This window comes from Mesoplodon bidens, assembly GCF_964165515.1.
Source record: "Mesoplodon bidens genome assembly, chromosome: 4".
Taxonomy (NCBI): domain Eukaryota; kingdom Metazoa; phylum Chordata; class Mammalia; order Artiodactyla; family Ziphiidae; genus Mesoplodon; species Mesoplodon bidens.
In genome coordinates this window covers 82857153-82929241 of record NC_138160.1, presented here as the reverse complement: position 1 = coordinate 82929241, position 72089 = coordinate 82857153, and the positions used below count along the sequence as shown (strand labels likewise).

At 36.5% G+C, this 72089-nt stretch overlaps 1 protein-coding gene across 2 annotated transcripts; it reads right to left on the bottom strand.

Moving 5' to 3' along the window:
- Positions 1 to 19750: 19750 nt before the first annotated feature.
- FAM174A (family with sequence similarity 174 member A) lies at positions 19751 to 47625 on the bottom strand (the record flags this gene model as incomplete). Of its 2 annotated transcripts, XM_081233702.1 has the most annotated exons (3): positions 47012 to 47622; positions 32291 to 32425; positions 19751 to 20314 (listed from the first exon to the last, which is right to left on the bottom strand). In XM_081233702.1, the coding sequence occupies exons 1-3, from the start codon at positions 47449 to 47451 to the stop codon at positions 20311 to 20313; spliced, it is 579 nt and encodes a 192-aa protein (XP_081089828.1). In that variant the 5' UTR covers positions 47452 to 47622. The 2 variants fall into 2 exon arrangements, with proteins under 2 accessions (XP_081089828.1, XP_081089829.1); XM_081233703.1 differs by lacking the exon at positions 19751 to 20314 and having other exon boundaries at positions 32287 to 32425; positions 47012 to 47625.
- Between the last annotated feature and the right edge of the window lie 24464 nt (positions 47626 to 72089).

The window sequence follows — 72089 nt, the reverse complement described above, 5'->3', positions numbered from 1 at the left end:
TTAAAGAGCAAACAAACAATGATGAACAGCACAATAAATGAAATTAAAAATTCTCTGGAAAGAATCAATAACAGACTAACTGAGGCAGAATAATGGATAAGTGACCCGGAAAATAAAATAGTGGAAATAAATACTGCAGAGCAGAATAAAGACAAAAGAATGAAAAGAATTGAGGACAATCTCAGAGACTTCTGGGACAACATTAAATGCACCAACATTTGAATTATAGGCGTCCCAGAAGAATAGGAGAAAAAAAAGGGGACTGAGAAAATATTTGAAGAGATTATAGTTGAAAATTTCCCTAATACAGGAAATGAAATAGTTAATCAAATCCAGGAAGCGCAGAGTGTCCCATACAGGATAAATCAAAGGAGAACCATGCCAAGACACATATTAATCAAACTATCAAAAATTAAATACAAAGAAGAAATATTAAAAGAAGCAAAAGAAAGCAACAAATAACATACAAGGGAATCCCCATAAGGTTAACAGCTAACCCTTCAGCAGAAAATCTGCAAGCCAGAAGGGAGTGGCAGGACAAATTTAAAGTGATGAAAGGGAAAAACCTACAACCAAGTTTACTCTACCCAGCAAGGATCTCCTTCAGATTCAATGGGGAAATTAAAAATATTACAGACAAGCAAAAGCTAAGAGAATTCAGCACCACAAAACCAGCTTTACAACAAATGGTAAAGGAACTTCTCTAGGCAGGCAACACAAGAGAAGGAAAAGATCTATAATAATATGTCCCAAACAATTAACAAAATGGTAATAGAAACATACATATCGATAATTACCTTAAATGTAAATGGATTAAATGCTCCAACCAAAGACATAGACTGGCTGATGGATACAAAAACAAGACCCATATATATGCTGTCAACAAGAGACCCACTTCAGACCTAGAGAAACATAATGACTAAAAGTGATGGGATGGAAAAAGATATTCCATGCAAATGGAAATCAAAAGAAAGCTGCAGTAGCAATTCTCATATCAGACAAAATAGACTTTAAAATAAAGACTATTACAAGAGACAAAGAAGGACACTACATAATGATCAAGCAATCAATCCAAGAAGAAGATATAACAATTGTAAATATTTATGCACCCAACAGAGGAGCACTTCAATACATAAGGCAAATGCTAACAACCATAAAGGAAATATAAAAGGGGAAAAGGGGAAATCGACAGTACACAATCATAGTAGGGGACTTTAATACCCCACTTTCACCAATGGACAGATCAACCAAAATGAAAATAAAGAAGGAAACACAAGCTTTAAATGCCACATTAAACAAGATGGACTTAATTGATATTTATAGGACATTCTATCCCAAAACAACAGAATACACTTTCTTCTCAAGTGCTCATGGAACATTCTCCAGGATAGATCATATCTTGGGTCACAAATCAAGCCTTTGTAAATTTAAGAAAATTGAAATTGTATCAAGTATCTGTTCTGACCACAATACTATGAGACTAGATATGAATTACAGGAAAAAAAACCTGTAAAAAATACAAATACATGGAGGCTAAACAATATGCTACTAAATAATCAAGAGATCACTGAAGAAATCAAAGAGGAAATCAATAAATACCTAGAAACAAATAACAATGAAAACACGATGACCCAAAACCTATGGGATGCAGCAAAAGCAGTTCTAAGAGAGAAATTTACAGCAATACAATCCTACCTCAAGAAACAACAAACATCTCAAATAAACAACCTAACCTTACACCTAAAGCTATTAGAGAAAGAAAAAGAAAAACACCCCAAAGTTAGCAGAAGAAAAAAAATCATAAAGATCAGATCAGAAATAAATGAAAAAGAAATGAAGGAAATGATAGCAAAGATAAATAAGACTAAAAGCTTGTTCTTTGAGAAGATAAACAACATTGATAAACCATTAGCCAGACTCATCAAGAAAAAAAGGGAGAAGCCTCAGATCAACAGAATTAGAAATGAAGAAGTACCAACTGACACTGCAGAAATACAAAGGATCATGAGAGATTGCTACAAGCAACTATATGCCAACAAAATGGACAATCTGGAAGAAATGGACAAATTCTTAGAAAAACACAACCTTCCAAGACTGAACCAGGAAGAACTAGAAAATATAAACAGACCAATCACAAGTACTGAAATTCAAACTGTGATTAATAATCTTCCAATAAACCAAAACCCAGTACCAAATGGCTTCACAGCCGAATTCTCTCAAAGATTTAGAGAAGAGCTAACACTTATCCTTCTCAAATGCTGCCAAAATAAAGCAGATGGAGGAACACTCCAAACTCAATCTACGAGGCCACCATTGCCCTGTTACCAAAACCCGACAAAGATGTCACAAAAAAAGAAAACTACATGCAAATATCACTGATGAACATAGATGCAAAAATCCTCAACAAAACACTAGCAAAGAGAATACAACAACACATTAAAAGGATCCTACACCATGATCAAGTGGGGTTTACCCAAGGAATGCAAGGATTCTTCGATACACGCAAATCAATCAATGTGATACACCATATTAACAAATTGAAGGATAAAACCCATATGATCATCTCAATAGATGCAGAAAAAGCTTTTGACAAAATTCAACACCGATTTAAGATTAAAAACCCTCCAGAAAGTAAGCATAGAAGGAACTTACCTCAGTAGAATAAAGGCCATATATGACAAACCCACAGCCAACATCATTCTCAGTGGTGAAAAATTGAAACCATTTCCGCTAAGAGCAGGAACAAGACAAGGTTGTCCACTCTCACCACTATTATTCAACATATTTTTGGAAGTTTTAGCCACAGCAATCAGAGAAGAGAAAAGAAATAAAAGGAATCCAAATCAGAAAGGAAGAAGTAAAACTGTCACTGCAGAAGACATGATGCTATACATACAGAATACTAAGGATGTTACCAGAAAACTACTAGAGCTAATCAATGAATTTGGTAAAGTAGCAGGATACAAAATTAATGCACAGAAATATTTTGCATTCCTATATGCTAATGATGAAGAATCTCAAAGAGAAATTAAGGAAACACTCCTATTTACCATTGTAACAAAAAGAATAAAATACCCAGGAATAAACTTACCTAAGGAGACAAGAGACCTGTATGCAGAAAACTAGACACTGATGAAAGAAATTAAAGAGGATACAAATAGATGGAGAGATATACCATGTTCTTGGATTGGAAGAATCAACATTGTAAAAATGACAATAGTATCCAAAGCAATCTACAGATTCAATGAAACTACCAATGGCATTTTTCACAGAACTAGAACAAAAAATTTCATAATGTGTATGGAAACACAAAAGACCCTGAATAGCCAAAGCAATCTTGAGAAAGAAAAACAGAGCTGGATGAATCAGGCTCCCTGACTTTAGACTATACTACAAAGCTACTGTAATCAAGACAGTATGGTGCTGCCACAAAAACAGAAATATAGATCAATGGTACAGGATAGAAAGCCCAGAAATAAACCCATGCACATATGGTCAACTTAACTTTGATGAAGGAGGCAAGAGTATACAATGGAGAAAAGACAGCCTCTTCAATAAGTGGTGCTGGCAAAAGTGGACAGCTACATGTAAAACAATGGTATTAGAACACTTCCCAACATGATACACACAAATAAACTCAAAATGGATTAAAGACCTAAATGTAAGGCCAGACACTCTAAAACTCTTAGAGGAAAACATAGGCAGAACACTCTATGCCATAAATCACAGCAAGATCCTTTTTGATCCCCCTCCTAGAGAAATGGAAATAATAACAAAAATAAACAAATGGGACCTAGTGACACTTAAAAGCTTTTGCACATCAAGTAAACCATAAACAAGATGAAAAGACAACCCTCAGAATGGGAGAAAATATTTGCAAACGAATCAACAGATGAAGGATTAATCTCCAAAATATACAAGCAGCTCATGTAGCTCAAAATCACAAAAACAAACAGCCCAATCCAAAAATGGGTAGAAGACCTAAATAGACATTTCTCCAAAGAAGATATACAGATTGCCAACAAACACATGAAATGATGCTCAACATCACTAATCATTAGAGAAATGCAAATCAAAACTACAGTGAGGTGTCACCTCACACCGGTCAGAATGGCCATCATCAAAAAATCTACAAATAGTAAATGCTGGAGAGGGTGTGGAGAAAAGGGAACCCTCTTGCACTGTTGGTGGTAATGTAAATTGATACAGCCACTATGTAGAACAGTATGGATGTTCCTTAAAAAACTAAAATAGAACTACCATATGACCCAGAAATCCCACTACTAGGCATGTACCCTGAGAACACCATAATTCAAAAAGAGTCTTGTACCACAATGTTCATTGCAGCTCTGTTTACAATATACAGGATGTGGAAGCAACCTGTGTCCATTAACAGATGAATGGATAAAGAAGATGTGGCCCATATATATGATGGAATATTACTCAGCCATAAAACAAAACAAAATTGAGTTATTTGTAGTGAGGTGGATGGACCTAGAGTCTGTCATACAGAGTGAAGTAAGTCAGAAAGAGAAAAACAAATACCATATACTAACACATATATATGGAATCAAAAAAAAAGATTCTGAAGAACCTAGGGGTTGGGCAGGAATAAAGACACTGACATAGTGAATGGACTTGAGGACATGGGGTGGGGGAAGGGTAAGCTGGGACAAAGTGTGAGATTGGCATTGATATATATACACTACCAAATGTAAAACAGATAGCTATTGGGAAGCAGCTGCATAGCACAGGGAGATCAGCTCGGTGATTCGTGTCCACCTAGAGGGGTGGGATAGGGAGAGTAGGAGGGAGACGCAAGAGGGAGGGGATATGGGGGTATATGTATATGTATAACTGATTCACTTTGTTATACAGCAGCAAGTAACACAACAATGTAAAGCAATTATACTCCAGTAAAGATGTTAAAAAAAAGAAAAAACTCTGGGAAATAATGAGGTAAATGAGAGTAATGGAAAGAAGTATCAAGAAAGGATGAGTTTGAATCTCTGAAGATGCCTGTGTGTGTCCATTTAGAAAAAAATTTAATATAGAAATTTCTGTTGTGAACTGTGTCTTAATACATTTAAAACAAAATCTAGAGGACTTATGCAACTAAAAGTTACTGGATTTGATTTCTTTTAAAGCACTATATATAATCTAAGCTACTTGAATGCTGGGCAAAATAACTATCATTTTTACTTCCCAATGTATCAGCCCAGTGTGCTCCGTGTAGTAAGTGATCATTAAATCGTTGATGAATTGAATAGAATGTACTGAAGTTTCCAAAAGTAAAAGAGATTTAAAAGCAATTATATAAATGTTAATAATGACAAGGTGAATTAAGGAAATCTGTGCTTTATTTGAGATAAATCTGTTTTCTATTTGGTTTTTCTATATGGAAAGTACCCTTTAAAAATTCTTGGGTTTTAGATTTATCCTTGCTTTAATTTTTCCTGTGTCATTTACTTACTTTTAAGATCTAAGAACAGTAGGAATAGAAATGGGTATCTTTTTTTCAAAGTGAAGCATTTTAAAACCCAGTGTTTATAAATAATTAATGCATCTTGGCATAGAATTTAACTGATGCACACAAGAGCTGGCCTACCCAATGAGGCTGACTTTTTCCTAAGCTTTGAAGGCAATAATAGCTTTAAGCTTTCTGGGTAAAGAGAAAAAAGAAAGAAAAGCAAGCCTCCAAGTAGGGGACAGCTGTGTTTATGAACCCTGAAGCTCAGCAGATAGATATTTTTGCCTAAAACAAGGCCTGCTAACCGTGGACACATAAACCTAAATCATGTTAGTCCGCCAGCTTCGACAGTGAGACAGCTGCAACACAGAGCCTGATTCAAACAGCAGCCTTGGCGGGTTTTCATGTTGCTTCAGCTCATATCCATGGGTAAGCACTCTGCAAGGGAGCATGCTGAGGACAAAAAGCATGCTGCCTGGGTACAAAGACAAAAGAAAGAAATGAACAGAAAATAAAATCTAGGTCTCCACTAAGGAACACAGCTTGTTAAATATCCCTTCCTGATATCCATCATATCAAATATCCCTCACTGTGTTTAATTTTCTTTAACCCAAAATTTTGGACAACTGTTTTTTTTTTTATTTATGTACTTATGTATGTATGTATGTATTTATTGATTGATTGATTGATTGTTGGTTGCATTGAGTCTTCGTTGCTGCCCGTGGGCTTTCTTTAGTTGTGGCTAGCGGAGGCTACTCTTCGTTGCAGTGTGCGGGCTTCCCATTGCTGTGGCTTCTCTTGTTGTGGAGCACGGGCTCTAGGCACGTGGGCTTCAGTAGTTGTGGCACACGGGCTCAGCAGTTGTGGCTCACAGGCTCTAGAGCACAGCCTCAGTAGTTGTGGCGCACGGGCTTTAGTTGATCTGCGGCATGTGGGATCTTCCCAGACCGGGGCTTGAACCCGTGTCCCCTGCATTGGCAGGTGGATTCTTAACCACTGAGCCACCAGGAAGTCCCTGTATTTGTTTTTTAATGGCAATGCATCAGTGACAAACTACAGTTAACTCCAAGGTTGTTTCTTTTTATACCATATCGTTTTTATGTCTACAAAAGATAAATATTTTGTATAGATCCTATATATGATAAATTATATATCCTTTTATTTTTAGTATTGTACCATGAAGTATCTAGTTATTCCCCACCATTATTAACTGAGATACCACGAAAATCTTAAGGAACTGCATTTCAGTAGTGATCTCTATTTTTTAATAGTTGAAACCTGTCTTTAAGCCCAAATTTTGTAACCTATAGAAGAAATAAATTCTTGGGCTCTATGACCCATTTTTTAAAACCACATCCCATCATAAGATAAATATCAAAAGATTAACCAGAATTAATACCAGAAAGACTACCAACCTCACAATCATAATTTCAAATATCTCACAACCTCAAAACATTTTCCATCTGGAAATTTGTTTTTAATATTCCACAATATTTTAATTTCTTTGAGATCACCAACCCATTGATCTCTTCACTTTCTCACAGTCCATCAAGACTGTCATGTTTTCACTTCTCTCACTGTCCAGCTTAGATCCCATTGTTAATCATTTTAATCTTCACTTGCAAATACTCCCAAATGCCTTGTCTTCCATTTTTTCTTTTGCATTCACTTGGCAAAACCTAAACCTAGTTATACCCAATTATAACATAAACAGCTTAGTGCCTACACAACAGCCATTCCCCATTCCCTTTCAAAAAGAAGTCTATTTATTATTACTACTATTATTATTATCGCCATACTATTCTTCATGAGCACGTAATTTAGGAAAGGCTGACTCAACCCCAGATGTAGGTTCTGACTAGACTAAGCTACCATGTTTACCCATTCCTCTTGCTGGGGAGTGGCTGAAGCTTGAAAATATGACAGAACTTCGGCCAATAAAAGAAAGTTTTCTAACTGGTTTCCAGAAACAGCGGAAACTCTTACAAAGAGATAGTGGTGTTATTGTACATCTTTTTTTTGCCTAGATGTCTGCATATGGCTCCTAAAACTGGGGCAGCCATTTTGTATCCATGAGGGAGGTAGTCATAGAAAATGCCAACATTTGGAGACTAGCCAGGGAAGTTGAATGAGCTTTGGTTACTATAAACCACTGATTTAATCGACCCTGGACCAATGCAATATTGAGACTTTTTTATTGAGAAAATAAATCTTCCTTACTAGTTTATTTGGGATTTTGTCTTGTTTGTGGTCAAAAATATTCTGATAAACCTGAAATAATAACTATTAAGTAATCACATACCTGGTTTCCCTTTCAAATTATGATCAATAACTTTGAATAGACATTACGTACCACTGAGCACTGAGCAATCCCATATCCTTCTTAGTAATTTTCCTTTTCTACTGGCTCAAATTGCTATTTTATACCATCTCGCCCCTGCCTTTTAAAAAAAGATTTCCTTATCATTTTCTTAGCTCTGTTCTGATTATGTTATCAAAATCAAATGTGCAATCTCATATTTTCATGACTAATTTTTCAATCCTATCAGTGTCTGCATTCAACTTCTCCTTCCCTCTTGTTGCATCTAAAGAAAATTTTGTGCTCCTATAAAATATCAAGCCTTCCCCATTGAATTCAAGATCCCCATAATCCTTGCTTTCTAAAGGATTTTGGTTCCTTCTCTAGGTTCCATTTCTTCACTCTTGTTTTCTATATTGTAACTACTTGATCTCAAACTCAGGATTAAACTTACTTTTTCTGGCTTAAGTCTCCATCATTTAATTGATAGGAATCTAGTAAAGCCACCAATAAATTTCATGTTCCTAAACTCATTATATACTTCTATGTCATGTTATTAAAACTTTCAGAAGTATCTGATTCAGTTAACCACTCCATCTCTCCTAAAATATTTTCCATTTTCCTTTCTCAGCCATTGTGTCACTAACTCAAGGTTTTTCTCCTTTTTAAAAAAATTCTTCTGTGTATCCTTCTCCACTACACCTTTCAAAGTTGAAGTTTCTCTGAGCTCAGTCTGGGGCCCTCTACTCTTCTAAATCTATACACTCTCCCTAGGTGACTGGTGACCCCATCCATCTCCAAGACTTTTTCAAAATCAAATATTACTTGCACAGAAACGTACCTACTCTTTTCCTGCAGTCTGTAATCTAAGTCAAGAACATGCATAACAGAACTGTTTACAAACTGTACACTGAGGTTCCTTGGACTGTGATCTTATGACTTTTATTCTCTAAATCTATATAATCTCCCTAGGTAATTTCATTTTCCACCCCAAAATAAATATTCTCTTTATGTTGATAATGCACAACATTTTTATCTGCAAGCAAGAGTCATGGATTTAGATATCATTGCATTTTGGCAATACTCAAATGCATATTTTACTACCTCTGTGTTCCTGACCCACACCCAACTGTCTACTTGAGATCCTTACTTGCCCATCTCATTGAAATCTTAAGGTCAACATGAGCAAAATGAAAGTATTGATTTGGTCAATATTGGTCACCTCCCCCTCCCCCACAAAATACTTACTTCAAACCTAATCTTCTGTTAATTTTCTCCATCTCAGTTACAATACTACAACTGACCAAATTACTAATGCAAAAAACCTGGGATTCATTTTGACTTCTTTTTTTATCTCCCCCTCCAATCTATCAATAGGTCCAGTTGGTTTATATGTCTAAATCATATCAAGTATCCTTTACTTAATCCATTTCATTTCTCACCACCTTAGTCCCATACACCACCTACTTATTTCAAAAGCCTCCTAACTAGTTTCTCCAATTTTCTCTTACTTCACACCAGTCTAGTTTCTATCTAACAGCCAGAGGGATCTTTTTCAACACAAATTAGATGAGACAACTTCTCTACTTTAAAAACCTTTCCATAGCTTCCCATTTGCATTGCAGTTATAATAAAACCCAAACTTCTTGCCAGGCCTTTATAGCTCTGCATAATCCGGCCCATGTTGGCTTTCCAACTTTGCACTAGTCTCTTCTAACTCGTTAAACCCCAGACAGCCTGGTGTTCTCTCAGTTTCTATAATGGTTCGAATTAGTTTCCATTTAGGGAACTTAACATTGTAATTCCCTGGAATGTTTTCCCACCATTTTTTCACACATCTGTCTCTTTTCATTCCTTTAGGTCTCATTTTAAATGTACCCTCTTTGGGATGCATTTCTTAAATTCCATGCTAAGTAGCTTACCCTGCCCCTACCAACACTTGTCTAACATAGCAACTAGGTATTTCTTTCACAGGACTTATCAAAATCAGTAATCATTTTACCCATGTTTGTATACTGGTATATTGTCTGTCTCCCTTATTGAAATATAAACTCTATGTGAGTGGAGATCTTGTCAGTCTTCTCACCTTTAGGCAAAGTGACTAGCACATAGTAAGTGCTTAACAAAATTTTGTGGAATTAGTGACTAAATATTGACTCAATAAAGTTATCCATGGCCCAAAGAGAAATGTGAGCTGATAAACTTGTTTACATAAGACCTTTATAGCTCTCCCTGAAAAATCCTGAGATAGTTTCTAACTGCTAAGTCTTAAATTTCCATGCAACTTGAAAAATATTTTAATACTCAGAATTATTTATATTTAAGCCATGTCTCATTTCAAAAAGAAACGTCAAATCCCTGAAGTACCTTTTCAAAACAAATATAGAAAAACTTCAAATTGAATAAAAACTTGGGAGATTGCTTCAAAGTGAAAATAATCTATAACAGCAGTAAGTATTACTATTCTTGAGAATTACAACTATTAGTGAGAATTGGTTTCATGTAGATACTATGCAAATAACTACTACTTGTACTATCCTATATGGTTGTCACAGTAAGCTTATGATGTGGTATTATTATCCCAGTTTTTCAAAATAGGGATACTAAAGTTTATAAAAATTAAGTAATACCCAAGGGCACACAGCCAGTGGCATATGAACTCTGAGTATTGAATCTACTGTGTTGCATTTGCCACTCTGCTATGTTGCTTCTTTTGTTTTTTTTAATTTATTTATTTTTGGCTGTGTTGGGTCTTCGTTTCTATGCAAGGGCTTTCTCTAGTTGCAGCAAGTGGGGGCCACCTATGTTGCTTCTTAACCAGGAAGGAAAATACAATAAAAAACAGGTGTGGCAGGGCTTCCTTGGTGGCGCAGTGGTTAAGAATCTGCCTGCCAATGCAGGGGACACGGGTTCTGGGAAGATCCCACATGCCGCAAAGCAACTAAGCCCGTGTGCCACAACTACTGAGCCTGTGCTCTGGAGCCTGCGAGCCACAACTACTGAAGCCAGCGAGCCACAACTACTGAAGCCTGTGTGCCTAGAGCCGGTGCTCTGCAACAAGAGACGCCACCACAATGAGAAGCCCGCGCGTAGCAACGAAGACCCAACGCAGCCAAAAATAAAAACAAAACAAAACAAACAGGTGTGGTAGATTCTACACATCCACTTGCATCCTTTTTAGCTTGCTTTTCTGTAAAATAGAGGCTGTAAAGCTAAAAACTACAACCCCCAGACTGCTTTGCGATACCAAGCAGAAGTTTGGCAATAGAATGAAGCAAAATGAGTCAGCCTTTGGGCAGAGAGATCTGATCTTCTGGCACGTATAATCAGAGGTATGTTTTTCTGGGGCAGCTGGAGCAGTTTCTGTTATCAAGTTCCTAGTGTTATAAGTGTTAGGTGACAAGCCATGGTAGCAGTAATGTTTCTCTGTGAACAGCTTCTTCTCTGGCTCTTCTGGGGATTTTATGAACTAACTATTGCTAATTAAATTATTTAAAGTGCATTGTTCTGCACACAAGCACTGCGACTGATTCAGTAATTGTTACTACAAATAAGTAACAGGGACTAAAATATGGACTTGACTTAATGGAGAAAGATGAAAAGTCAACTCTTAGATACTTGACACTGGAAAATGGGTCACACTTCAGATACAATGGAAAATATTTGGTCAAATTGTTATCTGATGAACTTTGTTGAAGCAAACTATACACTGACTGAGGCTGTACTGTTGGGAAGAGTGAGGACTGATTGGAATGTTGGCTAGTGCTAGCTCTATTGCCACCTTTAAGAAAATTCTACAAGAGCTAGATGAACCCAGGTGAGAGGTAGACAGCTTGGAAACACGGATGGGAGTAAAAGCCACTTTCGTAAGAGAAACACCCTCTCCCTACAGTCTAACATCTATATTACCAGAGAATCCCCTAATTTGGGGCCTAAAAACAAACAAACAAACATATTTCACACCCTAAATAGAAGCCATCGCAATGGCAGCAAAGCAGCAACCTTAGCAAGAGATAAAACTGGTAGGCAGCCAGGCAAAGGCAACTAGTATGAAGGCAAAAATGCGATTAAGGATTTGGCCTTACCCCATATACATTATTTTAAATTACTCCAAGGCAATGACCATTAAGTTAAGGGAGGGGGAATGGGCAGAATGTAAAGGCTATTCAGTAAAGAGAATATTCAAGATTAAAAACCTTCACTAGGTAAGATCTTTAGCTACAGTTACATCTACAGGATACTGACTGGACACAGGTAATCTGCTAACTTTCGGACAAAACAGTAGGTGACCAAACACCCAGTCTGGATTGACAAATCTTGTGACAGTCATTGCTCCACTAAAAAAGGTATGAAACAATTCCCAGTCTCCCCCAACACACAATAATAAGTAATTGCTTTTGAAAAGTACAACAGCCTGAAGTATCAGATCTGTGCAGCATCTCAGCAGAGCCAGGGACCATAAAAATGGAATGAGTACAAGATTGGCTGACCCAGAGCTTACTCTGCCCTAGTGGCAGAGTAAGGGGAGTCCTTGCTATTCTTATCAGCAGGATTTGAAAATTTCTATGGATGTTACTTCTATTTTCTTAATCCTATCTTTTTCCAAATGGAAGTTTTCATAATTGTTAATCTATACTTTCTCCAATATTGTGCATATTTTGGGGACAATTTGCCTTTTAGTTAATAAATTACCAGACAGCCAGGAACTACACATGGTGCTGCTGGTGAAATTGGGGGCTTCCCTGGTGGCGCAGTGGTTGAGAATCTGCCTGCCGATGCAGGGGACACGGGTTCGTGCCCCTGTCCAGGAAGATCCCACATGCTGTGGAGCGGCTGGGCCTGAGTCATGGCCGCTGAGCCTGTGCGTCCGGAACCTGTGCTCCACAACGGGAGAGGCCACAGCAGTGAGAGGCCCGCGTACCGCAAGAAAAAAAAAAAAAAGATTACATATCTTAAACTTTGATTTGGATGCAGCAACTAGAAGAGAGTTTGAGATGTCTTCATTGGTAAAGAGGTGGCTCTATTCAAGATAGCAAATGTTGTTAGTTCCCTACCAAATACCCATTCCCTTCTTCCTCATTATAACTCCTATTTTTTGTGTGACTGATTTGACTGATAGGATATAGCAGGAGTGATGGTCAGGAATTTTTGAAACCTGGTCATATGAAACCTTTTAGTTAGACAAAGTTTAGTAACGACATGCTCCAGTAATGTAGAAAATAGAAAATGGTCCTAATGAACTGATATATCAGGCAAAGGAGATTTCCAGGAAGAATGTTTAAAGTGCCAATTGTTTTCTGTTAGATGAATAGGATAAGATACAGACAGAGAAAGAATGAGCTAAAAAAGACAATATTCAGTGTTTTATAGAAGAATTTAGAGGGAAAAGAAAAGAGATAGGATTTATTGGGCTCAGAAATAGAACTGTTTATCATCTCGTCTTTGTAGGCAGCAAGAGGTTTCTCAAAATAAGAAATGTCTTCAGGGCAAAACTCAAACCCAGAATATTTCTAATAACACATAACAGGAGGATAAATTTCAGTTCAATGGTGCCTTCAGAGCACACTTTACTGACACCTCAGAAACATTTCTGGCAGGGCCTTAACCAACACAAAAAAGCTTCTATGAATATCACAGAGTGTCTTACAGAAAATAGGGCTCCTAAGAATATTAAGGATATAATTCCACACTATTGAGTCTTTCAGCCTAAAATAAAAGAAAAATAATTGTGGGGATGGCTTTTGTCTAATAGAGTGAACCCTAATACAACTGGACTGAAAGGAATAGAGGCAATTCACAATAAAAAAGAGCCCCTGGGGACTCCAACCTTCTAAAAGCAGCAAGTAGGCTGAGAAAGCTACTCAGCAGCAAACAGGCCAGTTCTAAATGAAAAGAAGGGAAGTGTTAGAGAGCATAGCAGAAAACTAAAAGACAGACCCAAGTGTCAGACTCATTCTCAGGAAGCAGGACTCAGCCCCAATCAAGGAAACTGCATTTGAGAAACTGGACCCTCATCATCCCCTGAACATCATTTAAATGACGAATCCTACACTTTAAACCAACGTCATAATGGAATACAACGTGGGGGATATTGTAGAGGAATGAGTCTATTTTGCATGTGGAATGAACGAACAGGAATACTGGTAGCAAGGGAACAGACTGTGGTAGATAGTCTTCAGAAATGGTCACCACTGATCCCCTGTCTCCATGCCCACACATGCTGCTCCTCACGTGACAAGGTAGGCTGTAATTTCCTCCCCTTGAATCTGAGGACACTTTAGTTATTTTCTTGACCAGAATATGTGTCAGAAGCAATATTCAAAAACACCTGAGACCAGGTCATTAAAAGTCTTGCAGCTTTCATTTTTAACACTTACTCTTGGGATGTTCCCTCTCAGAACTCAGCTGCCAGGCTATGAGAAGCCAAAGCCATATGTAGGCATTTCAGCTGAGCTCCTGGCCAACAGTCAGCATCAACTCAGCCACGTGAGCGAGTCACCTTGGACTCTGAGCCCAGTTAAGCCTTCAGATGCCTCCAGCACCAGCCACAGTCTGACTGCAATCACGTGAGATATCCCAAGTAAGGACAGTCAGTTGATCCTAGTCAATACACAGAAGCATATGAGATGATGATAAATTGTTTTAAGCTACTAAGTTTTGAGGAGGTTTGATGTGAAATAATAGACGGTAGGAACACCTCTTATCAGGACCAACCATGTTTCTTCTGGTCTTTTCCTCCTTCCTTTTGCAAACAAAGTCATGATGCCTACAGCTGGAACAATCATCTTAAGCCCATGAAGGAAATACCAAAACATTTTTAGAGACCTTGACCCTGAATTCCTTGAGCTATAAATGAAGCACTATCAACCACAAACTTCCTGACTTCAAGACATTAGGAAAAAGAATCTCCTATTCGGGCTTTTGGTTACACACAGCCATGTACACAAACTGATACTCCAGGGATGAAGTGAATACACAAAATGATACCATAACGTGTTGTACTTCGCTAAACAGAGGCTGCTGGTTCAGCTTTGAGTTTTGTGGGCAAAGAAAAAGAATCAGTCACACAGCTACAAAACTGCCAGAGTATATAAAATAAAAAATCAAACTAGCTGTTCAATGGGAACCCAAACATTTCTGATACTGAATTGAAGTAAAATATCTCTCATAGATCCTTTTAAAAAAAAGATATGGTGTGATGCAGTATACAATTTACTCATTGTTAACAAGTTAAATATGACATATCTTTCACAGCTATATATTTTTATAACATCTCTCTCATAATGCCAGACAGTCCAAAGCAATTCTACAAAATGAAAAACAATGAAGTTTTACAGTTGTTGGTAGTCCAAATTAATCTAAGAATAAAATTCAGAATATAGAGAAAGTGGTGGCCCGTGATTTCTACTATCAATCTTTATAAAAACCTTCTTGCTACTAAGCTGTTGATAAATCAGTCTGATAAAATCCAGCAGTATAAGTATTGCATATAATTAAAGATAGACACAAATGCTGATGTGGGGATAGAGTTAGCATTTTCTTACGAAAACTGAAGAGCCTAGTTAGGATATGTACCTAGATAGGAGACTCTAATTCAATCTGGAGATTGGCTGAGATAGTAACCAGTAACAAAATAAGGGTTTTCTCCTAGAACATTTCTGTTCATTTCACAGCAAAAATGGCAAACTGATATACTAATGATCAAGCCCATAGAGTATATGTCCAATAATTTTAACTTGGAAAAAAATTAGATTGAGTACTGCCAAATGTCCTCTTGGACTGTATGTTATATGAACATGGTGTTGATTTGGATACAGGAGGTGAGGGAAATGCTAAGGCTGACGTTCCCTCTGGTCTCTCTACTAGCAACAGAGTGACACTGAGTGACATTTATGACACTTTTATAACAAATGTATGGAATTTCAGAGCATAGATGTGAGGCAATAAAATCATAGTATGACCTTATTTTCCTACTGTTTGTCTCCCTGTGCCTCAATTTCCTCAACTCCTTAAATTTATCTTTTTATTGTATATACATTTATAAACAACCTTATCCTTTCTTTGGAAACTGAGATTTACATTAGTAAAAATAAATCTCCTAAACTCATATTCAGTAGGGCATTCTGCTACTTTATAGCTGTTTGATTTGGAGCAAATTCTTCAAATTTTCTGAGCCTCAGTATACTTGTCTGCAAAATGAAAATAATAATCTGAAAGAGCTATTGTGAGGACTGAATGAATTAACAAGTCTAAAGCATTTAGTACACTCGTGTTGTTAGTCTGAACTGTTAAGTTATATGTGGAGAATAAGAGACTGTGGAAAACGAAATATGGAAGACAACTAAGTTGAGGAAAATGAAAGAGCCAGAATCCAGTACAAATCTGTTAGTCTCTGAAGCTCTGCTCTTAATCATGATGTGGTTAATCTTCAGACTGGTAGAGGATCTCAATCTGAGATTACAACAGAACCTTTTATGGAGCTTTCTAATTGTACAGATACTTAGACCACTCCCTATGTTGATATAACATGAGTTCTTGAGTGTGGGATCAGCACATGTATATAGTTTTTAAAATTTCCATAGGCTAGGAACCATCATACTTTCTGCAGAAAAGAAATCTTGCTCTTTAACACTTCTATAAAGAGTCCCTTTGGTCCTGCTAATAGTTTTGACTTTCAGGTCCCCAGATAATATTTGTTTTTTTATACCGTGTACATCATAAAGGAGTTAAAAGTAAATAAAACTGTGAACAGATATCCAGAGTGGGTTTTTTTCTAAGAATAATGTTAAGTACCTTGATAGGCAACTAATTCAGGAACAGTAAACAGTGGACATTTATGGATGCTAAAAATAAGTTTGATTGATCTACCCCTCAAAGTCTATTTTACCAGAGAGTTGAAAAAACTCAAAACTACGGGATACTGTGAAATTAAATTCACTTATCCGTTTCTTGAAAACAGAATATTGAAATCCATTAGAAAAGATGAGCCAGAGAATTGGGATGATTACTTTTTGAAGCCCAGCTTGCCATATTCCAAGAAAGAAATAATTATCAACAGAAATGACATAGAGTTTATCTTCTCTGAAAGCCTACACCTATTGATTTTACCTTAGATCTTAGGATTTGTTAAATCCATAGCTCTGGGCATGGTGTAATGCAAATTTGACAAGCCAAGGGCATCTAATTAAACATCACATGTTTGTTGCTTAGAAACAAGTAAATCTGCAGGCTTCTTGGACCTCCTTGACTACACTGGTGCTTGTCTACCTAAAATTTAGGTCATTTATCCACAAGAAGCTATTAGCCCACATGAAGCCTACTGGGTAAAATACAGTTGGAATTTTAGGGAGGGAGATTGGACCCTGCACAGATGAAGAGTAACAACAGAGTCAGTGGGAAATATATGTAAAACAAAGGGATAAGAGCTAAAGTCTGAAGCTTAAAGATTGCCATCCTTCCTGTTTTGGAGATAAAGGATTAAAAAACAAAACAAAAAAAACCAGCCTAATCACCCTATGTAAAGAACTTTCTTCAGGCTAGGGAGTGAACAAAGTCAAAGGATAAAATAAATTCCTAATCCTTTTTAAGTAATGAAAATAGATATGGGGCCAGGTTGCCCTAAAAAGGACCCTGGCAGATTAAGAAGAATAACTATCAGAGATATTTGCTTACTTTGCTTCAAATGCCTATTTGAGAAAAAGTCCCTAATTTTGCCTCATCCCTGATGACATGAGTATTGAAGGAACCTGTATAATTAGAATGGAGAGAAATCCAAGTAAAAACACATATATTTAGAGTCAGATGAAAAATAGAGCCAGAAACCTGGCTAGAGATCCTATACTATGCTCTATAATAGGATCTTTTAATGAAATACGCAGCATCCATTGTTTCTTAACCAGCCAGACATGAAAGTTTTGGGGAAGGTCCCTCTTCTATCTTCTTCCCTTCTGCCTTTACCTCTTGCCTTGTAACATGCTATTGATACAGGCAGGCAAAATATATTATAGACTGTGGATTTAAAAATGTTCAACTTCTGATGTAGGGACTGATGTGAAATTACAGGGACTATCAAACATCTAGCTTAGTAAATCAAGCATAGCATCTGTACTGAGAAGAATTTTTGCTGGATTCTTATAAGTCACTGAGGATAAAGCTGTTTATGAAAGCCATCCTTGAAAGTGTTGGGATAGGCTGAGGAGTATTGGGGAAATAAGTATTCTAATCACACGCTTATGAAATGGATTTTAACTACACTCATCCCTTCAATAATTTTTCTTACAAGTTCTTTTACCTTCCAACATGAAACAATTTTTCCTTTATTGCTTCACTTTAAAAAGTAAATTAGGTAAAACTATATTGAATAAGCAAAAATGAATAAAACTAAAATTAAAAGAGAAAAAGAAAAAGAAAGAAAAAAAAAAAGAGGATAGTTGATAAAAGGTAATAGATTATATCCTTGGTAAACAACTAAACTCCAGAACCAGCAAGAAGCTAACAAGGTGTAGGTTGAGTACCCAACCCAAGGATTTGATTTCACAGTAGTACTTACCTAATAATTATGAGAAATTAGGCAGAAAGAAGTGACTTGATCTTCTAGCCACATGCAGTGGTTGGTCAGGCTTCCAGATCAAGTGTAGAACAGCTACATACTCCAAACCTATTCTTTCCCTCCATTTACTCCCCTCCTGAGCAGTGAATGCAATTACACTAGTTTCCATTGATCTCTAATTTTGGTTAGGCTCTTACTAATAAAACAGCCAAAAGGAGGTGCAAAAGGGAAAGGAGAATAGTTAACATGTTTTCAAACATCAAGATATCACCAGCTATTTTATAATGTATATTTAGCTTTGTAGGTGAAAATCCTAACCATTTTATCAGCATGATTGTTACACATCTAATGAAAATTTATTTCCATAGCTAAATAAAATTTTGTGGACTATCTGGCACTTTAATCAAAGTGTGACTTATGATGATGATTAAAATAGTAGATTTGCAGTTCAGGAATGACTATATGAAAGTAATGAAATAAGAGCGTTTTTAACTGACGTGTCAGAATTTCATATTCATTTAAAAGATATTCTTTTTAAAGTAGTAACCTAGAGAAACTATATTTTTCTTATAAAGTTGCCAGTTAGCATATAGGTAAAATGCCAACTTTTAAGTGGCCAAATACTCCAACTTACCTCATTGCTAGAGGATTACCTAACCTTGCCTTGCTGAACTCTATAGAGTGGCTCCAGGGTTTGTTTTGGCCAATAATATGTAGATGGAAATGAAATATATCACTTTAGGGCAGAAACTTGTGAACTAGCATGCAGTTCACCACATCTGGACATTTAGCTACAAGGCAGTATTCCAGGCAGAGGTTTCTCCATCAGCCTTGGCCCTGGAGAAAAGACAATGAAGAGCAGAATCACAGTCCATAACAAATGGGCAGGGTAATGAGAAATAAATCTTTGCTGTTAGTCCACTGTGATTTGGGGACCATCTGTTACTACTATATGAACTAGCCTATCCTGACACACACATTTAAATTACCTCCATGGCCCCTCTTGGCAAAGGAGTTTGTGACCCATACTTTTCCTATAAGTTCTCCTGTAATTTTTAGAATGTGAAAAACTGAAGCTCAATAGTGTTAAATACATGTTCAGAAGATAATGAAGTCAGTCTCTGTATCTAGGTCTGTCTGACTCCAGGTCTATACACATACTTTAATTCCTTACTCTCCTATGTCATAATGTGATGGGAATGTTTTCACCGTTACTTCTCTCTCTCACAATACTGTAAATATATTAAATGGCTTTGAAATTCACTGGTTTCTGAAATATCTAATCAAAGTAGTATCATAATTTAACAAGGAAGTTGCTAAAATACAATAACTTTTTGACAGATTTTTCTAGAAATCAAATAAAATACATGTTAATATGTAATTCTATAGTGTTGTGTTTATCTTGTAAACACATTCTGTACCACTTTAAAAGTATTTTAAATCATATTTATTGTTTTGCATACAACTAAGACATTTTTAATATTCAAAAAACCCAAATGCAAAGTAATAAATTTGGCTTCTTTTCCCCACAAAAATGGGAAATACATCTTGGTAAAGAAATTTTTAAATTGTTTTTACACACCAGTTGTTTGTTGGGAATTATAGTTCCAGGAAAAAAAAAACAAAAAACAAAACCTTAACCGGCCAAAAAAAAAAAAAAAAAAATTAACTGATTAGTATGTAAACAGTTTACAATAATAAGGTAAGCAAGAAAGAAAAACTGATCAGAAAATACCCTGCTTTAAAGTAATTTTCAGATTTCTATTATGGTACAATTTATTCCCAACAACTCTGAGCCCATTAAGAGCACTTCTATATAGAGAAATACATAACAAAATGATACAGTATTTATTGCAACAAGAAATGAAAGTTTATCATAATATATGTAACTTAAATACCCCCCCATTGATAAAGTGGCTTTTTATTCCTTAAACATAGAAATTCTGCTCTTCATCGTAGAAAGATGACGTCCTCTCATCAAAAGGCACATTTTTATCTGCAAGGAAAAAAAAAAATACTATAAATGCCCATCCTGGAACAAATTTAAACACATTTAAAAATATTCCCAAAGATTTGAAATGACAGAAGATAATGAAAGTATTTAAGGAAATGATAATGAATGGCACCAATAAAACACATGATTACTTTGTCTATATTAATTATATCAGATAATATTCTTCAAATTATAATTCTAACTTTTTCAAAGGAATTTTATATATAATTATTGTGGGTAATTAAAGGCTATTTCATAGTCATACTAAAGTTTATCCTTATATAATATTCATAAACAACTTTAGTTGACTTAAGTATACAATGTAGTTATTTATGTATAGTTTCTATAAACACAATTCTTAACTGATCCTATGTCTAAACCTTCAGAAATGAGGATTAATTGAAGTTGCAGGCCTGGAAGTATATTCAATGAAACAAATAAAAAATGCTTTTAATATTTATAATACAGTTACAAAATTTATACATACAGAAGATAAGGTTTTCTCTAAACTATATAATCGGCAAATTTGCCCATTTTCTTACCTTATTGACTAGTTTATGGTAATATGAGGCTATATTTTCATCACATATTTTTATAGACTTTAATTCTAATTATACATCAGGCTTTACTGCTACTTAATCCAAACCATAGATTCCAAGAAACTTCTGCTAATAAGAGCCATTACAACCAAAAGAACTTAGTCCAACCAAAGCCAAAGGTGTGCAGATTTTACTAACTTAATAAATCGTCCTTTATAATCATCATTAACATATAGAACTTCACTGGAGATACCTATGAGAATGACTAATACTCTCTTCCAACTTATTGTTTTGTCTGAATCTTTAGTAAACAATCTATAATAGATCTCTAAATGATTAGATTATTACAAGCTAATGAGATTCTAATAAATTTTAATTTGAGGGTAAATTTAAGCTTTTCAAAAACATATATTGAAGGTCATTAAAAAACCTGCTACTCATGAACAATAATTCCTCGGAATTCATGCCTACATTTAGTGACCCACAACTCCAAACCCAACATTTCTCTTTTGCCAGTTGCCAAATTTAACCTTCAGAAAATACTCTGAATAGCCAGAGTGACATATTATAAACTGTCTGCTCAATATTTATTATCTCCTTTTTGTTTGCTAATAAAAATACTGATTTTTTTGTGAGCAAAGTAGGGTGGCAGTCTGTTGGGGGGAAGGGGACGGTTCTGAGAAATTTTGATTTCCTGATAAAGAGACAGATGTGGCTTGGGTTCTTGCCTCTCACTATTTTGTTTTCTGGAATACAGATGTGATGGCTAAAATGGAAGCAGCCATATAACCACGATAAAACAAACATCAGAAAAGATTTGGGAAAACTGCATAGATGTAGAGATCCTGTAATCAAACTGCCGTTGAATAGATGCTAGGAGTCAACTCCTGCAGACTTCTTATGATAGGAAAAGACTTGAGTCTCTGTAACTCTAGGTTCTCTACTACTTGTAGCAAGAAATAGTCAATCTAACAGAAGCAGAAAGTAGAATGGTGGTTACCAGGGACTGAGGGGAAAGGGAAATGGGGAATTGATATTCTAAAGGGTATGAAGTTTCAGTTATGCAAGATGAATAAGTTCTAGAGACCTGTTAAATAACATTGCATCTAAGGCTAACAATAGCATATTATGTAACTAAAATTTTGAGAGGGTAGATCTCATGTTAAATATTTTTACCACATGTTTTTCTATGAGGTAAAGCAAGTCTGTAGTATTAATACATTTAATGGAAAACTCAGTTTGAGTATTTTTCAAGCTTCAAGAATGTTCTGTCTCTACACATTATGCAATGATACAATAAAAAAAGACATTTTCAAGGACAAACTAAGAGCTAACTGGGAAAATCTTAAACTATCAAAATGGCTATTAAACCAAATCAAGTTTGAAAGGAAAAACTGTCCTAGTGTAATCAAGAGTATTGTTATTCTTTGTTCATTTAAATACACTTGCAAATATTAGATTACTGGAGTTTTTTTTCTCCCTGGTCCTTTTAAAGAAGAGATAATGTCTTTGGATTTTAAAGAAGGAACACTATCTGAGAATGCTGGGAAAGGTTAATGCCTTAATAATTGTGTTTAGGACTTTTTCTGTCCATAAACTTGAGGTCCTTGTCCCTGTACTGTCCTGCAACCCCATTCACATAAATCAACCTTACAGGTGGCTATGCTCTGCGTCCCACGCCCAACTATCCCACTATATACCTCAGAGAGTCTGCAATCCAGACTATCACGGCAGAATATAAATCCTGAACCAAAGCAGTAAGTAAACATTTTATTAAATAGATCAAGTGCTATATGAACAGAAACTTGTGATTCAACTGTTCTGTAAGTTTCCATTTGACAGAATTAATTTAGACCAGATCAGTCAAACACTTCTGCTCTAGGTCTGTACTGTCCAACACAATAGGAACCTGGCAATTTAAATTAAAATGTCAATTAGTTAAAACCCAATAAAATTAAATATTCAGTTCCTCAGTCACACTAGTCAAATTTCAAATGTTGAAGAGCCACATATGGCTAGTGGCTATCAAATTAGACAGGGCAACTCTAGACCATGTGCTGAGATGAGAAAACAGCATTACCAAACAGAATTTAATGTTACATATCATTTGTTGAAATAATATACAAATTATTCATGTTCTTAACCAATAAGGACACTGTGATGATGAATGGAGCAAGGCAAATTTTCTTCTAAGGCTCAATGTCCACAAAAAAGTAAAACATACAAAAAACCCCAAAACCCTACATGAAGGTTCTCTTTTATTACCTGTTTAAATAATGACAAAGACAGCATAGTTCCCTTTAAATGGGTAAACTACAGACTATCCTACTAGTAACACACACTGGACATCCTTAAATACCAATTTCTATCTAAAATAAGCATTAGTACTTTGACATATTCCTATACATATTCTGTTTACTTTGAATAACCTTAGTGTTTATTCTGATAAAATGTTATGCTCCACGTTGAAAGTAGTGATTTAGAAATTAGAACTATTTTCAAATTGATAACTGTTTGAATAAGATCTTCTTAATGAGAGTTTCTGGTTAACACACTTATATCAAATCTGCTTCCTGACTGTGATATGCTGATGTTAATAACCAGAAAACACTTCGTGGCCAAGTAACATTGAGCACAAATGTAATGAACATATACAATACAATATTAAATTTAATGAAGCAGAACGGAAGTAGCTAAAAAGCAAATATAGAGTTTTTTCAATTACATACTTGGCAGAAATCACTAGAATAGCCTTGAAGTGATAGCAGTACTAGCTTTTAGAAGCTGCTACCAAGATTGCCAAAATGTCCTATAGAGTACGTCAATATAAAATAATAATAATAACTTTACTGTTCAGCAGAAATCAAACAGAATAACAAGGTATTTTTTCCACTTGTTTTGTGTTGTAAAGCACTGTTTTAAACTGCGTTTTTGAGACTGCTTATGAGTATTTATTTCCAACATTTTTTTAAAGAAAAATGAAGGTAATTTTTAGTTAATATACAGCTGTCTCTGATTACTCATCGGTTTTTCTATCTGAGTGAGCTAAAACGTCCTACACAATTGTTAAAGAATTGATATTTGGTTTTCAGTTTTATAATTCCTTTGTGCAAAATGTTTCAGTAACCAAACAAAAGAAATTACCTCTAATATACAAAATTAGGATATCAATAGCAAATTCAGGAGAAGTCATATTAACGAAACTGCTTGAGCTATTTTTTCCCACATACCTACAAACTTTCCCAATTTGACTGTATTAACCTCAATGCTTAAATCTAGTGGTAAGGATGGTTAAGTCCTCAATATCCATTCAACCCCAGATAATAATTCTGAACTAATCATGGTACTTCCATTTTTCTTGCAAGGGTTTAGTTTAGGAATGATCACATAACCAATGATATGAAAAACAAAAACAAAAACAAAACTCTGTTAAACAGAGTTTCTGGGGAAACTATTCTCATTCCTAAGAAGGAGACACAAGATAGCTGGTCCCTAACTCCCACTGAAAATTACTATTCTGGGCATGACTATAGGAACTGCTGGCACCATTCTATTATTGGCCTCCGAATGAAGCCCGCACATGAAGATGGTCAGAGTCAAAGGGATCACGAAGAACAGAAGCCAGAGCCCTGATGTACTGTGCCTGGAGTTGGCCCTACCTGTTATATCTTATTACATGAAATAATAAACTTCCTTCAGGAAATTTAGGTTAAACCATATACTAGCAGTTTCATATGGTTCAATCTAATGCAAAGAAAGTTAAAAATAAGCACTCCAAATTCTAGCCACCAACAATTACTATTAAAATTTTTATGTACTAAAAGCCACATTAAAAACACCCCTCTCAGAAAGAGCTGACTACAAAAGGATAGTTTTATACTGTGATGAAATTGTAAGCAAGGAAATTAATTTACCTCTCTGGAAATGACTTGTTTCCCGTTATTTTGTGGATAGAATTTGGAAAATGAAGATAAACTAATTTTAGAAAGCACTTAAACAATGAAAGAACCATCAGTAAGACATGATCCAACAAGAATCACCAGCAGTTATACTGTACACTAATATGATTCTGCACTGCAGTTGGCAAGGCAGGCAAATAATAATATTTATATTCCTAATTTTGGGGGTCCCATTTGAAAAATGAACAATAGCGAGTGCCTGTATAGAAGACAGAATGAACAGACTTTAGAATTATTCTTTTTATGGGTATAAATCAAATAAATATTTGAAAAATGAAATGAGATTGCATCAGGAAGAGAAGCCTAGATTACTTAAACTCTCTGAGCCTCAGTTTTCCTATCTTTAAAGTGAGAGCAATAGAAACTACTCTGCAAGGTGGTCTTGATGATTTCATTGTTAAGGAGCCTAGCACAGTGTCTGGTACATCCTGCACTAAGGCAGGTATTTACTATTAAGTGATTATTATGATTACACCTATTATAGTTCTGCTACCCCACTCTGTCCAGGTTTCCCCGACTCAGTGATAGGACCCCTGCTTGATTTTATCCCTCTAAAGACATTCTCTCTACCACTGTCATACATTCCTTTGCTTTTTTCTACCATTTATATGACTGCTCTGGGAAGCCCTTGCTGAAAATCCTCTTTCAGGGCCTATGAAGACCTTGTGATACACTCTCCATATAAGTATTGATTTTTCCCTTTTATTGAGAGCAACAAATGGCATCAGCCATGATTATCAGCTGTTATTAAAGTGAGTTACAATAGGATCTATACAGATAGTCCCCAACTTATGATGGTTTGACTTAACAATTATTTTTTTGACTTTATCATGGTATGAAAATAATATGCATTCAGTTGAAACCATACTTCAAATTTTGAATTATGATCGTTTCTCAGGATAGTATTATCTTTCCTCTTTTGTGATGCGGGGCAGTGGCAGGGAACCATGGTTCCCAATCAGCCATGCGATCACGAGGGTAAACAAATGATACACTTAAAGCCATTTTGTACTCATACAACCAAGCTGTTTTTCACTTTCAGTGTGGTACTCAATAAATTACATGAGATATTCAACACTTTATTATAAAATAGGCTTTGTGTTAGATGATTTTGCCCAACTATAGGCTGATATAAGTGCTCTGAGCACATTTAAGGTAGGCCAGGCTAAGCTATGATGTTCAGTTAAGTTTGGTTTATTAAATGCATTTCTGACTTACAATATCATCAATTTATACTGGCTTTATCAGGACATATCCCCATTGTAAGTTGAGGAAGATCTGTGCATCTTTCCCACAAGATAAATTTGAAATGTTGAATAAATTGATGGCATAATGCATGTTTAATATCTAATATCAACATTGGAAGATCAGAGAAAAGTCCTACCCATTGAATCTACTTCAAATGAAGTAATAGAGTTTGGACTGTGTATCTCAACAGAAAATAATCTCTAAGTTACAGAAGGTAATAGGAATACAAACACACCTCTATCCACACTCCTCTGAAACTTCTGTCCATTACTAGAAAAGAAATGAGTCTACCTTCCTCAAAGTGAGAGACAGAAAAAGAGGTCCATGTGTGCATAGACCTTGAAAAAAATCACAGTAGAGATCTAAAATCAGTGTAGGTGTTATTTAATGCTGTTTGAAGAAGAAAATAAAAGGGGAATAGAAAAACTGGTCTTTGCTTCTTGGCACCCTGAAATATCCTTCTTATTGCTCATTTTAAAAGGTGCAAAAGTAGGTCGGGCTTAGAGAAGAGCATTACCTCTGGTTTTAGCAAGGTCAAAAAACAATAATCGGGAATTCTAAGTCTAGCTCAGACTTCTTTGTTCTGTATTTTTGGCCTATGTATGTATATCTATTGTTAACTACATGAGGCTGGGCATTTTGTCCATTTTTGTTCACCACTATATCCCCAGAGCTTAGTAGAGTGCCTGGGGATATATGGCAGATAGTCTATCATTGCTCTTAGTGAAAAAATGAATCCATCCAATTTGCTATGTCCTCTGGGATATCATAGGCACCTCCAATATTCATGGTTAAAACTGACCTCACACCCTTTGATAATAATCCCACTACTATAAATTTACCCTGAGCATACACCTCCAATAATATAAAAATAGGTATGTGCAGGTTTATTCACTGCAGTATAATTTGTAACTGCAAAATCATTGAAAACTACCTAAACATCAGAGCATAGGCAATTGATTCAATAAATCATGATACATACACAACATGGAGTACTATGTAGCTGTGAAAAATAAAATCTCTATGAACTTATGTAGCATGACTTACAAGAGATACTATTAAGCGCAAGCAAAAAATATAAAAGAATATACACTATATGCTACCTCTTGTGTAAGAAAGAAGAAAAACATAAGAAATAACATATTCCAACCAACTTTCATCAAAAGAACCACAAGAGGACAAACCAGAAAATAATGAAGTTGATTATCTACAATGGGTGAGATGGGAAGAATGTAGTGGAAGGGATATGAGGGAGTGCTACTTCTCTGAGTGTACCAGAGAGTGAGTGGGTGTATATTCTTAAATTTTTTTGGTATAGTTTTTACTTTTGGAAGCATGTTAGTATTTTTCATATTAAAAAAAACAATAAAAATGGGAAGGACAGAATAAATCTAAAACAGAAGCGAGCAAATGACTTAAATTATATTTCAAATGACTATTACAACCACATAGAAGAGGGGAGAAAAAAAAGAACTAAGCCAAATTACTTACTGTATCCGACTACCCTCAGTCCTGGACAGGATGAGGCTCTGAGGAGAAAACTGCAAACAAATCCTAAACTCTTCTTGGTAGGTCTGTTTATTGTAGTGCTCTAGGCAAAGCGATTCTGAAACTATATTAGTTTTATTATAAGATTGAGCAAAGAAGTAAACGTGTTGATGTTGCTGGGAGCCAGGATGTTGCTGGGAGACATTCTTAACACAATGAACAAGAAAAATGACACTATGGAAAAGGAAGAAGGCAAGAAAGAACCCAGTGTGGGTAGACTGGAATGGTAGAATGGGAGGTGTGAAGTAATAATATCTAAAGTATGCACATATATGCAAATATGCATGTATAAGTGTGTGTGTGTGTGTGTGTGTGCACGCGCGCGCGCGTGCGCTTATGTATACATTTCATAAGCTTGTCTGCTGACAGGGCCAAGAAGCAAGGACGCCCAGTAACAAAGAGCTCACCTAGTACCCAAAGGAACTAGGCCTCCTTGGAGAAATGGTTGATTCCATGGCTGTAGCAGGGTAGGTACAAAATGAGCCTGGAACACCTTGTTAGGCCAAAATGTAAGGAAGTGCTTAAAAAAAAAAGGGAGCAAGTCATAAGTGCACAGAAGCCAGCTTGAAGAGGCTCCCACTGGCGAGTACATCAGTGAATTATAAACCTTTGAAAAAAGAGAAAATCATGATTCCATAATGTCAATAAGTAGATAGATAGTTAAGTAGATAGATAGGTAGTTAGATAGGCACACAGATAGGTAGAAAAAGAAGAAATGAGGGTAAGCTCTTGCTTACAGTACAGTGTCCATGCTGAATGGTAAATATGGAGGAAATGTTGTGGTTGGAAAATCATTATTTTGCAACTATCATAGTGAAGATTAGATCAGGCAAGAATCACAACAAATGGGTACTAAACCTAGGGGGAAATGTTGATGATAAGCAAAATAGTTTCATGATTTTAAAATGTCTATTTATTAGTTGCAAAGGGGAAAAAAACAGTGCATACTAGAGAAATTAGACAAAACCTTGAAGAGGTACATCACAATTACCACTGCTACTGAAGGACAGATGGACACTATGTGTCTCCAGATACAATATCCTGAGAAGGATGTAGAAAGATCTATGTAGTATTTCCACCAAGAATGAATACTCTGAATCTAATTATGAGGAAATACCAGAACATCACTTAAATATAAGATGAGAGGGATGCATTCTTCCATATCTATATTATGTGAGTGAAAGAGAGAACACAAGAGAACAAATAAAGTAAAATGTTAGGGAAAGGTGATTCTAGATAAAAAGTTTAGGATACTCTTTGTACTATTTTTATTCCTATAACTTTTCTGTAGATTTGAAATTATTCCCAGACAAAAAGTTTTTTCTTTTTAAGTAATGTATGAACATATGCTCTTTGAAGAAAAAATATCAAATAACATAGAAGTATATAGAAGGAAAAGTAAAAATGAAAATGAACTGTCAACCCCCCAATCTCACCTCTTCCCCACTAGAAGCTAAGCTTCACAAAGTCAGGATTTAAAACATTTTTATTTTCTATTCTGTTGCTTTAATGTGTTCCAAGCACCTAGACTAGTGCCAGGCATTAAATAGTTGCTGTATAAACTAGCTGCTACATCATTCATTTATTGGATGAATGAATGAATGAATAGGTAAGTATACTTAACAATGTGCTGTTCTCCTTACTTAATCTAGACATATGTACGTTAAAGTTTATTCTAAGATTTTTAAGTAAATGGTATCATAATACTAAAAAATTCAAGCTGATTTCACTATCAATTATCATTGATAATTATCATTATCATTACTGCCCAAACTTGCTTCTCCATTATTACCATTTCTCTTTCACCCCCCAAACACAATACCTAAATCTTGTTGATAATACCTTTCAAAGCCTCTTGAATAATTCACTCCTCTCTACTTCTCTTGCTATCACCTAGCACAGGCCACCCCATGTACGTGTACCATCTAACGGGTCTTCTTCCTGGTCACCTTACTCCTTATCTTACTCTTCTCCAATTTATGCACAGTAATCTTCGAACTATAGCTTTGATTGTTTTCCCTGTCTTAAATTTTTCCAAGTGTCTCTTTGTAACCTGTAGAATAATTTCTAACTGATTAACATGGATCACAGCCTGCCTTCTGATTCTTTGTTCTGCCTTACCCTCTTCCTTTTGCATTCAAAGCTCAAAAATCATTCATCCACCGATTCATTTATTTCACACATATTAATATAGCATATATATAACTTTTTTGAGTTTCTTGAATACACTATACTATACTCTTTTGCTTCTGGTACTTTGTGACTGCAGTTCTGTCTCCAACTCCTGCCCCTGTATCCACCTTTCATTTAGCTAATTTTTACTCATGTCTCAAGTCTCAGTTTACATGTACTTCCAAGAGGCTTTTCTGGACCATTTGTTTTTGGTTAAGTGTTCTGTGCTCCCACTATACGTTCTCACACCACCCCATTCTTATTCTTTCTCTGTTTATGTAACTCTGATTAATGTCTAGCACCCTAATGGAATGCAAGATTCATGAGAAGCAGGGCATAAGAGAGGGATAAATATGGGAGAAAGGTGTGTGATGAAGCAAGATACAGAATAAAAGATGGCTACAGGTAACTATATCTCATGGAAACTATCCCCTTCTTTATGCCCCTCCTACCTTCCCTCGTGCTGTCCCTCTTCATCACTCCTAGGCCACTTTCCCCACTACTACAACACAGATCTCGTTATCTGATTACATATACTCCAGTCAAGTGGCATCAATAGTTCTCCAACGATAGCAGGGCACTACCAAACTCCTTAAAAGACTACAAAATTCTTCCGGGCTTCCCTGGTGGCACAGTGGTTGAGAGTCCGCCTGACAATGCAGGGGACACGGGTTCGTGCCCCGGTCCGGGAAGATCCCACATGCCGCGGAGTGGCTGGGCCCGTGAGCCATGGCTGCTGAGCCCGTGCGTCTGGAGCCTGTAGGCCACAACAGTGAGAGGCCTGCGTACCGCAAAAAAAAAAAAAAAAAAAAAAAAAAATTCTTCCTATTTTCCTAAAAAAAAAAAGACCTTGCCCATCCCCATGACTTGTCACAACTGATCCCCAGGTATAACACCTTGCATGTATAAATACATGTGCACACACAACAGGCTGCATTCCAGACATTTTCTGCTGCTTCCATTCTGATCAACTATCATTTTTCACAACTACTAAGCTCTGGGTGGTTGCTTCTGACTGTCAAGCACACTTAAAATAGACAAACAGGGCTTCAAATTCAGTTCCTCTTTGGAAACAACCCTGACTTCCTAAGTCAACAGCTTCCTTTTTTGTGTTCCCTTTCTGTGTGTGTACAGAAGAGGTACCTAATATGCATTTAGCTTTTTAAAATACTACAAATACCACACTTTTAAAATACTATAAAAACTTTGCTGAAAATTAAAGGGAAATAATTATATAAAAAGTGAGACTTCACCCCCCATCCTCCTCAATGAACACCTTCTGTAGGGTGAGCCCAAGATGAGAGAAATGGTGAGGTGTTCCCTCAGTCAGTCTCAGTTCCCAACTGTATTTCACAATTACTGTCAATCTAGTGTGTAAAGATAAGTATCTATTACACACAGTGGCTCCTAAATGCACGCAAGCAACTTCATCAGGTTCACACCTAAAGAAGCAGTCAACAACTGACAATATTAGACTTAATGGGCATTGTACAGTACTTTATAGGCAATTTAAGACCTTTCAGGGGGTATGTTTGAATGTTCTAAATAAACTTTAGAATATTCTAAATAAAAACATTTTTATGTATTCTATTCATGTTTATTTTCACTAAGAGACTGAATCCCTAATGAACAAATACAGTTGTTTTGTTCATGTTTATATATCAGGTCTCTAATACTATTTTATGGCATTTCATGAATGTATTTTTATTAAATGAATGAATTACCAGCAATTAAAAGCTCATATGTATTTGATTTAATAGCCCAATTTTTGTTGAGTCTTTTTTTTAACCCCCAGATTCCTGTTCTCTTTCTATATGTACCTGATTCTGGACTCCAGTTTTCCTTCATCCAACTAATTCCTCCTCTATTCCATCATGTCTTTCCCTATTGAGTGGAACCTTTATTGCCTCCTTTCCTCATTCCATTTGCATTGAAACTAGTCTATATCCATATAACTTTGTTTATCCAAACCTTTTAGGAAAGATCTTAACACTCAGTGAGAATAGATTTGAGAATAGACGTTATAGCCACACTGTCAGACCACTGACCATTAGTCCCACAATTCTGCCGAAAACACTGTTTACAAATAGAATAACCCAGACTAAAACCAAAATATTTTCAGAATGCAAAAAGAAAATCAAGTTTACTAATCTCTCTCTGTCTCTCTCTGTCTCTCTCTGTCTCTCTCTGTCTCTCTCTCTCTCTCACACACACACACACACACACATACACACACACAATTATTATTATGCAGCAGTTAAAAGGAAAAGGACCAAGCTCTTCAAGGAGATCTACAATAATGATTTCTTTGGGGGATGATATTCTATTGTTTACATCTCTTTTAGCAAAGCAATGCGAATGTGAGCTATTGGTTGGGTATCACAAAGAACTTCATTAAACAGAACTGAAAATAATCATTTAGGATACAAACTGTTAAATGAAATTCTACTTTATTTTTTCAGTTTACTTGTCAAAGTACCTCCTGACTCGGCATTAAACTGCTCAACACTTACCTTCGAGGATGATTGACATCAAACAATGTGTTATCATCATCCTCATCATCTTGTTCTAAAGGTGTCAATTCCATGTTTTCTATGTTAGTGTCCAAAACTCCGTATCTCCTAGTCTTTCGGTTTCTTCTTCTCATCCTATTAAATAGAACATATTAATGAATAAAAATTACTTGAATGTGGTATAGATGATCTTTATACTTACTTGTAAACTAAAAATAAATTATCCCAGTTCCTGACATTGGAGGCATTCAATATCAGAATGGTTATATTTCAGAAACGAAACCAATTTACCACCTAGGATTATTAATTAAACAAAAGCTACTCCTGTATGTTTGTGCCATCACCATTTCTTCTGTCTGACATACCTTCTTCTCTTTCTGTCAACGTATAATGTTGACAGATAATCCCTCAAGTCATAGTTCTGGTACAATAGTTTTACTGAAGGCTTATGTTCCAGCCTTTTTCCCATCTCCTCCATGCCTTCTTACCACTGTGCAGTGTTAGGTACTTTCTGCCCCACTATGAAACTGTATGTATATATGCACTCCAATTCTAGACTAGGTACACTCCTGGCTGCATATCAGAATCACCTAGGGTATTTTAAAAAGCTCCTTACTCGGGCCGTATCGCCATACAATTAAATTATAATTTCCAGGGATAGGAACTAGGCATCAATAGCTTATTAACGTTCTACAAGTGTCTCCAATGTACTGAAAGCCACTATCCTAGATCAATGGTTCTTGAAGTGTGGTTCTCTGGATCAGCAGAATCACAGTCATCTAGGGGCTTATTAGAAATGCAAATCCTCATGCCCACCCGGACCTAGTGAGTAAGAAACTTTGAATTTGGGGCCCAGAAACCAGTGTTTGAACAACCACTCCTTGTGAGTCTGATGCAAACTAAAGTTTGAGAACTACTGCTCTAGAGGAGGGAAAATATTTTAATAATAATATATTATAATATATAATATAAAAATTATAAATATTATTATTAATATTTAATATTTAAATATTTTAATATTTGACTATTATCTGTATATATATGAAGATGTCTCATGATTTAGAACCCTACTGTCTCCTTCTCTAATAACTTGTTCTTTTCCTTCAAATTATTTATCTCAATTTGCATTTATGTGTGCTACGTATGTATTTATTTGAGTGTTTATTTGCCTGTCTCTCCCACTAAGTTGCATGAGGGGAGAAGCCATGCCTATCATGTTCACCACTGTATTGCTACTTTGTAGCACAGTGTCTGATTAAGATTCTCCTTAAATATTTGTTGAGGGTCTGAGTGACATCATATTCTAGTTCAGTGATCCAAATCTGACCCTGAAATCAATGCCTAAATCACCTCCAACGTAACAACCTCAACTCTATACACACAGAAAAATGTTTCACACAAGTATCTATGGGAGTTTAAAAACAAAACAGAAGATAGCAAGTAATAACAAATAAGTTTACTTAAATTCTGATTCACTTTGTATGAGGTAATAAGTGTGATAAGAAATACTACAACTATAGCACCAAGTATAGAGCAATACGAGCCTCTGTAAAAATGACAGTGGGGACCCCTAGGAGACAAACTGTCCCGTGTGTGTATATATATTTGAGCCTTACTAAGAAATATTTGAGGTTTACTAAGCATCAGGCATTGTGCTAGCTTCTGGGTATAAAGTACCTGGCTGAGTGATCAAAATTTACAAAATATTACTAACTTTAGGTAAAAATCGAGATAATTTCCACTAATCACTGCCTAAAAATCTATTGTATATGCCCACCCAAAGATGGTAGAAAAGGAAACAGAGGTTTAAGTATAGTATTTAAAGCTACAAATATAACCAGTGAAAGAGTTAATACTAATAACTGGCAAAAATGAGGTAGAACTGGTGATGGTATGAAGTATAAGCCTGTCTTTATATAGTGAAAAATTACATGTGTTTAGGTTGTTAAATTTACAAGTATATATATATGTGTGCATGTTTCTATGCATTGAATATGTGTGTATGCTGATAAACATACACATACACACATACCTTATGTAGACCAGAAATCTAAACTTTTTTCTGTAAAGGATCAGACAGTAAATATTTTAGGCACTGTACATCACATATGGTCTCTGTCACACATTCATCTTAACTTCTTCAGTTATTATTTTGATTTTGTACTACGCTTTAAAAATGTAAGACACATTCTTGGATCATAGGCCTTAGAAAAAACAGGTCAGCAGACTGGATATGGCCTATGGGTCAGTTTGCCAATCTCTGATTTAGACTTATGAAAGTAATTCACAGAAGAACTAAGAACAGAAATGATAGAAGTACTGACACTGGAAGTAGGAATAGAAAGGTATAGGGGAATTATAGTTCACTTTTGGTCTTTTTGAACCACAAGATTTAATAACATTTGCACGCATTGCTTTGATTTTAAAAAGTGAATACATAAGAATGAGTGAAGCCACTTGGCAGCTTAAGTTAAGAATATTCAGAGTCATAATTTCTTCTCTTCCTTTTTGCCAGTCTGTTGCTCAACTTTCTAAACCATATGGCTTCCAAACATTCTGGCATTTTCAGTCATGTGAAATTATTTTTGGAAATAAACTAGATTCTTTCAAGTCACATATTACATATCAAATAGTCAATATGTTAATAACCAGGTCATTGTCAGTCACAGGATACCTTGCCAAGTCTTTAAAAAGGAAATGATATGAACATAGAGTTTAAGGACTTTTGACATTTATCTCAGCTGACACTCTTCTCCACTTCCAAGGTCATCATCATACCTTGAATGATTTTCCAATCTCTCAGTGAGTGGCTAATCTAATCTGCCCAACAACACTGTTTTCTCTTTCTGTTTAAACATTTGACTGCATTGGTGTGAGCATTTTATCATTTATTTCAGCTTCTACTGTCTTTTAACGTGTACATAAATACCACCTTCTGAATCCAAACTCTTTAATAAGAACCTACTTCATATGCAAAGACTGTGTACTCTCAGGCACCAAATAAATAGGGGAATGCAGTTCAGTTAAAATGAATTTAGTATTTTGGTAAATGTCACTAATTCATACAACAAGTCAAATAAAAAACTATATATTGTTAAATAGAATTTAAACTTGAAATGTAACTTCCCTAAGAATGTCTTTCCTAAGTCCAAGGACATAGGCAGTGATGGCTACATGGTCATGACAGCTTTATGGCCATAAAAAACATCAAATATAATAAAACACATCCATATGCAGTGATTTTTCTCAGGGAAAGCCAGGAACACTTATAAAGCTTTAAAATTATTGGGCTGATTCAATGAACCGCCTACTTAAAATACTAATAAACATGAAGTGAAAAATACAATACACATAAAAATATACTGAAACTTTAAGTAAAAAGGCTACTTCCATTTTTTAATATGCAGTGTACATTATTTTTAAACAAAAGAGGAGGATTTAAAATTCATGCAATTTTAACAGATATGGCTCTTTTCCTACAAATTAATGTTTTCATTAAGCTCATGATGCCCAATTTGTCCATGTATGTTAATAACTACATACATATAATCATAGATATGCACAGTTTTCTACCAGACATAGTAAATGCATAACTGCAACCTGAAAAAAAATTTTGTTGGCTCTTCAGTTAACAAAAAAATTGGGACTTTATCTATAAATGTGTAGAGAGGAAAATATGGAAGCCTAAGGAGGCAAAAGAAAATAGCAATATGGTTTATTATTATATTGAATTATATTCATTCATCACATGGCAATCACAGGTAAATGATCTTGATCAGATACCTTCCAGGTATTCAAGTTATTATTCAAATAGCTGTCTAAAATAGATGCAGATTCCTCTATGTTCCATTATACTCAGGTCGGTAAGAATTATTTCTGTTTAAATAACATGTAAAAGCTACAGTAGAAAACTAAAACTAAACTACTAAGTAAGGTTGATAAAATTTTATGTAAAAATGTATGATGCCACATAAAATAAACACAACAGAATAAAACTCCATTTCATTTTACTACTCTGTGAAAGGGAGAAAAACAATCAATGTAACCTGCTGTAACTTTCTGTACCGATCTGATATTCTTGTTTTAACTGAATGCCTGTAGGGTATTATTAAGTAAGGAATTATATAAGTAATATTATTCCTTAATTTCTTCTATTATGCATTCAAAACTGACTGAGGAATATGGTATTTAGTGTATATTTTATAGACATACACTCTCCTATATGATTAGGCACAATGATAAAGCAGAGTAAATCTTAATAAAGGTACGACTAATGATACAGAATTTGTGTGCCTTGACTTTTTTTGGCAAGAAAAGTGAATTACTGATCAAGAATCGTTTTGGAACTCATTTTTTTTGCACTGAGACATAACTTAATAAAAATTGGTGAGCCACAATTTTAGTTGTCTATGATTTTCATGAAGAAATTCAACCCAATATATAACACACAGTAAAAATTATTTTATCTGAAATCTCTCTCATCTTCATCTCCCATTCACCAAACCTAATCCATCACTGAAATGTCACGTTTTTCAAGAAGCAGACACCAGTAAGAGATGAGTATGTTATGAGTTGAATTGTGGCCCTTGAGCATTCATATGTTGAAATCCTAATCCTTAGTTGCTCAGAATGTGGTGTTGTTTGAAAACAGGGTCTTCACAGAGTCAGTCAAGTTAAAATGAAGTCATCAGAATGAGCCCTACTCCAACATGACCAGTGTCCTTACAAAAAGATGAAATTTGGAGACAGATATGGATACAGAGAGAACATCAAGTGATCATGAAGATGGCCCATCTAAAAGCCAAGGAGAGAGACCTGGAACAGAACCTTCTCTGTATTAGTCTGCTCAGTTTGTCATAACAAAATACCATAGTCTTGATGGCTTAAACAACAGAAATTTATTTATCACCATTCTGTGGCTGGGAAGTCTAAGATAAAGGTATCTGAAAGACAGGTTTCATTCTGAGGCATCTTCCCTTGGCTTGTCGGCAGCTGTCATTTCACTGTGTGCTCACATGATCTCTTCTTTGGGTGTAAAGGAAGAGAAAGAGCAATCTGGAGTCTTTTCCTTTTCTTATAAGGGATCAGCTCTATTAGAGAGGGCCCCTCCCCTATGACCTCATTTAACCTTTTTTGCCTCCTCACAGGCTTTATCTTCAAGTACAGTCACATATGAATTCTTTGGGGGGGGGATGTAAACATTCAGTCCAGAACACTCCCTCATAACTCTCAGAAGAAACCAACACTGCCAATACCTTGATTTCGAATGTCTAGCCTCCAAAACTGTGATGTGATAAAATTTTGTTAAGTTCACCTAGTTTGTGGTACTTTGTTATAGCAGCCTGGACAAACTAATACAGTATGCAGAAGATTTATCAAGGGAAAGGCTTCTGAAGGATAAAGAGGGAGGGAGCTGGAGACGAGGAGGAAATCCTACAGAGGGTGATACAGGCCTGACACCTGTGAGAGTAGAAAGGATGACAGGATAGGAACAGCAGTACCAGTGCAATGCAATTCTGAGAAAGTTTGGACCAGACCAATGGTATGTCCTTAAGCAAAGGTTGCCTATTAGAGAAGGGAGTCCTCTTTCAGTCACGATGACCAGATTTGGCTACATTCAATCATTGGCTGGAAGCAGGTCTAGGAATCATGGCACTGGCAGGCATGCTGTGACAGATCCAAAGCTGTGGAAACTAGAGGCTATCCCCACAGCAGGGTCTCTTAAAGGGAGGTTTGATCAGTGTACCTCCATGGCTGCCACAATCACAAAGTCCAATTGACTGAACTTCCTGAGAATCACTGAAGTTCACTTATAGTGCTTACCACTGCTACTATCTATTGCCTTAATTATTAAAATAGCTTTATAACTGTCTACCTCTGTCTACTCTGGTCACTTACCAATCTCCCCTCTAAAATTACCAGTGGTTTCCTACTGCTTGGCAGTAAATGATTCTGTAATAAGGCCTATAAAGTTCAACACAGGATGGCTCATACTTTTCCCTCTAGCCTCACCTTGCTCTTGACTCTACATTCTACTTCACTTTCTATACTCCATTGACAAAGCCTTCCCTCACTCCCTCATAATAGCTATGCTTTCTCTGACATTGGCACCACAGTATTGCTGTGGTACTGCCTATTCATTTTACAAGGAAGGCTTCCCTAATCTACCCAGCTAGGTCACAAGCACCTATTATTGGCTTCCATACCACCCATGCACATATCCTTTGAAGAACTTATCAAAGATGTACTTGCACTCTTATTTTTGTAATTTTTTATCTTCCCTATTAGACCATTACTTTCATGGGAATAGGAATTAGATCTGTTCTTATCACTCTGCCTACAGCACACAAGGACTGGCATAAAGCATATGCCTAGGGCTTCCCTGGTGGCGCAGTGTTTGGGGGTCTGCCTGCCGATGCAGGGGACACGGGTTTGTGCCCCGGTCCCGGAGGATGCCGCATGCCGCGGAGCGGCTGGGCCCGTGAGCCATGGCCGCTGAGCCTGCACATCCGGAGCCTGTGCTCCGCAGTGGGAGAGGCCGCAGCGGTGAGAGGCCCACGTACCGCAAAAAACAAAAAAACAAAAAAACAAAAAAAAAACATATGCCTAATAAATATCTGTTAAATTATTTAACTGAAATATTCAGATTCACAATAGGTCTTGCATTTTCTCTGTATAACAAAGACACCTACAATTTTATATGCAAATCATCCCTCTCGTATAAGAGAAGCCTGAAAGAACACCATCTCCAGAGCCATACCACAGCAAAACCTAAGGGATCTAGCCAATTTTTACATTGTAATTTGGGTAATAGCCCCCTGGCTCAGGACACACACACACACCCACACACACACCCACACACACAGTGCTAGAATAATTAAGCATATTAAACATGCATTCACTCCAGGACCTCTAAGACACTCATTTAGGATGTTTTAGGTAGATTTGCCTACCTGCTTTAGCCCAAGTGATTCTCATATGCTACCTCAATTAGAATCACCAATATTCAGCTTGTATCCTGTGCTGTGGAGTTTCATTTTTATCTTTTGGGTATGTAAATTTACCATATTATAACATGTAGTTATTCTTCATTTACACACTAAATAATTGAAGTTTATCCTTTCAAAAGCCAAACTATCGTTTTTCTTTTAAAATCTCAGCATTCTACATGGAGCCATATCCAACACTAGAGCTATCCATGCCTTAATATATAGGATAAAATGAGTTAATTCTACTCTTTTTCATCTCTCAAGGATCATTGTAATTATACCACTTTAATGTAAAGCAATGGTGCTGTCATGAGTTATTGACCCCAAGTTGATAGACTACTGAACTTTTGAATCTTTTTGGCTTCTTTTCATAATTATTCTTGGGTCCTCTCTATTGGCTTATAAGTTACCAGGCTCTGTCACTATCACAAGCTTGACCAAGTGCAGCACTAAACAGAAGATTCCCCAGCATGGTATCTATCCTGCCACTCTTCATCTCCCATAACATGTTCACTGCTAATACCTAAAAGTTAAAAAAGAAAAGATCAAATGCATGTTTATCTATGTTTAGGTTATTGCAATGTTGCTTTCTCTGATAGACCCCTTTTCTAAACAAGCTCCTTGTAATTCAGTGTACGATCAGTTCTTGTGTTTAGATTTGTCTCCCATTTGATGGTATTCTGGTGGATATCCCCAGGTAAAGTAAACCTTAAGTAAATGTCATATAGCTTAGCTATGAAGTATCCTACATGAAGGTGCACAGCACATAGCTCCCTTCTCATCTTTCCTCTTTGTCTTTATATAGATTTCCTAGTGTTCTCTTTTAGGCCCTAGAATTTGGGATGTGAAGACTGATAATTCTCCTGACCTCCACCTCTAACAGTTCAGCATGGGTTTATTCCCCAACCGACTTTAAAGTCTTATTTACAAACCAGCGCCTCTAAGATTCATCCCGCCTCACCTTTGACTGGCTCTATGACCAACACTCTAGCAGATTTCTCTTACAACCTCCTTTTTTCCCCTTGCTCCCACTCCATCTCTAGCCTTGTCAGAACTAATCTCTTGCTGATTATAGTTTAAAAGGTCGGATACCACAGAGTATGGTATGGGGGAAATACATTTTTTTACAGAAAATACTATAAAACCCCCCAAATATATTACAATAGCAATTCTAGATACAGAAAAATTTCACTAAGAATATTACTATTTACCGAGTGTGCACATATGTCAGGCATTGAGCTAAGCAGCTTGCAAGCATTACCTGATGTAATCCTCACAACAATCCTATAAGTATCCTCATTCTAAACAAAGAAAGTCAAAGCTCAGGACAAATTAAATTTGGGACAGTAAATGGCAGAGCTAGGATTCAAATACAAGCAGTTTGATTCCCAAGTCTAGGTTCTTAAACATTAAGCTATATTGTCTTCCTAATGATTCAAAGTAATTCTAACCAATGTCCAAAATTAGCTACCAAACAGTCTTCTGATCCCTTACACAATGATCTTACATTATACCAGTCTGGATATATTGTTTTAAGTGAATTGCATTTTCTGGTTCATCCTTTCATGGTAAAAAGTAATGACTTGGTAGCTACTTACAATAATACGTACATTTATGATCTTCTGGTTAGGCCACCTCTTAGTTTTGATCACCGTAACAGTATTTGCTTTTTGTTTATCCTAAAGTAAACTCTCTTCTGCCTTAACAGTACCATGATTTTGGTTAGACAGCAACTGAGCCCAGCCCTAAGAGATACATAATGATCATAATAATTGGTGCAACCAATCATGAAAATATAATTTCCCTTTTGCCAGTCATTGTCTAGGGCTAAGTAGATGAAGCAGTTCAGACAAATGAGATAGAAGGGGTTAACTCAAGTAGTGGGGTTTCTGGGAAAGATTTTTCTCCTTGATAAAAAAAGAACATAGGAAGAGAAGGCCTCTTTTCAGGCCCCCTTCCCTCTTTCCTATTTGAGATACTATTTTGTGGGAACATAATGTTTAAAGCTGAGGTAGCCATCCCATGGTGAGACAAGGAAAGAAAAAGCCAGAATCCTTGATAATCTCACAAAGTCACTGAACTAAGGCTAAGCCTGCTCATATTCATGATAAGATACAACTACAAACATGTCCTTATGTTAAAGTCACATTTAATTGGATATTCTATTACTCACAGGTAAAAACCTTGTAACTGATAAGGGCATTGAGCATCCTAGCTTCTCTGAGTTAGGTTACCAGTGTTCCATCACCCACTTGTATGTTTCCTTATGATTCTCTTCATTTTAAGAATCTGGATTTAAAGGTGGCCCATATGATAACTTGTCCAACTACTTCTTTACACAGTCCACATTCAGCACCATTCTATAAACACTTCCCAACCACTGTGTCATACACACAAATGGTTTACTGATCTGCCAAAACAAAGATCTCCTTAGCCCTTTGGAGTAGCTAACAGGGTCCAAGGTAGACAGAGATCAGGGAAAATAGTCTCAAGCACTTACCCTACACGAATATCAATTTCTAAGTGAGGCATGGCACGAAAAAGGTTGGGGACCACTACCCTGGCCCAAATTCCCCAACAAATTAACCTCATTACTTTTATCTCCCAGAACTGCACCTGATAAATATTGCTTAAATACAGAAAACCCTATTATCATATGTAGAAGAACAGACTAAAGAGATAGCTTTAGAAGCACGAAATCATCTGTGTGAAACTTTTGAAAATTGTAAATCACTATAGAATTTAAGGAATCTTTCATTCAATTACAAATAAATAAATAAATAAATAAATAAATAAAAAGAAGCACTCTCAGAAGCCTAGATTTTGTCCTTATTATAAGAGAAAATGGAAAAGATCCATGGAAGAGATCAGAAAAGAGTGATAAGAAAAATAATAATCATTATCACTAGTAAAATTCATTGAGCAGTTATTATGTGCCAGGAACTTGGTATAGGTCCTTGAAACAATCCGTTCTGGTAAATACTATCATTTTCTCTATTTTACAAAACCTGAGCTGAACTTTAGAGCTGCTGTGTAACTTACTCAAGAGTACACAGCTCTTGGGATTAGAACTCAGAAAGTCTGACTTCCCATAAGACTATACTGAAAAGGGGTTAAAATAGTAAAAAGGAACAGAAGCCAATAGAGGAAAATTACTGAAGAATTAAATGATTGGTATCAAATGCAGTAGAGCTATTCAGAATAAAGACCCTTCTGGTAGAATAAAGAACATCTGGTAGCTTGGAGGTGATTAGTGACCTTACAGACTGCTGGTCAAATTGCATGACACTTTCTGAGCCACTCACAGGGACTGGTGTTTTAAACTGCTTGGCTAAAAAATATCTAGCAAGGTGGGTATGAATAGTTTATATTCCTCCTTGATTCCTAGAGCAAAGATGGATCAGGGAGGTGTAAATATGTTGTTTTGGTGATGGTATTCTTTTCCTTTTTGCACCCATATTCCTTTATTGGTAGTATCTCTACCACAATAAACAGTCAGGTGAGATGATAATTAAGATTCCCACCACCTCTGCCAACAGATAGACTTAATTTATTTCTCCTTCCATGGAATTTGATTCCTAAGCTGAGGGAGAAAGAGACTGAAAACTACTGCATATCTATACAATGGTATGTTCCTGCAAAGAAACCTGTGTGGTATTTTGATGTCTTGTCTCCTAAGCTGACTCAGTTTCTGCCTGTTCCCAGAACCGATTCTCCAGTTTCTCTTTGACTTTCTGAGATCTCAACATTCTTCCAGTAAATCCCCATTAGTTTAAGTTAGCCAGGCTTGTTCTATGTGTTTAACTAAAATAGTAACTGATAGAAGCAGTAATCTAATATTCCTTTAATATTAGAATGAAGCATGAAAGGAAAAGTGTACAGGAAGAGAAAGATGGGGAATGTTATTTCTTTTGATAAACGTAATTAAATAACTGTTTTCCCTACCCAAACATTTATTTTCTCAGTCAAATCAAACTTAGTTCATTTACTAAATGTCTGAGGGCAAACACTCTACTTAGCCTTGGATAAAAAATGGTAAGTAGGGCTTCCTTGGTGGCGCAGTGGTTGGGAATCCGCCTGCCGATGCAGGGGACACGGGTTCGTGCCCCGGTCTGGGAAGATCCCGCATGCCGCGGAGCGGCTGGGCCCGTGAGCCATGGCCACTGAGCCTGTGCGTCCGGAGCCTGTGCTCTGCAACGAGAGAGGCCACAACAGTGAAAGGCCCATGTACCGCAAAAAAAAAAAAAAAAAAAAAAAAAAGATAAGTAAATAGCCTTTGTTCTCATGTTTTTGAGTCTTCCCCAGACTCGCACTGATCCCCGACAAGAACTAAGAACACTCATTCATTAGGCAACTACTTACTCAGTGCCTACCCTATTTTGTACATAACGTTCAGCACTGGGGATATAATATAGAATGAGACAGACAATGAGCCTCTTCTCATAAAGACTATGTATTAATCTTAGGAAGCCTACTCTGTTCCTTCTCTCTCTATATATATTTCAATTTCTACAGAGAGAATCTAATTGTTCTTTGGAATATTTCCAGACTCAAAGGGGAAGTTATCTCTAGTTACACGTTCATTATAACTGAATTAGATTAAAGTAAAACAATATGGACATTTCATGGACTTCAAGTACTTAACAAGTAAAATATTCTCAGTGTTTTCACATATCAGTTAATGAAATGATGATTTTGGCCCATTCTTCCCCCTTGGCACAAATAAATAATGCTGCTGTGTTGTCACAACTATTTTGGAAGTTGGGGGGTCAAAATAGGCATTCACCAAAATGAATAGTTTTCATCCCATAATCTGGAAGCAAAAAGCATAAGTTCTGAACATTGCCCAGACATTGTTAGCATCAGTCAAGCTTTGGACATCAGGTGGCCAACTAAATTTAGGACTTGGACTAAATGAATGTACTAGATGCTGGTTAAAGAGTCCAGTTTTTCTTAGCCATAGGTTCAGAATTTGGCTGTTAACACACAATACTAGTGAGTCATCCAACAGAATCAGACTGAAAAGACTGTACCCTTCAGAGCTTTACAGAAATGTAGAAAATCAATGGCGATAAACAATTTTATATAAGATTATACATAAGGTGGAAGCAAAATGAAAAATGATCATCCCCAAAAAGTTATCATCAGACCCGTTATTTATATGTGTATGAAACATAATACTTAGGATACTCTGGATATTTATAGGAAATATACAGACAGTATTAACTAACAATTATATAGAGGGAAAAGTAATTACTGCTTCAATTTTCTTCTAACATTTCTTTATATCAAGAAGAAAGTCTCAGTTTAGTGGTAATATGTCTGTAACACCTCATTTTCTAACTTCCTCTTTAATAGAAAATGGGCCTGGGTTTGCTGGGTTTTGTGAACCAACAGTATATAACTCAAATAATATTGTTTCCATCAGTGGTTCTCAAATGTTTTGATCTTAAAATTCCTTTCCGTTCTTAAAAATTATTCAGGACCCCAAAGAGCTTATAAATATGTGGATTATATATATATCAATTATGTGGATTATTAATATGTTAATTAAACCTAAGAAAACTTTAAGATATCATTTGCTTTTTAAAATTAGAATAAATCCACTACATATTAACAGTTTTTTTGTGAAAAATATGTTATCAAAAAGAAAACAGAAAAAGGTGAAAATTGGCATAGATTTAGATTTTTTCAAATCCCTTTAACGCCTGGCTTAAATGGATAGAACTAGATAGAAAATGAAAAGAGAGAAAATAGAAAACAGCTAGATTTTCATATCTGCTTCTGCCTTCAATCATTTGCAATGTGTTGTTTGGTTGAAGGATATAAAGAAAATCCAGGTTCATGTAGATATGAGCTTGGAAAAGGGAGGTGCATTTTAATAGTGTTTTCAGATACTGATGTTTATGCTATTTTGATAGTACACCAAAACTCAACAAGAGGTAGTTTCTTAAAAGCTAGTTGCAATGTGCAATTTGAAACTGTATCAATGAACTTCTTGTGCCCTATAAACTTAGACTGTATTATTTTGAAAATAGTTTTGATCTTGCAGATCCCCTGAAGAGGTCTCAGAGAACCCTCCCACCCTCCAGGGTTCCCTGGACCACATGTCTACCACTGGCTTACACTGTACTTCTTCAATCGGTTATTTAAGCCAAGGGATGTTGGTTTTCTGTTCACAAAATAATAAATAGATATGTTTAAAAGGAAACTTTCAGTTTAAATAAATCCATTTAAAGAAATATATGAAATAGTAGAGGGTAGGCAGTTACAGGAAAAAATGTGAAATAGTTTAGAAAACAAACCAGTGCATTCCTATAAACCTACCCTCTACTGTATTTATACAGGAGGAAACTACACAGTGCTTCCTCAGCTCTTCTCTTGGCTGGCTCCTTTTAACAGTGAGGTCTTGGCTCTGCATGTCAACTTTTCAGAGAGGTGGTCCCCAACTAACCCAGTTAGAGGCTTTATTATAGATTTTCCAAATCAGTCTTACTACATAGTTGAAATATTTTAATATCATGATTGATGCCATAAAATAACTTTACTTCAGTAACAACGGAACGTATCAAGTGGAAGTTACTTACAACAGTAACAAGTGTCACTAATTGAATTATATAATTCCTTTTCTACTTGATAAGGCATTAAGAGGAGTAGAAAAATAAGTGACAGTCTTCTACTTTTACTCATAACCTGGTACAACATAAAGACGTGGTCTACTTCATCAAAAGGTTGATCATAGTCTTAGGACACAGACATCACGTTAATGGGAAAAAAAGTCAAACAAAGCAAACAATGGATTTTACAATCATAGATGGTCATTAGACTCCATGGGACACAAATTAAACCACTTTAGTCTTCTAGGTCAATTTCATCATATGTAAAGTGAAAGATATCATCTACATGTCCATATCTGTACCAAATCTGAAATTTAAGTAATTCTATAATCTAACATTCTGTAGTAAGAATAGGCTCAAAAAACTATTCATTTGTAAGTTTCAACTTTTGAATGACTTAAATTTATAGATGAATTCACTTTGCAAAGGTTTTTTGTGTGTAAGAGATCAAATTTAACCATTTACTAATTCAAATTTTTGTAAATTTGAAATCAGGATAGGATAGTTAGGGTATTACACGTAAGTACCAATATTAAAACAGGATCATATTTATGACATCCCCCCCCCCCGCATAGGTATCAGTTTTCCATCTTATCATGCAACCGGTAACACTTTGCATTGAAATATTTAGTGCCATGCAAAAGAATGCTAGATGTTTCTAATAGGGACTATGACAAAGATTGAATCATACAAAATTGTCAGTATTCCCGGTTAAAAAAGGTGGAATGTAAGAAATTTCATATACAACCGAATTACTAAGGTGGTGGGTTAAAAGTCAACACTAAGAAACTACTGCTAAAAGAACTTTTCTTCTTTTACGTTTTATAAAATAAAGTACCCATATAATAAGGTCATTCTGCATTACTATTAATTTACTCAAATAAAAATTGATTTAGAGGTTCGGTACTACTAATTTATAACTTATAAATGAAAGGGAGCAACTACTTGGTGGTTTAAATACTCCCAAAGGTACCACAGGCTTTTAAGACATTCATCCTCACAGTCTCTCACTCAGGCAGGAACCCATGATACTGGGGGTGGGAAGAAGGCAACGCCAGGTCAAAAGATGGCCCATTTCAGGCCTGCAAGGGAGGCTCATAGAGGCTTCGCCTCACCTGACCGTCCTGACGACGAAGTACACCAGCACCGCGCCACTCACCACCATCAACACGGTCAGGGCTCGTTGGGTCATGGGCTTGTCGCCGGGGTTGGGGCTCACAGCGAGGACGCCACCCACTGGGCCTTCTTCCCCCGCCTTCCCGCCTGGGTCTTCTGCTGCAAGCCCCGCCCTGGGAGTGCTGCTATTGACGGCCTCGGCGCCCCGTCGTCCCTCGGCTACGGCCGGAGCGCGGCCCGGGGACTGGGCAGCTGTGGGGCCGGACGGCAGAGGTGGCAGGGTTCGCGGTCCACGGTCCGGAGGCCTGGGGTCCGGCACGGCCTCGGCCGCCTGCAGCAGTACCTCCAAGGGCCCTCTCCACTCAGGCAGCAGTAGCAATAGCAGGAGGGCGGAGGCGAGCAGGTGGCTGAGGCAGCAGCTACAGTGCGTCGCCTTCATTTTCCCCGGACCGCCCTCTCACCACGTGGGAGCTGCCGGGCCCGCCGCCCTGGCTCCAGGTGGAACCATGGGCGCAGTGAAGAACGAAGGGTGACCAAATCCCGGGCTAGGGAACCCGGCCACAGCAGGTGGCAGAGGCGTCAGCGGCTGCAGCTACCGGGAGAACCGGAACTTCGTACATCTCAGCAGCCACTGCTACCAGGGACGCTTTCGGTTGCTAACATGCTGGGGCTGGCGCGTTCCGTGACGTCAGGCGCGCAAGGCCATCTGCGCACGCGCCCTGCCAGAAGGCGCGGGGGAGAGCTCCGTGGTTGGCTCGCAAGTAAGAAAGTAAACAAAAAAAAAGGTGTGTAAAGTGTGCAGCAGCTCTTTGCATGAAGAAACCATAAGAGATTGGAAGCTCATTATTTGGGTTCGTTGGTTCAGAACTTCAGAAACACAGCTAATCATTTATTAAGACCGCCTTGACGTTTCCCTCAGCTCAGGTACAAATTTTAGACAGGTTACTTCCTGCCTCTAGGTCCTTGACCTCTCTCTTTCCTTAGGGCATTTACGTTAGAAAACTTGTAACTGTACATTGATTCTCTGCATTTTTGAAATATAAATCTTTAAAAAAGTTCTTGCCGGTGATACAACCCAGGGCTGTCTTTCTTAAGGAACAAGGAGCCATCCTTTTGAAATGTCGTCAACAAAGAAGATAGCATCCCTATTTCCCAGTCTCTTTGGAAAGGTAGGAGCCTAACTTAGGCAGGCATCTTGTTTCAATTTGTAAAACTACCTCCTGCCACGAAGCTAAGAGAAAATTTTACTTTTTCTTTGGGTAAGGCTAATTAGTAAACAGAATTGGCCTAAGGGCCTCCCTACTCGTAAAATCTCGTAAGCTTTTTGTTACTTTCTGGTGAGTTGAGCTCAGAGTCCTGGCCCCTCTTCTCTATTGCAGTAATCTTGGATAAGTCTTCTTTGCCTGTTTAACTTTGACATCAGTAACATGGAACTTTGATTTGAGCAGATACAAACAAACACCAGACCAGAAGTCAAAGTTAGTATTTGTTCTTTTAAAAACTTATTCATTCAACAAATTGTTTAGACTTTCTACTCCTTTCTTAGCACTGGTTCTGAGTATTGAATGGTAGGCAAGTAAGATATGATACTTGCTCTCATAGCTCTTAGGTTCAAATGGAGATAACAAAATAAACACTTGCATTCATTCTGATTCTGAAGTGTGTGTTATAAATGACAAGTACAGAGTCCACAGTAAAAATTGTGTAAAGGACTATTGTAGGTAAGGTGGAGAGGACAGTGTCTTCTAGCTGCTTGGGGGTAACAGAGCAATGCAGTTGCTCCTGCCACGTAGAATTGCAGGGACTAGGCCTCTTAATACTGGGTTCCAGTGTGAGGAAGACCATTGGTGACACACCCTAATTTTAGCTTCCAACCTGGGCATTTATCAGTAATGAAGTGGCTCCTTGGGTTTCTTCTCTCCCTTATTCACAACCTTATTGAGTCATACGTGGAAGAGAGTTAGTATGTAATGACACTCCCTTCCACTCCTCAAAAAAGTCCAATATTCAACAATCAAAAAACAAAAATGTTCATCATCATCTTTCTTTCTTTACAGTATCTCATTTTTACCATTGTGTTCCTTGTCTTGATTAATGGCATTATTCTTCACTCAGGTGTTCAGGCATAACATCTTGAAGTCATCCTTTACCCTTGGCTTTCCACTGGCATCAATGCTTGCCAGTAACTGCAAAGTGCTAAATAATTCTGAAGTAGCAGAGTTAAACTAATGATTCCAAATAGTTAGAGCGTATCATGTTCTAGTGTTTCTCCAAATGTGATTCTTAGCTACCTGAATCAGAATCAGAAATGGGATTTGTTAAAAATGCAGGTTCTAGGTTACTATTCCAGAAATTCTGAGCCAGAATTTTTGGGATTGGGGACATGGACTCTGTATGCATTTTTATTAAGCTCTCAGGGTAATTTTTATTTGCACTAAAGTTTAAGAATCTCTTCTCTCTCTCACCACCTATGTCCAAATGTTGTCAAATTTTCTCCATTTTCCTAATGTCTCTGTCACTAATCAACTCTTTTCTGTTCCCTGCCTCTGACAAGGGATTATTTTTATATTGCTAGAGATCTTAAACCTGCAGATTATTGTGTTTTTTGCATAATACCGTATTATTTGTAAAGTGTCATGAAACAATATTTTCAATTCAATCACAGGAACCAGGAGCAAGTTTCCTGGGAGAAAATATTGTATTTTGCTTGTATAATATAAAATGACAATTTGGGGGCACACATGTCTATTTAAAAGGCAGATTGTCAAACTAAGTATAATTGGTGTTTCTGAATTTTTTCTATTAATAATAATGATATTTGTTCATTTACATGTTTTCATTTGTCTTGCAAACAAGTTGTGCCAATCACTAGAGATTTAAAAACATATAGGGGAGAAAAATTATTAGAACAAGTAATTTATATCAATTTATGTAAATTAATCTGCATACTAGGAAAAGACCACCATTATTCTAATTTATCAGGGAACACTCCAGCTGACAGAACAACAGTCTTCCGTGGAAATCTGTAAAATACCACTGGCCTGCTAAATAAAATCTAACCCTCCCTCCCTGGTGAAGTATTGAATAATAATTTTGAATATTACTGAAGCATCTATTGTGTACCAGATATCATTTTATCAAATGCTAAATGATTATCTTTGTTTAGTCCTTACCAGAAAAAAACAAATAAACTAAAACTAAACCATTATTATTCCTATTTTACAATTAAGGAAACTGAGATCAAGGATAATCAAACTGGTAAAAATCAACACGAGTAAAAACAATAGAGCTGGGCAGTGAACCCAGGCAGTCTAGCAGCAGAGGTGAGCTATTGCCTGCTACATTTTATCTTCTCCTAATGGTAGGTTTCCATGATTTGAGTCTAGCTTATTGTCTCAATCAGCTATTGCTAGATTAATGCTGCATAGCTAGTAACTAAAAAGATACCAGTGGCATACAGCAAATAAACATTTATTTTTTCTCCTGTGTTTTTGGTAAAGGTGGGATTGACTAATTTAAGTTGACCTTGTGAATAAGTGGAAAGGGGATGGGGAATGGGCATAAGGAGAAATGAGGAGCCATATATGTCTTTTTTTTTTTTAAACAGTGAAAACAACTGGTTACCCAAAGTCCCACCTGATGCCTTTGACAAACATCTCACTGGAGAGAGGTATGTCACATGGCCACTTCTAGCTTCTGGGAATCTGGGAATTTTAATGTTAAAATGGGCATATTCTAGTCCCTGACAAAATTTGCTTATGTTAGCAAGAAAAAAGAAGACAATTTATATTGATAGGCATTTCATTTTCAGTTCTATCTAAGAGAGAACAAGGCTCAAATGAGTGTTCTCTGGTGTCAGAATTCCCTACCTTCCCTCTTCCCCTCCCATTAAGGAAGAGGGAAGATAGGAGGTTGGCTCAACTGGAATGGTCATTCATAGCGACATCTGATAGATGGAGTCTCTTATACTTTAAGTGGCAGGATATTGCCACATCAGGTGGGACTGTCTATGCCCTGAAGTCCAAAAAGAAAAAGAGGATATAGGAAAGAGGATATTTTCAATAGGAAAAGAGAATACGAACTGTTCACAAAACCAGGAAGTCAAGAGAATGTACTAAAGAGCTCAAACGTGAAGGAAGAATTGGAATGTCAGAGGACAACTAAAGAACAACAGTTCAAGAATAAGAAGGAACACTGTTGTTGGGGTAGGTGCCACATAACCAAGTAGGAATATGAATAAATATTAAGGTTAAATATCTAAAAGAAAATGACCCTGTAAATGGGCTATGGTTCCTGAGAGGAAAGAAACAAGGTGAGCCCCACAGTTTCCCTGGATCTCAGCCTGGGGAAAATTTCCCAGCTAGAGTGCATCAACCTGGAGTTTAGTCAGAATGTGCAAGTCTCTCTTATCTGAAGAGGCAGAGAGATCAGAGTTCTGGGCTTTTGAAGTGGTTGGGATCTGTGGGCCAGGACATTAAGAGAAGGAGTCTGTGGAGGTCATGAAGTTCATGTGACGCTTTCCCACACACCCTTGACTGAGAGCTGGGCAGTACCACCAAACACAGCCACACAAAGTTAATAAGAGACTGGCTGTTACAGAGGTAAGAGCAGAACAGAGAGGTTAGACATTAAGCAGTGCTGGGGACTTCGAACTTAGGGCCCAGACTTCCTGAATAGACCCTTTAACACCTCCTAACAAAGTGGGAATCAAGCTGAATCACTGCTTTATGATAAAAGCCACACCCAGACAAAGGCCCTCTTTATACCCACTTTAACAAAGCTTAAAACCAAGCCCTAACAAGATTCTTAGAGGAGACAGAATTTTGAGATTGGATCTCACCAATTTACAGGGACTTGGAAAACAGATAAACAGAAATTATATAGTCTCAAGAACAGAGATCTAAAAAGATTCAAGAAAAAATGAACAAAACCCCTTGAACTTATGGACCAATATTATACAGTTTAATATATATGCATTGGAGCTCCAAAAGAATCATTATAATGAAGCAATAAATATTTTTGAAAAATGATTGAAAAACTTTCACTTACAGTTCCAAGAAGGTCAGAGAGCAGTTAGCAAGATAAATACCAAGAAAACCGCATATAGGCATATCAGAGTCACACAGAGAGTCACAGATATCAGAGTCCAAATTAGAACGTCTTGAAAGGAGCCATAGAAAAAAGATGCATTCATTACAGAAGAACAATAATATATATGAAGGCAGAGTTCTCATCGGAAACAATGAAGACCAGGAGCGGTAGCATCTCTAAGGTGCTAAAAAGAAATTAAAAAGTTATCCATCTTGAATTATATATCCAGTAAAATTATCTTCTAAAAAATATGGCAAAATAAAGATAGTTTCAGGCAAGTGAAAGCTGAGGAAACTCATTTCAAACAGACGGCACTACAGGATGTTTTTCAGGCTGAATGGAAGTGATACAAGATGGAAATTTCGATTTACAGGAAGGAGAGAATGGCAAGCGGAAATGGAAAATCACTGTGTAAATTCAAAGACCAATTTTTTAATTCTCTTCTAATTTTCTTAAAAATAATTTAATGCTTTGTATAAGGCCACGCTTATGATGCGTGTACATGTTAAAACATGGCAATAGAGCATAAAGGTAAAGGACAAGGGAGGTGAACTAAATGGAAATATACTTTCCCATTTGTGAAGTATGACATGTGACATGTGAAGTTTGAAATGTCAGATGTGAAGTGGGATTTATGAAGTAGGAAACTCCTAAGGTTAGAAGTGGAATGTTTATAAGTAGAATCATGCTGTTGTAAGGCTATAATATCTGTGAAGTATGAGGTGGGAAATGTCAGGTGTGAAGTGGGGTTTATGAAGTAGGAAGCTCCTATGATTAGGAGTGAAAATTGAAGTGACACAATATTGATGCTAAATAGGCACTGTTAAAATAATGATAAGGAGAAATATCATTAGACTTACAGCAACCAGCCAAAAATAATGAATAGAGTTATATCTATGGAAAGATAATATAAATATATAGCTACAAATAAAAATATATCTTTGTCAAGTATTTCTTACAGTGGATCATGAAGATGGCATTTTTCTAATAATAAAAGTGATATGTTGATACTATTGAAGGTTAGAAACTTACAGTTTAAAGAAGCAATAATTCTACCACCCTGAGAATTTCCTTTATTCCAATATTATATATGTGCCTGTGTGTATGTATATGTATATATACATATATAATTTTTTGCTTGTATATTTAGAACAATAGAGTATATATAATTTATATTCTATTTTTATATTTATATCATAAATAATATTTTGTCTCAAATATCTTTGTAAACATGAATTTTAATGATTTATTATATGTAACCACTACGTTGGACAGTTTCCCTTTAGCTGGAGCACTGTTATGAAAAATACCACTAAAGTATTATTTAAATATTTTCTGTATCTCTGCCAGTGAATTATTTCTTAAGGGAATATATGCCAGTGACCTCATTTTAGGGTTTTAGGTAGACAGAGTCTCTCTCTCTTAAAGATTTAAAAAAGAAATTTGTTGTGTCAGTTGTTTGAAAAGCAGAAGGGGATAGAGCTGAGGCAATACTAAATGGCGAATGGTCTCATAGGCTGTAACTGAGCACCCAATCCAGTGAATAATAACTGTGGGAAGTAAACCCAAGACTGTGGTGGAAGTACAGGCAAGAATACAGGAGGGTGATGTCTGAGAGTGGAGCCAGTATGGAGTAGGGTGATAACACCTTTGCCTCCCATTCATTGCCATCATCACTTGGGAGAAGGTAAGGCTTCATTGAGGAGGGTTATATTAATTAACATTTCAGCCTATGCAGCAATTTAGTGTTCCTAAGGTGAGGGATAGTCTATTGGCAATGAACCTAAAAGGAGAAGTCAGTGTCATGTTTGAGGGGAAGACAGAAAGATTATTTTGTGAGACAAGGCAGTTATGACTGGCTTTATATGTGCACAGTATAATCTTCCTTAGCACGAGTGTCACCAAGTGGGTAAAAAACTGCATTTATGGGGCAGTGGGAATTTACTGAGGCACGAAGAGTCATTGGGATCAAAGGGTCATGAAGTTTATAATCTGTAACAGATTTGTCTACAACTGTCTTCTCTAGGGCCTCTTCAGTGCAATATAGGGTGGTGGTTGATATTAGTAGGGCAGGGGAGCAGGTGCTGTTTATGTCTTAAAGCTGAGAAACAGGGCAGGCACCTCAGAAAAGAACCAAATTCACCAAGGCAATTAAATATGCAAGCCTTTGTGAACAGATCTTGCCATTCTTTGATAGAGCTGAAGCCAGATTTAGAATTTGTTGGAGACAATATACTTGTGTTTTTAATTCCAGAAAAAGCATATGATATTGGGGTAGTAAGCATTATATCTTAAAATGGCTCATTAATTTGGAAGGATATACTTGATGCCATGTAAGAGAGAGAAGTGCTTCCTAATGATCAGTTGCTTCCGTATGATGAAAAACAACTAGTTTTAAAATATTTTTATTTAAATACTTTAAAAATATTTTTAAATATTTAAGAAATATTTAAAAATTTTAAACTATTTTTATTTGAACAGATATTAAATTTATATGGTTCAAAATTCAAAATGTACAAAAGGATATTTACTGAAAAACTGTCTTCCATCCCTATTTACCAGATAAACAGTTCCTCTCTCAGAGCCTAAATATTTTCAGCTTCTCATGCATCTTCCACTGATAAACATATGTATACAAGTTATATAAAAGTGTCCTTTTTAACACAAATGAAATGGTAGTATTCTTTACATACAGTTTGGTACTTTGCTTTTCTGTTTGTGTTATTTTTTAAAATACCTTGGAGATCATTCCATATCAGTACATCATAAGATTTGTCATACTGTTTTATTCATGGCTGAATTGTGATTTTTGTGAGCCGTAGGTTCTTTTGCCTTCTTTGACCCCTTTCTCTATAAATAATAGTAATAGTAACAGTAATGGTAATAGTAATAATAATAATAATAAAGTTCTATTTTATGACTGTGTTGGTATAAAGATGAATATAATCAAGGTTGGATTCATTATTTATTATTATTATTATATTTATTTTTTCTGATTTTAAAAGAAATTTAAATTAGCACATTTTCATGGGTCCCTAAAAGTACTGATGAGCCTTAGGCACTATGTCTATTGTGACTAATTGAAAGATAAATCAGCTCTGGTTTTATTATTACAAAGTTTTCCATAATAAGGACATTATTTTAATCAAGTCCTCGCTGATGGACAGTTAGGTTGTTTCCAAACTTTTTGATTTTTTTTAATAGTAAGGAGTTTAAAAACTGTAAGCTAAACAAAAAGATGCAGCCAAACATAATAAGTATTTACATACTAATTTAGAATGGTACTACCTTGTAAACTAAAATTATTATTTTATTTTATTTTCTTGCGTTTTTTAGCTGGCAGTAAATCAAATAGTCACCAAGTGCTAGTGGGGCATGTGAAATAGCACTTTTTGTTTCTCTGTCATGATTTTTATTTTCTTTTTCTTTCTACATACACCATCCCCTTCTCTTTGCCTCCTCCTCCTTTGATTCAGATAAATATTACTATTCTCTTTACAGTTCTTCCTTCTTTCCTATTGGTTCTTTAAGTTTGTCTTAAAGGCTTATTTATATTTAAACACTTTGGTAGAATTCAAAGGTGAGGAAATGGCCAGTATGGTTAATATTTGAAATGTGCCTGCATAGAATTTCCCTGGGCTGAATTCATAGATAAATAGCCTAACTCAAAAATTAATTCATATGCTGTGAAATGTCTTATAAACTAAATGATCAAATTGTCTTATATCCTTGATTCTCACAAGTTTATTAACTGTATTATGTCTTTCTCTTTATCCCATCCTTTATGCCTATCTCTTGACAAAATCATTTCTTAGGTATATATATTGGCTATCTTAGCATTAACATGAAACTCTTACAGTATACTTAGCTAGCTCAGTATGGCTTCTCTCAGTGAGATATTTTCCCAATTAATTTTATGTTTGTAGATCAGAGGTTAAAACTAAATGAGGCTGGGGGTGGGTAGGTAAATGCATATATAATCAACTAGGAAATGATGGTCCTGTCTAAAAGTAGATGTCATTTACTTTTAGTCTGTTTTCATCATACAAGACAAGAAAGCATAAGTTGATTTTTTTCTCAAAATAAACCATTAATTCATATATTTATGTGACATCACTTTTTTTTTTTTTTTTTGCGGTATGCGGGCCTCTCACTGTTGTGGCCTCTCCCGTTGCGGAGCACAGGCTCCAGACGCGCAGGCTCAGGGGCCATGGCTCATGGGCCCAGCCGCTCCGCGGCATGTGGGATCCCCCCGGATCGGGGCACGAACCCGTGTCCCCTGCATCAGCAGGCGTACTCTCAACCACTGCGCCACCAGGGAAGCACCTATGGATATTAACTCTTTAATGTTATATATGTTGAAAATATTTTTCTTCTTATATCACTTCTTTTAACTTTGTTTTTAAGCTCTGGTAATATATAGAACTTTAAAATTTTAATGTCATATCTATCACATTTCTTTTATGACATCTTGTTCATATCTTGGTTAGAAAAGTCTTTTATCTCAGGAATATTCAAAAATATTTTTCTAATACTATATTTTACATAAAATTCTTATTTTTTAAATCATTTATAGTTTATTTTTCATTATGATATATGGCTGGAATCATCCTCATATTATTTATTCCCTGTTGAAGTGAAATTTTCTCTTTTCCACATACTAATTCCCCATATATGTATGTGCCCTTTTCTTAACTCCTCAGTTACTTTTTTCATCTGTTTGTCCATTATTGCATAATATCACATTTATTTTTATTTTCTTCCTTTTCAAAAATTTCCTGGCTATTCTTGAGCATTTGCTCATCCAGATAAACTGTTGAATAAATTTGTTTTTCTCCCCCTAACCGCATAAAAACCTTCTGAGAATTTGATTGAGTTTGGCATTTACTCTGAGTCATTTTATATTTTTATGATGTGGAATCTTCTCATCTAAAAGTACAGTATGTATTTCCCTTAACTTTTATATTTGTAACAAAAGATTTACAGTTATTTTCAGACAGCTCACACATTTCCTGTTTGGTTTATTCCTATGTCTTTTATAGTTTTTGCTGCTATTGTGGATTTTAATTATTTTATTTTCAAAACAATTTATTGATAGTTTATGAAAAAGACATTAATTTCAGTATATTGATATTGGGGCTGCCACTAGTTACTAAGCTCTCCTAGAATATCTAATAGTATTTTTTTTCTTAGTGTAATTTTATTTTTCCAAGTTAGTATTATATTCTTGGAAATAATGAAAATTTGCCTCATTTAAAAAAAGTTTTAATTCTTACTTATTTCAATTGAAATATTGCTTCAATCATGAACTCCAGTACAATGCCAAACTTTGGAATTCTCGTGGTGTTAATGGACGTCATTGCTTCTGTCTTTTCCTTTTCTTTTATTTTTTTCACTTAAGTGGTATTGGTTCTAGTGTACTACATATAAGTACACCGAGTTTTGCATTTGTTTTCTGGGTATGGGTTTATCATGATAAGTAAGTTTCCTTCAAGTGCAAAATTACTAAATGCTAAATCTTAGCTAGTATGCTCAATTCTTTCTGCCATTCCATTCAGTGCATACATCCTCTGAAATTAGCTTTATGAGGGAAGATAGGAATCTCTCTATTCAGATGAATTCAGTTCCTGTTTGCCTCTCATTGTGGAAGACTTTTCTAAGATACATTTTTGTTCTGGTGTTTAAGTGTATGTATTTTTCAATGACCAGGACCCCTAAATGCAAAGCAAATATTTAGTGAGTTATAATCTGCTGTACATACAGAGATATAGTATTGACAAGGTTTACAAACACAAAGCAGCTTATTATGTTGTTATGAGCATTTTAAGGGGTCTTCAGGGGGTAATTTCAAATATTATAAAACAGATTTTACCTTAGAGACTGAGTTGAGAACCTAATCCTCCTGTAAAATGCAAAGCCACTGCACCTTTGTAAATCAAATGCGTCTATGATTTTCTTTTCTTTTTTTTTTTTGCTATGTTTGTTAGCATTAGGTGTCAGAGTTCAAATAGATTTCTAAAATAGATTGGAGAGCAGTTGTTTTTTTATTTATGCTCTTAAATATTTTAAATAAACTTGGAATAAGTAAAGGTAGATCATTTGTTAACTTTTCCATTTATTTTATATAATTTGGTTTATTTACCTTTCCTACGGTTTTCACTCAGCTCCGGTAGTTTCTGTTACTATATATTTCTTATATAAATATTTCTAAATTTAACATCCTAATACAAATTTATTCCCATATAATTTTTAATCTTATTCTTATCTGTCATTATGTCCCTGTTATAATTGATAATGTTTACTTTTCATTTCTCTTTGATTTTTTTCTTTGCTCACTAAGAGTTTGTCTATTTTGTTGGTCATTTCAGAATTCCAGCTCTTAGTCTTATTAACTGTGCTTATAAAAAATGTGGTAAGAATACTTAACTTGAGATTTTTCATTTTAACAAATTTTAAGTGTACAATACACTGTTCTTGACTATAGGTACAGTGTTGTGCACAGCTCTCTAACATTTATTCATCTTACTTAACGGAAACTTTGTACCTTTTAACCTATTGATTAATTACTCCCTATTTCCTACTACTCTCAGCTCCTGGTAACCATCATTCCAGTCTTTGATTTTATGCATTTGACCATTTTAGGTACCTCATGTAAGTAGAATCATGAAATATTTATCTATGTCTGGCTTATTTCACATAGCATAATTTCCTCAGAGTCCATCAGTGTCATCACAAATTGCACAATTTCCTTCTTTTTTTTCCCTCATTTTCTTGCACTTTGCTTTATTGTTCTTTACAGATACTGTTTTCTTTTTTTTTTTTTTACATCTTTATTGGAGTATAGTTGCTTAACAATGGTGTGTTAGTTTCTGCTTTATAACATAATGAATCAGTTATACATATACATATGTTTCCATATCCCCTCCCTCTTGCGTCTCCCTCCCACCCTCCCTATCCCACCCCTCCAGGCGGTCACAAAGCACCGAGCTGATCTCCCTGTGCTATGAGGCTGCTTCCCACTAGCTATCTACCTTATGTTTGGTAGTGTATATATGTCCATGTCTCTCTTTTGCTTTGTAACAGCTTACCCTTCCCCCTCCCCATATCCTCAAGTCCGTTCTCTAGTAGGTCTGTGTCTTTATTCCTGTCTTACCCCTATGTTCTTCATGACATTTTTTCTTAAATTCCATATATATGTGTCAGCATACAGTATTTGTCTTTCACTTTCTGACTTACTTCACTCTGTATGACAGACTCTAGGTCCATCCACCTCATTACAAATAGCTCAATTTCGTTTCTTTTTATGGCTGAGTAATATTCCATTGTATATATGTGCCACATCTTCTTTATCCATTCATCCGATGATGGACACTTAGGTTGTTTCCATCTCCAGGCTATTGTAAATAGGGCTGCTATGAACGTTTTGGTACATGACTCTTTTTGAATTATGGTTTTCTCAGGGTATATGCCCAGTAGTGGGATTGCTGGGTCATATGGTAGTTCTATTTGTAGTTTTTTAAGGAACCTCCATACTGTTCTCCATAGTGGCTGTACCAATTCACATTCCCACCAGCAGTGCAAGAGGGTTCCCTTTTTTCCACACCCTCTCCAGCATTTATTGTTTCTAGATTTTTTGATGATGGCCATTCTGACTGGTGTGAGATGATATCTCATTGTAGTTTTGATTTGCATTTCTCTAATGAGTAAAGATGTTGAGCATCCTTTCATGTGTTTCTTGGCAGTCTGTATATCTTCTGTGGAGAAATGTCTATTTAGGTCTTCTGCCCATTTTTGGATTGGGTTGTTTGTTTTTTTGTTATTGAGCTGCATGAGCTGCTTATAAATTTTGGAGATTAATCCTTTGTCAGTTGCTTCATTGGCAAATATTTTCTCCCATTCTGAGGGTTGTCTTTTGGTCTTCTTTGGGGTTTCCTTTGCTGTGCAAAAGCTTTTAAGTTTCATTAGGTCCCATGTGTTTCTTTTTGTCTTTATTTCCCTTTCTCTAGGAGGTGGGTCAAAAAGGATCTTGCTGTGATTTATGTCATAGAGTGTTCTGCCTATGTTTTCCTCTAAGAGTTTGATAGTGTCTGGCCTTACATTTAGGTCTTTAATCCATTTTGAGCTTATTTTTGTGTATGGTGTTAGGGAGTGATCTAATCTCATACTTCTACATGTCCCTGTCCAGTTTTCCCAGCACCACTTATTGTAGAGGCTGTCCTTTCTCCACTGTACATTCCTGCCTCCTTTATCAAAGATAAGGTGACCATATGTGCGTGGGTATATCTCTGGGCTTTCTATCCTGTTCCATTGATCTATCTTTCTGTTTTTGTGCCAGTACCATACTGTCTTGATAACTGTAGCTTTGTAGTATAATCTGAAGTCAGGGAGCCTGATTCCTCCAGCTCCATTTTTCGTTCTCAAGATTGCTTTGGCTATTTGGGGTCTTTTGTGCTTCCATACAAATTGTGAAATTTTTTGTTCTAGTTCTGTGAAAAATGCCAGTGGTAGTTTGATAGGGATTGCATTGAATCTGTAGATTGCTTTGGGTAGTAGAGTCATTTTCACAATGTTGATTCTTCCAATCCAAGAACATGGTATATCTCTCCATCTATTTGTATCATCTTTAATTTCTTTCATCAGTGTCTTATAATTTTCTGCATACAAGTCTTTTGTCTCCTTAAGTAGGTTTATTCCTAGATATTTTATTCTTTTTGTTTCAGTGGTAAATGGGAGTGTTTTCTTGATTTCACTTTCAGATTTTTCATCATTAGTATATAGGAATGCCAGAGATTTCTGTGCATTAATTTTGTATCCTGCTACTTTAGCAAATTCATTGGTTAGCTCTAGTAGTTTTCTGGTAGCATCTTTAGGATTCTCTATGTATAGTATGTCATCTGCAAACAGTGACAGCTTTACTTCTTCTTTTCCGATTCGGATTCCTTTTATTTCCTTTTCTTCTCTGTTTGCTGTGGCTAAAACTTCCAGAACTATGTTGAATAAGAGTGGTGAGAGTGGGCAACCTTGTCTTGTTCCTGATCTTAGTGGAAATGGTTTCAGTTTTTCACCATTGAGGACGAGGTTGGCTGTGGGTTTGTCATATATGGCCTTTATTATGTTGAGGAAAGTTCCCTCTATGCCTACTTTCTGCAGGGTTTTTATCATAAATGGGTGTTGAATTTTATCAAAAGCTTTCTCTGCATCTATTGAGATGATCATATGGTTTTTCTCCTTCAATTTGTTAATATGGTGTATCACGTTGATTGATTTGCGTATATTGAAGAATCCTTGCATTCCTGGAATAAACCCCACTTGATCATGGTGTATGATCCTTTTAATGTGCTGTTGGATTCTGTTTGCTAGTATTTTGTTGAGGATTTTTGCATCTATGTTCATCAGTGATATTGGCCTGTAGTTTTCTTTCTTTGTGACATCCTTGTCTGGTTTTGGTATCAAGGTGATGGTGGCCTCGTAGAATCAGTTTGGGAGTGTTCCTCCCTCTGCTCTATTTTGGAAGAGTTTGAGAAGGATGGGTGTTAGCTCTTCTCTAAATGCTTGATAGAATTCGCCTGTGAAGCCCTCTGGTCCTGGGCTTTTGTTTGTTGGAAGATTTTTTGTCACAGTTTCAATTTCAGTGCTTGTGATTGGTCTGTTCATATTTTCTATTTCTTCCTGATTCAGTCTTGGCAGGTTGTGCATTTCTAAGAATTTGTCCATTTCTTCCAGGTTGTCCATTTTATTGGCATAGAGTTGCTTGTAGTAATCTCTCATGATCTTTTGTATTTCTGCAGTGTCAGTTGTTACTTCTCCTTTTTCATTTCTAATTCTATTGATTTGTGTCTTCTCCCTTTTTTTCTTGATGAGTCTGGCTAATGGTTTATCAATTTTGTTTATCTTCTCAAAGAACCAGCTTTTAGTTTTATTTATCTTTGCTATCGTTTCCTTCATTTCTTTTTCATTTATTTCTGATCTGATTTTTATGATTTCTTTCCTTCTGCTAACTTTGGGGTGTTTTTGTTCTTCTCTCTCTAATTACTTTAGGTGCAAGGTTAGGTTGTTTATTCGAGATGTTTCCTGTTTCTTAAGGTGAGATTGTATTGCTATAAACTTCCCTCTTAGAACTGCTTTTGCTGCATCCCATAGGTTTTGGGTTGTCGTGTCTCCATTGTTATTTGTTTCTAGGTATTTTTAAATTTCCTCTTTGATTTCTTCAGTGATCACTTCGTTATTGAGTAGTGTATTGTTTAGCCTCCATGTGTTTCTATTTTTACAGATCTTTTCCTGTAATTGATATCTAGTCTCATAGCATTGTGGTCAGAAAATATACTTGATACAATTTCAATTTTCTTAAATTTACCAAGGCTTGATTTGTGATCCAATATATGATCTATCCTGGAGAATGTTCCATGAGCACTTGAGAAAAATGTGTATTCTGTTGTTTTTGGATGGAATGTCCTATAAATATCAATTAAGTCCATCTTGTTTAATGTATCATTTAAAGCTTGTGTTTCCTTATTTATTTTCATTTTGGAAGATCTGTCCATTGGTGAAAGTGGGGTGTTAAAGTCACCTACTATGGTTGTGTTACTGTCGATTCCCTCTTTTATGGCTGTTAACATTTGCCTGAGGGACTGAGGTGCTCCTCTGTTGGGTGCATAAATATGTACAATTGTTGTATCTTCCTCTTGGATCGATCCCTTGATCATTATGTAGTGTCCTTCTTTGTCTCTTCTAGTAGTCTTTATTTTAACTTCTATTTTGTCTGATATGAGAATTGCTACTCCAGCTTTCTTTTGGTTTCCATTTGCATGGAATATCTTTTTCCATCCCCTTACTTTCAGTCTGTATGTGTCTCTAGGTCTGAAGTGGGTCTCTTGTAGACAGCATATATATGGGTCTTGTTTTTGTATCCATTCAGCCAATCTGTGTCTTTTGGTGGGAGCATTTAGTCCACTTACATTTAAGGTAATTATCGATATGTATGTTCCTATTCCCATTTTCTTAATTGTTTTGGGTTCGTTATTGTACGTATTTTCCTTCTGTTGTGTTTCCTGCCTAGAGAAGTTCCTTTAGCATTTGTTGTAAAGCTGGTTTGGTGGTGCTGAACTCTCTCAGCTTTTGCTTGTCTGTAAACGTTTTAATTTCTCCATCAAATCTGAATGAGATCCTTGCTGGGTAGAGTAATCTTGGTTGCAGATTTTTCTCCTTCATCACTTTAAATATGTCCTGCCAGTCCCTTCTGGCTTGCAGAGTTTCTGCTGAAACGTCAGCTGTTAACCTTATGGGGATTCCCTTGTGTGTTATTTGTTGTTTTTCCCTTGCTGCTTTTAATATGTTTGCTTTGTATTTAATTTTTGACAGTTTGATTAATACGTGTCTTGGCGTATTTCTCCTTGGATTTATCCTCTGTGGGACTCTCTGTGCCTCCTGGACTTGAGTGACTATTTCCTTTCCCATATTAGGGAAGTTTTCAACTATAATCTCTTCAAATATTTTCTCAGTCCCTTTCTTTTTCTCTTCTTCTTCTGGAACGCCTATAATTCGAATGTTGGTGTGTTTCATGTTGTCCCAGACGTCTCTGAGACTGTCCTCAGTTCTTTTCATTCTTTTTTCTTTCTTCTGCTCTGCAGTAGTTATTTCCACTATTTTATCTTCCACGTCACTTATCCGTTCTTCTGCCTCAGTTATGCTGCTATTGATCCCATCTAGAGTATTTTTCATTTCATTTATTGTGTTTTTAATTGTTGCTTGATTCATCTTCATTTCTTCTGGGTACTTGTTAACTGTTTCTTGCATTTTGTGTATTCTATTTCCAAGATTTTGGATCATCTTTACTATCATTATTCTGAATTCTTTTTCAGGTATACTGACTATTTCCTCTTCATTTGTTTGGTCTGATGGGTTTTTATCTTGCTCCTTCTCCTGCTGTGTGTTTTTCTGTCTTTTCATTTTGCTTATCTTACTGTGTTTGGGGTCTCCTTTTTGCAGGCTGCAGGTTTGTAGTTCCCGTTGTTTTTGGTGTCTGTCCCCAGTGACTAAGGTTGGTTCAGTGGGCTGTGTAGGCTTCCTGGTGGAGGAGACTAGTGCCTGTGTTCTGGTGGATGAGGCTGGATCTTGTCTTTCTGGTGGGCAGGTCCACGTCTGGTGGTGTGTTTTGGGGTGTCTGTGGACTTTTTATGATTTTAGGCAGCCTCTCTGCTAATGGGTGGCATTGTGTTCCTGTCTTGCTAGTTGTTTGGCATAGGGTGTCCAGCACTGTAGCTTGCTGGTCGTTGAGTGAAGCTGGGTGCTGGTGTTGAGATGGAGATCTCTGGAAGATTTTCGCCTTTTGATATTATGTGGAGCTGGGCGGTCTCTTGTGGACCACTGTCCTGAAGTTGGCTCTCCCACCTCAGAGGCACAGCACTGACTCCTGGCTCCTCAATTTGGGATGATTCGTTGTCTGTTCATGTATTCCACAGATGCAGGGTACATCAAGTTGATTGTGGAGCTTTAATCCGCTTCTTCTGAGGCTGCTGGGAGAGATTTCCCTTTCTCTTCTCTCTTCTCACAGCTCCTGGGTCTCAGCTTTCAATTTGGCCCCGCATCTCTGTGTAGGTCGCCGGAGGGCGTCTGTTGTTCGCTCAGACAGGACAGGGTTAAAGGAGCAGCCGGTTCGGGGACTCTGGCTCACTCAGGCCATGGGGGAGGGGGGGCACGGAGTGCGGGGCGAGCCTGCAGCAGCAGAGGCCGGCGTGACGTTGGACCAGCCCGAAGTGCTCCGTGCGTTCTCCCAGGGAAGCCGTTCCTGGATCCCGGGACCCCAGCAGTAACGGGCTGCACAGGCTCCCCGGAAGGGGGGCGTGGACAGTGACCTGTGCTCGCACACTGGCCTCCTGGCGGCGGCAGCAGCCCCAGCGTCCCACGCCCGTCTCTGGATTCTGCGCTTTCAGCCGCAGCTCGCGCCTGTCTCTGGAGCTCCTTTAAGCAGCGCTCTTAATCCCCTCTCCTCGAGCACCAGGAAACAAAGAGGGAAGAAAAAATCTTTTGCCTCTTCGGCAGGTCCAGACTTTTTCCCGCACTCCCGGCTAGCTGTGGCGCATTAGCCCCTTCAGGCTGTGTTCACGCCGCCAGCCCCAGTCCTCTCCCCACGCTCTGACCGAAGCCCGAGCCTCAGCTCCCAGTGCCGCCCGCCCTGGCGGGCGAGCAGACAAGCCTCTCGGACTGGTGAGCGCTGGCCGGCACCGATCCTCTGTGCGGGAATCTCTCTGCTTTTCCCTACCGAGGTACGTGGGGAGCTTCTTGCCTTTTGGGAGGTCTGAGGTCTTCTGCCAGCATTCAGTAGGTGTTCTGTAGTAGTTGTTCCACGTGTAGCTGTATTTCTGGTGTATCTTTGGGGAGGAAGGTGATCTCCGTGTCTTAATCTCTCCTTCTTTTATATTTTAAAGTTGAGTAGTAGTCCATTGTGTGTATAATACCACATTTTCTGTCTTCTTTTATATTTTAAAGTTGAGTAGTATTCCATTGTGTGTATAATACCCATTCATCTGTCCAGGGACATTTAGTTTGTTTCCATACCTTACCTGTTGTGAATAGTGCCGTAATGAATATGGGGGTGCTAATATCTCTTTGATATCTTGATTTCAATTCTTTTGGACATATATACAGAGGTGGGGGTGCTAGATCATATGGTGGCTCTATTTTTTAATTTTTAGGAATTTTCTACTGTTTTCCATAGTGACTGCACCACTTTGCATTCCCACCAACAGTGTACAAGGTTTCCCATTGTTCCATATGCTCACCAGCACTTGTCTTTTTTTTTTGATAGTAGCTATCCTGACAGATGTAAGGTGATATCTCACTGTGATTTTTTTTTTTTTTTTTTTTTTTTTTTTTTGGCTGTATGTGGGCCTCTCACTGTTGTGGCCTCTCCCCTTGTGGAGCACAGGCTCCGGACGCCAGGCTCATTGGCCATGGCTCACGGGCCCAGCCGCTCCACAGCATGTGGGATCTTCCCGAACCGGGGCACGAACCCGTGTCCCCTGCATCGGCAGGCGGACTCTCAACCACTGCGCCACCAGGGAAGCCCTCACTGTGATTTTGACTTGCATTTCCCTGATGATTTCTCATATATCTGTTGGCCATTTGTATACTATCTTCTTTGGAGAAATGTCTATTCAAGTCTTTAGCCCATTTTTAAATTGAATTATTAGTTTTGTGGTTATTGAGTTATAGGGGTTCCTTATATATTTGGGAGATTAACCCCTCTCAGATAAATGATTTGAAAATATTTTCTCCCAATCAGTAGGTACCTTTTCACTCCATTGTTTGCTTTGCAATGCAGAGATTTTTATGTTTGATGTAATCAAAGTCCCAAAGTCTTTTTTTTTGCAGAATTAGAAAAAACAATTCTACAATTCATGTGGAACCAAAGACTATGAATAACCAAATTGATCCTGAGAAATAACAAGGCTGTAGGAATCCTAGTTCCTGATTTCAAAATATATTATCAAGCTACAGTAATCAAAACAGTATGGTACTGGCATTAAAAACAGATTTATAGACCAATGGAACAGAATAGAGAATCAAGAAATAAATCCATGCATATATGGTCACTTGATCTTTGACAGGAGCACCAAGAATACACAAGGAGGGAAGGGTAGTCTCGTCAACAAATGGTTTGGGGAAAAATGGGTATTCACATGTAAAAGAATGAAATTGGACCCTTATTTTACATGATATGCAAAAATCAACTCAAAATGGATTAAATATTTAAAACCTGAAAATGTAACACTTCTTGAAGAAAATATAGGGGAAAAGCTTCATGACATTGACCTTGGCAATGATTTTATGGATATGCCGTCAAAAGGACAGGCAACAAAAATGAAAATAAACAAGTGGACTACACACTAACTTTTTTGAGGGGTTTTACTTTTAAAATCCACCTTAATATCATCTACCTAAATTCATCCAATATATTTTATTGCTTTTTATCTACCTTCTTAAGGGCATAATTCATTTATTTTCAACATCTCTTTCTAATTAAATGAGTTACTGTGCACATTTTTTACTACATTGAGCTTTGGCTGAATCCTATAGGTATTCCATATAAAGTTTTTATCAATATTAATTTCAAGCAGATTTAAAAAATTTAGTTTTCTCTTTTAGGAAAATTTATTTAGAGGATTGAATTTTTAAAATTCTTTTTTATATTAATTTTAAAAATATGTTTTATTATATACATTGAAATAAGGGAATGCTGACTTTATAGTTATTACTTGGAAATTTTATTGAGATTTTTTTGTGGCAAAAGACACAACTTATTTTATAAATAATATTTGTCAATTTTAAAAGAATATATATTCAGGGTATGATATAGAATTCTAGGGATATTAAGGATGATACTTAAATTTCTTGTATCATTTGTCTCCTCAGCCTATTGAATTCTGAGGTAAATAAGTTATTGTCTCCTAACATGAATTCTTTTTGGACGGAGGGAGGAAGGATGACAAACAGTCATTGTTTCTAATACTTTTGCTTTATATATTTTGCTGCTATATTAAAAGACTTTATGTCTATAAATATTTATAATATTGTAGCTTTTCCCATTTTGAAAGCTTCACATTTGTTCCATTACTGCAAAGTAAAATTTTTTTCTTGAGTACTGTGTCATCTATAAAACTGCCATCTTACAATATTTTTTGTTTACCTTTATCTGTTATATTTTTGCCTGTGTATTTATTTATTTGCTCATTTTTTGTTTTTCTAGTATAAATTACATTTACCTAGATTTATTGATACTTTCCTCTTTTTCTTTAATAATATATAAAAGTTTAAAAATCTTATTTACACTTACTTTAATAACCTTTTGTTTGTGTTATTTATCCTAGTTGATTTTACACTTCATGTTTATTAGGCTTTCTTATGGGTTCTTGTCTTTTATTAATTTTGCTAAAATAAAACTTCTTTTCATTTTTCCCTTTCATGATTTGAATGTTTTTGTGTCAAATTTTTATTTTCCTTGTGGTGTCGTTAATTTTTAGAAAACATAAATAGTTATAGATTTTGAGAAGTGTGATGCATTTCTGATCTCCCATCCTTTGTGTATAATCTGTTTTTTTTTTTTTTTCTTTTTGCGGTATGCGGGCCTCTCACTGTTGTGGCCTCTCCCGTTGCGGAGCACAGGCTCCGGACGCGCAGGCCCAGAGGCCATGGCTCACGGGCCCAGCCGCTCCGCGGCATATGGGATCCTCCCAGACCGGGGCACGAACCCGTATCCCCTGCATCGGCAGGCGGACTCTCAACCACTGCGCCACCAGGGAGGCCCTATAATCTGTTTTTTGATATCTAAATTTTTTTAAGATCAATTTCACATTATATGTGTTCTGAAATGTTACTGTATAGTATAATGGTGGGATTTTTGTGTTTGTCATTGTCACATTGTAATTTATTAAAAAGCTAGTTATTACGATTATTCTCACTTTTATAGTCTTCCCGGGATCTCAAAACTTCATATATGAATGTTGAGAATTTCTCTTATTATCCCACTGTAGCCATGAAACAATGATTTCAGTCTCAGCTTTCATGTGCAAGAAGTTCTAGATGACGGGATCTCCAGGGGAAAAAGAGGAGAGTTGTGAAAATGATTACCTTAATCATGCCCTTGAAAACCTGTCAGTTTATTTTGGGAGATAGGCACGTAACCGACCTATTCAAATCCAAACGTATCAGCGATGAATAGTGATGAGCTGGATTTCTAGTCAGGAAAGAAAATAAGGACAGAAGGAAGAGCATGAACAAAAGAATAAGGGAAGGTGTGAAAGTGACTGGCATATTAACATACCAAACAATGATGGAGTGAATGCAAAGCCAAAAGGGCATGGAACTGAGTGGCGAGGGGTACAACTAGAAATAATAATAGATACGTGAATGAGAGGATTGGGAGTATGGGCTTTATCCGGTCTGCAGTTAAAATAATTGAAAGATTTTGTTCAAGGAACTAATGTGAAAAGGTTTACGTTAATGAATGATAATTCAGGAAGTGAGTAAAAGATGATTTAGAGAGAGCTGAGATTAGAAAGTGTTGAGCAAGTGGTACTAGAAGAGAAAGTGGAAGCAAGGAGTTTATTTAAACACATTTTTGGCACCCATTTATCAAAAAATTGTAAACAAGTTGAATGTGGGTATTATTAGAGATAGAGTGGTCTGAGCAGTCTCTTAGGTTTCAAGTATGAGTGATTGGTGGATGCTGAAGTCATTACCTGAGTTTTAAGCAAAGTGGAAAAACAGGTTTCATTGTATATAAAATTTGTTTGTGGAAGCAGTGGAATTTAGCAGTTAGATAGACTTGAATTATAATCACTGTACTTACCTTTACTGTTTTTTTTTTTTGACATTGTGCATGTTAGTTAATCATCTTGATTGTTAGTTTTGTTCATGGTTAAACATGTAGAGTAATTCTTCTCAAGGAGTTTTTATGGAGATTAAAACAGCTAATGTATGTGAAATGGATTACTATTTCTATCATATTATTATTACTGTTATTATTTTTGTCAATAATATACTTGAAATTTCTATTGGAGAACTATATAAATGTTCAGAATTTGGTAGGTGAGTTAAAATGAGCTTTGCACTCAGGAGAAAGTTTAATATTGGAGAAATAATTTTTGTAGTTGCTATCATGGAAGGGACTGTAGAAAGACCATAACAGGAACAAAGATATTGTTCATCTCTGGGGAAGGGAGCAGATGAAAAACTAATGCTAAACTAGCAAGGTAAATAATAGTGATAAGAAGGAAAATCAAAACAGTACTGCCGGGGCTTCCCTGGTGGCGCAGTGGTTGGGAGTCCGCCTGCCAGTGCAGGGGACGCGGGTTCGAGCCCTGGTCCGGGAGGATCCCACATGCCGCGGAGCAACTAAGCCCGTGCGCCGCGGCTGCTGGGCCTGTGCTCTAGAGCCTGCAAGCCACAACTGCTGAGGCTCGCGCACCTGGAGCCCGTGCTCCACAACAAGAGAGGCCACTGCGGTGAGAGGCCCGCGCACCACAGCGAAGAGTGGCCCCCGCTCACCGCAACTAGAGAAAAGCCCGCGCGCAGCAACGAAGACCCAACGCAGCCAAAATTAATTAATTAATTAAATTAAAAAAAAAAAACAAAAAAAAAACAGTACTGCCAGTTAAGCTAAAAGAAGAGAGAATGTCCAATAAGACAGATATGACAAAGAAAACAAGGCAGGTGAAAAATAAAGTCTATTTGATCATCCAGAGGTCAATTTCAGAGAGTTTCTCTGGAGTGCTAGAGGAAAAGAAATAACAGTGCAGTGGATTCAAGACAGTGGAAGGCATAAGCATGAAAAAAGTGGGTAAAGATTGCTCTTGAGGGTCTATATTAGAAGAGGAGGAAGAATGGAAACTGAAAAACACGAACTATTTCCTCCATTTTCTGAGTGGAAAGGACTGACCATGTTTGAAGGCCGAGGTGAGGGTGACAGTCAAGAGGCAGGTTAGGGATTCAAGGAGAGTAGTAAAGGTATAGTAAAAACCTGAGGAGAATGAGAAAGGAAGTCAATAAGAAAGTGTTGATTTACCTCATTCATATAAATGATTATGTAGTTATATGCTCAAGCCAAGAAAGAAAAAGGTTTGTAACCGATAATTTGAATAAAATATTAACACATTGTTTTGCATCTTATATTTCCTCTAGTTCCTACTAGTGTGTCCTGTTATAAGATGTATACATCTGTCTGAGGCTCTCATAAGTGTGACAAAAACCATAGAATACTCTTGGATTTTTAGATTTTGTTTTAGCTTCTTCTCTCTTATCATTTCTTATGCCTCACCCATCCTATATCTGACTATCCATGTTTCAAAAGCATGCACATCTCACAAAGGTTATATTTTTTATTTTCTGCTACAGGCACATATTCTGTAGAATATGTTATAATTCAAATGCAACCTTTGGGAAAAAAGGAATCAGTAACTCCTGTAGGTCACAGAAACAGGTTAGAGAACAGCCAATGTAATTATCTGTTTCCTGACGCTCAATACTGACAGAGTGGGCTAAATAACAATTACTGTCCTTGAGAACATTGGGCTTGTCAAATGCAGCATCTAAAAAAGAAAAAACATAAACAAAATCAGTGTTTTCCTTGGTTGGTTTATTCAGCAGCCAATAGTTACGATATAGGATTAATTTTATTTTTGTGGTTCTTTTACCAAGTAGAATTAAAATCCCAGTGAATAAACATAGATAATAGATATTCATTAAGTACAGTGATGTTTGTGGAAGCTTCACTTAATTCTAGATAAGCAAAATTATTGTACCATATAGTATTAGGAGAGATCTAAACTGTGTATTGTTGGACATTTTTATTATGATTTTGTCCTCGCTGGTCCCTACTGCTATCAGCAGAGCTAATTTGGATGGTATAAAACTGAATTTACCAATATTGAGCTATAATGATGTAACAATTTTCGATTCAGTGGTCATGTCATATTTGGTCAATAGCCAGCAATTGCCATTAGTGAGAAGTGAAGCACCTACACAAAGTGCCAAGTCAGTAAGAGAAACAAATCAAAGGAAGATGAAGTGATCCATAATGAGCAGGGAAAAATCAGTCAGATAAAAAAAGAGCCTATCTCTTAAAATTAATAAAGAAACTGGCTGATGTTTGAACTACATTTATGCCATGTAAGTAGTCACTCTGAGCAGTAAAGCTTAGCACAAAAATACTTCTTGCTTGCTGTAATTCTCCCTGATTGTGAGCCTATTCTAAAACTGTATATAGTGATTGTACCTGGTAATACAAATGTATGAAAAAATGTATGTCTTATTAAAAAATCATGTTTAAAGAAGCAAACTTAAAATAAGGTCTACACTATGCAAAACCCTCTCTCTACAATAGTAAGCCACACACCTGATTGTCATCCTAGACATATCACTCCTAGTAACTTAATTCAGATTGACTAAAGAACAGCATGTGAATAGTATATAGGTTGGCCTTGAGGCTAA